General features: G+C 38.5%; 2 protein-coding genes across 2 annotated transcripts; one reads left to right on the top strand and one right to left on the bottom strand.

Annotated features, from left to right (window-relative positions):
• The first annotated feature begins 8,244 nt into the window (after positions 1-8,244).
• Positions 8,245-34,403, top strand: LOC140242028 (amidase-like). Its single transcript, XM_072321777.1, has 12 exons — positions 8,245-8,728; positions 11,257-11,436; positions 17,255-17,495; positions 18,937-19,109; positions 20,560-20,699; positions 21,657-21,857; positions 25,660-25,734; positions 27,944-28,109; positions 29,200-29,262; positions 29,931-30,031; positions 32,358-32,544; positions 33,880-34,403. Exons 1-12 carry the CDS (start codon positions 8,245-8,247, stop codon positions 34,071-34,073), a joined length of 2,205 nt encoding a protein of 734 aa, XP_072177878.1. The 3' UTR covers positions 34,074-34,403.
• Positions 34,404-38,043: 3,640 nt separating this feature from the next.
• LOC140246274 (protein MCM10 homolog) lies at positions 38,044-59,734 on the bottom strand. The gene is made up of 18 exons (XM_072325739.1): positions 59,646-59,734; positions 57,461-57,763; positions 56,770-57,000; positions 55,475-55,627; positions 54,496-54,904; positions 53,791-53,950; positions 52,651-52,815; positions 51,757-51,884; positions 51,028-51,108; positions 50,249-50,335; positions 49,430-49,633; positions 48,888-48,958; positions 47,458-47,952; positions 46,626-46,756; positions 44,573-44,686; positions 43,344-43,492; positions 42,181-42,223; positions 38,044-39,513 (listed from the first exon to the last, which is right to left on the bottom strand). Exons 2-18 carry the CDS (start codon positions 57,705-57,707, stop codon positions 39,442-39,444), a joined length of 2,940 nt encoding a protein of 979 aa, XP_072181840.1. The 5' UTR covers positions 57,708-57,763; positions 59,646-59,734; the 3' UTR covers positions 38,044-39,441.
• Between the last annotated feature and the right edge of the window lie 1,089 nt (positions 59,735-60,823).

The following is a 60,823-nucleotide window of genomic DNA, read 5'->3' as shown; positions in this document are numbered from 1 at the left end:
ATTCACTGACTGCTATCGCATCTGTCCCGCGTTTTTTCTTCCACCGATTCCTCTTATAAACAATGAGTGTCATGTCACCGACATGTGTTCGCACATTCTTCTTCAACAAATAGTGCTGGTGTACCCATAAAGATAACAAAAATAAAAGAACAAAGTCCAGCATTATTAAGGATTGACCTCTCCATACATAAAAAAAAAAAACTCCGCATGGTTTAGATATGCACCGCAGGTCGGAATATTTTCAGTGTATACCCAGATTGTCATGTGGATTGTGTGCCGAGTAGGATTTGTCAAGAACTATATATCAATCTGAATGGATCGAATGTTTGGAAATGTCCACTAGATGACATGCGTGTGATGACTTTGTCAACACATGGACAGGGCACGAGGTGAAATGGGGCCGTAACACGCTTTACACTATATGACAGTGAATATATTATTACAAGAGTATGGGGGCGTTTTAACAATATATATATATACGCAAGCAGAGTACAATCATGCTGACCATGTCACAGTGCACTCTATACATGATAAGGCTTCATGAAAGGAGTTTCCTCATTTCGTGAAATGAAATTAGAAATGAAATTAGAAAAAGATTATCAGCAACGTGTTAATGTAAACGTTTGACATAAATGTGTAGACATCTAAATGCACTCATGCGTGACTAATCGTTCAAAGTCGCAACTTTCGTGTATACTAGATCATTTAACTGAAATCAATGGATATACAAAGTGCCCCCATTTACTAAAAAAACCCAACAACAACAACAACCAATTTTGTATAAAGAAAGGGAAAATCAGGTTGCGCAGGAATTGGCTATCCACTTTGGGTAAAGTGAAAAGTTATCCAATTTACACAAATTAATGATTGTGCGATGAGTTCATGATGGAATCATGACTGATTTGAGTTGGCGCAGTGAATTAAAAAAAAGATGCGCAAGTGATCAATATATTGTCTTTTTAATCAGATTTTGACTTTGAAAGTCGTTAGTACCGGATCATCGAGGGGTGTTAATATCTATTATGATTGTGCTCCTGGTACAGTTTGGGTCGAGGGTAGAAGATGGTTGCGTATGGGGTTGTTAGCGTGAGTGTGCGTGTGTGTGTGGGTGATTGGTTGATTAGTTGATTAATTGATTGATTGATTGATTGATTGATTGATTGATTGATTGATTGATTGACTGACTGACTGCTTGACTGATTGACAGAATCAGTGTTTGAATGATTGGATCAGTGCTCGATTCGGTTTCATCAAGTTTCTGTTCTTGAATAATGGTGACAAAAGCCATGTCAATCCAGCAGAAATCCCAACAATGACGTTTCATTATTTACCACTGACTTACGACTAGAAGCAATTTTAAAACTTCCATAGTCAAATTGTGATCACTGATTTTATAGTTATTTTTTATTACATAACACCATGTCATAGACCCACAAGCCCATATAATATCAACCTGGTAGGTTTAATACAAAGGGATACTTTATACGCATGAGTGAACACATGCGTTTTTGTCATCCAAGGCACAAAAGTAAAAATTGCAGAAATTGACATATTGCCACTCATTTGCAAATGAACTTTAAGATATCATTGATAACAAAAGACCAATGTTATCACAATTCACTGTATCTCTTTATATTCTCAAACAAAAACAAAGTGGGGAATCTAAACGGGAAAAATAAGAATTTTCTGTCAACTCGAGCTTTAAATGACATAGGGAGTAAGCCGCAAAGGTGATAAAATGAAAATGATTTCTCTATTTCATTCTTTTAATCTAAGAATTTAAGAATTCACGAAACAAATTCAAGAACCAACGTTAGTTTCAATTTCTTAATTCGAATTAACATTCGAAATTTCTGTCATTTTTGTTCTTCTCTAATGCCATTTGAATTGGATTTAAAAGAAAGTTCTTCATTTTCCTCCATTATTTTTTTTAATCTTTCTTTATCTTTGGGAAAAACAAAGACGTTATAGAGATCATGGTGGATTTTTGCTAATTGATTTGCGTTTCTTCTTGTGTAAAATGTGTATTTTGTTCTCATTGTTATATGGAAGAGCACATACACATCAGGAATGACAACAGTGTCCATTTTTGCAAATTTTGTTCTTGTGCCTTGGCAGAAAAACCCGATTGTGTTCACTCATGCCCAAAGTTTCCCTTTTTATTGACCTACCAGTTGATAGCCGATTAAATTACCTTTAACATGGTAAGCCCTGTATAAAACATTAATATCAACCAAATAATCTATGAGAAATATGAACTTGAGTGAAATATAGATGAGACCTTCATCATAATTAAAAGATAGGAGATGCCCTAAACTTATTATCATTATCCGTTTATCTATCTATTTTCTTGGGGGAGGGGTTAAAGTGTTTGGTTTTTTTCACACCCTAGGGCTTTTCCAAAAAAAAAAAATCCAGAAACATGTTGTCTATTAATCTAGCTGGTACAACTGGAGGGCACGGACAAGATCAGCATTAGACATTATTATGGGTGACGTCTGTCCATGAAATTTACGATGTAACTACTATAATAATTTAAGGGAAAACAATATTTGAAGGCCACATTTTGTTTGTGACTCACGTATTTAAGAACAAAAAAGAAATCACAAGTCACTTTGGAAAAAAAAAGTCTTTAGCCACATGAACGCACTTTTTGTCCTCTCATTTGATTCATGAAGAATAATGCTCACTATTGAATCCTCATTTTTCTTTCAAAAGGTTCTTTGCAAATCTGTGCAAACGCTATAGCATAGTCTCAACCGCGAGTTGTTATTATTCGTACATGACATAAGTGAGAATAATCCTATGCTATATGGTTAAAATTTCATTTTTCTTAAATTCAATAAAATGGTAGTTCTGCTACTTCTGAAGCAAAATTAAGAATAAACCATATAATGACATTACGACAGACATAATTTATAATACAAGTTTTTCTACCAGTGGTTATTGGCATGGGGCACTGATACATCGCTTTGCTTTGAAGGTATGGAGACAGAACTCTATACTCTACCTCCGTCTTAGCAAGTTGAAAGGCGCCCCCTACAGATTTTCCCAAAGAATTTGTAAGTACTGTGTAGGATCTATATCATAATGTATATTCAAAGTTTATAATTAAGTGAACGTTGTCAAATATGGTCTATTGGCTATCTACATATTGATTCGAAAATGAAATATGGTTCGTTCTTCCAAGGGTTCGTTAATCCGAAGGTTCGTTACTACGTACTCTCTTTTTTTCTTTCTTTTGTTTTCTTTGTTTTTTCTTTCTTTTACATTTACATCAACGGACATAATAAAGATAGGAAAATTCGTGTGTTTCGGAATAACGAACCTTTGGAATAATACGAACATCGTTCAACACACCAATGAGTGTAAAGGCAAAGAGAAAATTGAGGTCATTATTATGTATCCTAATCACTGATTACTTCCTTTCTGTCATTCGTTTTTTGTTTTGTTTGTTTGTTTTTTTTTGGGGGGGGGGTCACTTTGTTGTATCAAGGGCACGAGTGATTCTGACTTTATACAATTTGGCAATCGTCAGCTTTTTGTGGAACATAATTCTTAGGTGAAAACAAAACAAAGATACGCTGATTGATGTCTTTGATTAGGCATTATAGCTTTGACAGTTACAGGCCCTAATTATTCAAAGCAGTAATTTCCCTAATGAAATTTACTTTTTAACACACTATGCATCGCACATGTCCTATGATACTTACATATTTCACTCTCTCTCTCTCTCTCCCCCTTCCTTTGAACATATAAATTCATATGTATATATTTGTATAGGTATATCTATAATATATTATACTCTGCCTTGAGAGTTTCTGGTTAAAATACTGCGCAGAGGTGACTCCAAAATTATACTACACACTAAGGGAGGCACCGATGGCCAAAGCTTGAACCAGACTCGAAATTAGGCTGACTATATTTTGTTTTATATTTGGAATCCAAAATTTAAACAAAAGAAGGGGAAATGTGAGGCAAGAAATCGTTGGTGGGTGCAATATCTGCCACAGTTCAGGAATTGCTTTGTTGAAATTGTTATACATGTATTTCAAGGTGTGACCGTACGAAGTAGCGCGCGATATCAGAATTGCTTTGTAATGTCATAATTACTTTGTTACATTTTACAGAAGTGACCGTATCATACGGACAGTGGCAAAGCAGCAGTGTCAGAATTGCTTTATCTTGTCACAATCGATTTGGCACATCATTTTACAAATAGTGCACGATTTGGAAAATATCGTGATAAACAGTGACGTCATGTTCCTAATAGTATACCATGGAGTGTCAAACGGGCCCACATTCTCAAATAGTTGCAGTTATATTTTTGATAGCCCCGAAGTGAATAGTTCTTTTGGAGACACCGAGGCCTATAGTTCTAACCAGAAGCTCAAAATTATGCAGAGTATATTTGTTTTATATTTTGAATAAAACATTTAAACAAAAGAAGGGGAAAATGGGGAAATTGCGAAGCGAGAAGTCGTGTCGTAGTGGTAGATGCGATGCTGTGAAGGGATTCTAATATTTAGCGGCGCACGATATCAGGCTGCATTGTGATGTAGTTATTGTTTTGTTCAAAAAATTCTTTAACTTGTGATATAAAAAATTCTTTATCTTTGAATTCGTTTAAGCGTAAGTTAAAAATTTTTTTGTTGAACTCATATTAAGATATATAAGATTCATTACTTAGCTGGTCTTTACAGCCTAAGGGTTCATCGTCAATCATTGATTTCATCATTGTGTATTTTTACATTATCTTATTTGTATAAACATTGCTCGGCTGATCGAGCTGAAACACCTCAATTCCCTCTTCTGATCCCGATGTTCAGCGTGTTGGCTTTTCCTTTCATTTCCTTTTTCTTTCTCTCCTTTCTTTCCATTATTCTTTTGTGTTTTATTACTGTCATGGTATACCCTACTGTAAAGTCATGTAATGTCCTTGTGTTTCTACTGTCTTGTTCTCTCCTGTCTTTGTTAAAAAAAAGTTTAATGTATTCACAAGAATCCTTTGAGTGGTTCACAATTTACAAGCATGCTTTTCAGTGAACCTCTCAGTTCTTTCTCTTTTTTTTCCTCTAAACATAACTTTGTATTTTGCCGGTATGTATGTATAATTTCGTATTTGTTAACCATTATCTACCATGTAAAGTCGAATACATGCCTATGTTATATCTTCTGATACATTTCGTGTTATGTTTGACGAAAAAGAAAGAAGGAATGAAATAAATGAAATGAAATGAAATGAAATGAAATGAAATGAAATGTTACATTTCACAGAGTGACGGTACGAAGCAATGCGCAATGTCAGAATTGCTTTATTACGTCACAATTGCCTTACAAGAAACTGATACATTTCACAGACTGACGGTACGAGGAGCGCTCAGTGTCAAAATTGCTTTGTGACGTCACTATTTTTTTTTAAAGAAATTGTTACATTTTAGAGTGATGGTACAACGCAAGCATAGCAGTGCGCAATGTCAGAATTGCCGTGTGACGTAACAATTGTTTGTTAAAAAATTGTAACATTTCAGAGTGACGGTGCAAAGCTGCGCACAATTTTAGAAATGCTTTGTGACATCATTGTAATGTAACAATTTCTAGCAAAACAATTGTGACGCCACAAAGCAATTTTGACATTGCACACTGCTAGTACCGTCACTCTGTGAAATGTGCCAATTTCTAACAAAACAATTGTGATGTCATAAAAACAATTCTGACATTGCGCATTGCTTCACACCTTGTAAATGTAAACCTAGTTTAACCTTGTAAATGTAACATTTTTGACAAACATCACAAAGGTCCGACATCGTGCGCAGCGACATGCTTCTTAATGAAGGATCAATGTAGGATCCATTCACAACATTGCATCCATCATACGACTACTCGCTTTGCATTCCATCCTCTCATTTCCCCTTCTTTTGTTTTAATTTTTGATCCAAAATATAAAACAAATATACTTTGCCTAATTTCGAGTTTCTTGTTAAAACTATAGGCCTCGGTGCCTCAAAAAGAACTATCCACTTCGGGACTGCGCCCCTCAGTGAATAGTTCTTTTGGAGTCACCTCTGCCCATAGTTTTAACAAGAAACTCTCAAGGCAAAGTACACTTGTATACTATTTGCAAGATGACGTCACTCCTATGACGACATTTTGCAAATAGTAAACTATTTGCAAAATGATGTCACGAAGCATTTCTGAAATTTTGCGCAGCTTTGTACCGCTACTCTGTGAAATATATGAAAAATTTCGAAATGCTCTTTCGTTTCATGTTCATCATTCTATTCGTATTTGTGTAAGACATGAAGCTTTTAAAATGTTGCAGTCGAGCAGGACGATTTTGTGATTTTTCTTACATTATGAGTAGAGGAACGTGCAGTTGGATAGTGGGCCTGTAGGGCCCTACAAGACTTTGCCCTGTGCCACTCAGAATATATATATTTTTTTTTAGTCACCTTTGCTCATATTTTTATAGTAAATTCATTGTTTCACATTTTGGATGACAATTTTAAACAATTCAAAAGAAAGGAAAATTGAAGAAAAAGTGGATGCGTTGCGATATGATAAATGCATTCAATTTCCGTAAAATATTTTTAGATCTATATGTTACTGCTGGGAATGGAAAAATAGATGAATGAAATCAATGAATATATAGGGATGCCTCTATGTGCATATATAGGCCCTATGTGTGTCTGTCTCTGTGTATGTGTATTTATATTTTGGCTGAAAAAAAAAGATCCTCGAGTGATTTGTGTGAAATAGCTTCTCGTGATTAGATACATTATACAAACATACTTTCGTTTGGGTTTTTGTTTGTAAGTTTTGCTTTTCACTCCTTTCTTATTTTGCCCTATTTTGTGCCTAAGACTATGCCCTTTTTGACATTGTAAAACAGAAGGAATCATTCATGACCAAAAGCCAGAGCCCGGAGATGGGTCAAAACTGGACAATGCAGGCCTGAATGACGAGCATGCATTTCAGTTTGCTTTGGGGTATATCTGAATCAAGCAATACATCCGTCGTATTTATTAGCTTGATTCGGCATTATGACATCCTTTTTTATATTCTCATCATTTTGTTTTATCACATGTGCAACAAACTATCAACATATTATGTATTGTCTCCCCACTCACGTCATGGGCCTACGTATACACACCATCATGAACAACTCACTCTCAAAAGCATATTATTCTCCCGATTTATATAGAACGTATTCCTACGATGACAGTCGCTTAGCGTGGTAGCCTAGCTAGGTCGTGGAGGCATCACTGCATTGTGAAGTCCGTGTGTTATGTGTTACACAAACACCGTGAAAACCCCACAGCTAGACCTCTTGTTGTGTCGACGTTGAGCGTACTAGGGTTATATCAGCGTGAGCTTTTACGTCTTAGGGAGATGTATTTTTTGACACTATTCCGGCCGGTGGTGCACCTGCTCACTTCGAGTACACTGCGCTGTGTGGCATGGCGTGTTCCCATTCCGCCACCACAAATGATGTTTAGAATATGTTGTGTAGGAAAACGAACTTACGCATTTCAAGTCATAATTTCACTTGATGCAACACGTTACATCACAATTTAATCATTGAAACTTGATGCAGACTTGTCATAATCACTAATCAGTGTGTGTATTTATGTAGTACAAAAGAAATTTTCCCTTTAAATCAATACACATTTTCCTATTCGTTCACCCCAAAATCAAACAAAAGAAAACGGATTGGGATCGAAGCCCCAACAGTTCAATAATCAGTCTCCTCGGTTGACCGATCAGGTATATTCTTTGTAAAACCAGGGCTGGTAGGAGCAGCTGTGGCAATAGGCCGTCTGGAACTAGACATGAAACAAAGACTCGTACGATGGCAAGAGGGGAAGGAAAAAGCAGGTCTTGACCCGAGTGCGCGGTTCTGGCCCCGCGGCCTTCTGCATATTAAATAAGCCCATAATATGACTGGGCCATACACACGAATACGATTGGGCGTTGGAACGGTCTACATTATGCACGTAGACCTGCACTTAGTGTGCGCATAATGCATCTCTCGCTCCTGCATGCTGCGTATATTGTGTGCATCGCTCGAGAGTAGACCTTGATAAGCGCTGTACCAAATTTAGAGCGGTCCGTGCTACTGAACATTTTTCGCAATTTAATGTTGTTTTCGCGTTTATCAAGCCTGAAATTACTACAAGGGCAAAATTTGAAGTACATTATTCGGACACTAAGGACTATTCGCGTACCAGCTGGGGAATCTTAATGGCAAATTCAGGTTCAAATTTGATCCCCACTCCGAGTCGAGGAACTAATTGGAGCCCTGAAGAGGTTCGTTCACTCATCGCAATATGGAAAACAAGCGAGATAAGAAACGGATTGAACGGACCTCGAAACCAAGAGACGTACGAGCTCATGTCGAGCAGATTGATCGAGCGAGGATGTGCGAGGGATTCCCAGCAAATTCGCAGCAAAATTAAAAAGCTTAAAATTGCCTACAAGAATGTTTTGCGAGGAAGAGAAAGCCGAAAATCTTGCCCATATTTTCAGGATCTCAGTGCAGTTCTCGGGGATGGATCGACCTTACGCGATCGCCCAAATCGCAAGAAGGATTCTTCGTCATCGTATTCGAGTACGCGGCAGTCGAGCCGGAGCATGGTACCGCACAGAGCGTTCCGCTCTTCTAGCCCGGCTTCATTCAACTCGTTCGACGGAGAAACAGACCCTGTGGCGAAAGTTTTTCGTGACGGTAAGGTTCTATTGTGGGTCAATCACCCAGCATTCTCTCCGTCAATATTGTCAATTGTTGTTCGTAGACTCAAGGGGATTCCCTCCTTGTCTGTTCAACATCGGCACATGACATCTTGCGAGCAAACAAACAGGGCTTTCACCCACCCCGGAAGTGCGATTGCGCGCGACAGTCAAAACAATAGAAGGGAGAGCCCCCAGTCCCATCGCGTGGACAATGTGTTTGTGATGCTGATATTCAAGTATAGAGTAGTCGATACACTCTCTTAGATATAGCCAACAGTTTTTCACTTAACATAATATTTCAGGCTTTTCTTGTGATGTCCTTTGTTAGAAGCATTAAACATTAAATATCCAGCCACATGCCACATGTTCACATGAGTCCACATACATGTAGAATACATTCATTTCTGTAGTAAGTTGAGTAGCAACTAGCATGGAATGTTTATTTACACAGTTCACCATCATTTTTTTTTTTTTTTTAAAATGTAGGCTTCTTCTAGACATTTTTTTTTCAAAGTCTTTGCCCAATATTGAGAATGATTATAAGATTGCTTCATTAAATAACCACTGTTGTTTATCTCCTTTAAATCAATTGTGTTTATTGATTTTACTGGTACATTTACAGGCCAACTTCTGCCAAATGTGCAAATAAAGTCATACAGATTTTTCTCCTTCAATTGTAAATTTGTAATATGTAATGCATAATGATCATTGTTTATTATTTATTTTCTCATTTTCTTATTGTACGTAGGCATGAACTGACTGAGTACGGTATATATTTCATTTCTTCCTGCAACACACAAAAGCAATCTGTGGAAATTGGTGTGTACAAAATTGTTTCAGGTTTCTTACAGCACAAGCACTGAACATTATTTCACCAGGAAAATTTTACAGGATTTAATGACTTCGTTATTGAAGAATGATTTATGATTTGATACTTTGAGCAGCTTCTTCGTGGCAACCTTTGTGGGACTTTACATTTACACATGTATCAGTAAATGCTGCTGTTGCTACACTAAATTTTTAAAAAAAAAATCCAGCCTATTCTTCGAAGGCAGGTCTGTTAGCTACAAGCATTTTCGACAATGAATGTAATTTATTTGCACATATGCATTTGCTGATGGGTTGTGCTATTGCTTGATACTCGTTGTAAAGGATAATCATACATCTAAAGGGTATAAAAGCTGAAGCTGTTATTAGTGATGTGGGCTTGCTCTCAACAGATCATGTGACTGGCCGGGGATCATTACACATTTGCTACATTTTAATAATATGTCATATGATATCAATTATGGAATAATTATTTCAATGATGTGGATCAGATATATGGCCACTCTGAGCAAAAGAGCACATAATTTGTAAAGACATACAAAAAGTATAGGCCTATGTATGACAACCAGTCTAGCTGTGTTTGCAGCTGCCATAGGGATTACTCCATCAGACTCAAGACCAGTGTGTCAGAAACTTCACCTTGTGCAAAACATATTTAGTCCAGTGTTCTCTGTGTAAATAAATGTTTCACTGAGGAATCCAAAGCAATTTATGCCATATATTTGTAGGTCTTTATCATATCAGGACATTCTGACAGTCCAGCAAAATGTCAGTCTACAATTAATCATCTAATTGAAGAGAAAGAAATATGAGTTCAGTGTAATAATGAATGCTACAATTGGCTGAAAAACTAGGGCTCTGCCAGTGAATGGTGTTTTTGATATTTCTTCATATTGTGTATGTAGCAACTTTATGACTTTTCTATATGTGTCAGAAAAACAAAATATAGAATGCATCAGATGCGTGCCATGGTATTTTATCCATTTACTCTTTGATATGATATTCTTTTAGATTGTTACATTTCATTTTATTTTGCATTCAACATTTCAAGTCTTTGTTCCATTTTCTTTTGTGTTTGTGTGTATGTGTGTGTGTGTGCGTGTGTGTAGAAAATGCATGTCAAAGTTTTATCTGAGAGGTATGGTATTTGACTTTAAATTATAGGTCTTTTTTTTTGTCAAGGTCTCAGTGGAATGCCGATGATCAATATTTTTCTTCTCTTTTGTTTCTTCTATTCACGATTTGACATCTCTTGGAAGCTCAGATCAAAAAGTGCATGGTTATATTTGTACGGAAATTTGATGGTAATCTGGAAGTCTGTCCAAGGAATTATGATTGTCTAGTATAGCAACTCTTGCTTGATGTAAACTCATTTCCAAATTCACTGGCAAGCTTGATCTGAAGATACAACAATACTAATGAGTGCAAGGATATCACTGTAGGCCTATTGTGTTGTGCATAGCTACAGTTTGTACATGTACAGCACTGAATGTAGGCTTGTAGTATATCATGCGATGGTACATCATAATAATATACAGCATCTTTTGGATACAAATATTGAATAGGGGGCCTAACATTTCTTCTCTGAAATTCATCTCATTGGATCAGTCATGGAATTGTATTTTGTGTCGAGCTGGAATAAACCGAAGACCTTTCACTCATAAAATAATACTCTGCTCTGGACTCTCCCTCCAGCTGCCAATTTCGGCCACAAGTCGCCTCCTCACACGTCCAACTCATCCTCCTCCGCCTCCGGCGTGGCTTCTCCCGCCCACCACACCCCGTCAGCTACCGTCACCCTGAATCACACGGAGACTACTACCAATGGGGAGGCTAATCACGTTGATGCCGCTAACGAGGAGTCTGTTAATGAAGGTATAGTTCTCCCATAAATGCTAGGACTTCTGAAATGCTATGAAACACCTGCAGGATGACTTTGTCTTTTAATTCCTCTGCCCTAGTAACAGCTTTCTGCTTAGCATTATGTCTCCTAGAATTGTGTGATCTGTCTATGATCGGGAAGTGGGTCTACTCTTTAACAGGCTCTGTGGTATGCTTTCAAGAAAATAGTTTGGCTGATTTTCATGTGAATTTGTAGGCAAGAAGTCATTTCAGTTGTATGCACTCTGGGTAGTTGATTCATGAGATAGTGCTCAAAAATTTTTCGAAATTTTAAAGCCAGCTATACCAAAATGTATAGTCATCACTGAAACTGATTTTTGTCTCCCTTTCTCGGCTCAAGTATTAAATGACCATCAATTTGAGATGATGGTTTTCTGAATGAGTGTTCATATCGTGTGTCAGTTATTCTATGGGTAGAGTTTGAAAAAAACAAAAAACTGTGGCTTGGTTGAATTGTAAGCAAACTTTAAAAAAAAAATCTACCGGGGTACTTCAGTTGTCAATTTTGTGTAAAGGCCAAATGTCAGAATGTCGTGCAAGCTTCTTCTTTTTCTGTGTATGACATAATGTGCCAGGTTGATATAATATGCTGGCTATTTTGCTAGCCACCTGGGGTAACCACGTGAGGTCAGCATCATTTACCTGATTTCTAGTGTGGGTACATGTATGTGGTTGGACCAATTCATCAGGATAGCACCATACTCTTTGTGATAATAAATGAAGTGTGATCTTTTACACTGTGCATGCTTGAGTTGTGACTCTGTCATACATGGGACCTCCATTTAATATCCTATCCAAGGGACAGAGAATGTTGTGCTATACCAATGCTTGACCAGTGGCAGATCCAGGGCGTTGGCGCACCAGGCGCATGCCCCCTTTATTTCTTTTTTTTTTTTAAACAAAAGAAATAGAAGAAAAATGGAGGGGCGGGTAAATCCCCCTTTAATTTTGTAATGGCGCCCCCCCCCCCCCCCTCCCTTTTCAGAATTCCTGGATCCGCCCTTGTTGAAGTCCATATGATAAAGTTCTGAATGCTGTAAAGAAATATTACAGGTGTGGCTTACTTTCGTGCATAATTTATCATGATTTTCAGATGTCATCATGTGAGGTATGTTGATGAAAGAGATTGTCGTGGGAGTTGTTTGAAGATTGTAGAAAATCTCAATATATACTGTTTTGGTTTGTCAGTTAAAAAAAAAAAAAAAAGATCATCCATTCAGTAAGTGGTTGCTGAAAAATCAACTATTGAGCAATGTGGACATTTTGTAAAATTTTATGATTTTTATGCCACCGCCACGAAGTGGTGCCGGAGACATTATTAAGATTGTAAAATTATGTATAGTGTGATGTATTCTTTACTCTATTTGTCCTCATTTAATAGAACCCCAAATCAAGAACATGCAATATTATGTACATTTATCATCCCAGGGACCGAGCTTACTGTAGGAATTAAGCGCCTGAAGAGTTCTACTTATTTACTTACCGTATTTCACAACCAGGATCTGTCCATGTTTAATGTCGTACTCTCTCTCTGCTTTGACATCTGCTTTGGTTATATGCCGTGTTGCACACACACACACACACACTCACACACATAAGTTTGACAGACACTAAATTGCATGTCAGTGTACAAGAGAAGGAATTCCCAGAATCTAATCATGAATGGATGAAAGAAAAGAGGTCAGTGAGCATTGAGTCAAAAACTAAGAAAATAAAATATATTCTTTTTATGGCTGTGATGATACTACATTCAATAAGTATAAATTTGTTTCCAGTGACAGTAAAGATGAAGATGCATGCTCTAAAATTTGGCAGGTAGATGCATGCTTTTCAATATTAAAGCATCAAAATCTGGTCTGTTTTGATTGCCAGAAACTCAAATCAAATAATCAAGATTTTACTTCGTTCTTTATTTCGCAATGGATCCAAGGTGGCTACGTCGTGAGGAACGTACTGTGACTTAAGCCCCACTTTGAAAGCTGTCTCAATTTACAGTTTAGATTTTTACACTCCAGTGATAATTTTTATGATTGTTGCTCACACATACTTTGTGTATTTTCATAATTGATCCAGCTACCATAGCGCTCCAAATACTCTTGAAAAGTTGAATTAAAGAAGCATTTGTATCTCAAATGTCATATTACAGTCAATCACTTGTTACTGTACTTGGCCAGTGCTGGGCTGTGCTCTGAGTAAATGTCTCAGTAAGGCTGTTGCAGAGCTGATGTTGTGGTACAGTCATGTACATGTACCTCAGTTACTGTAAAACATGATATATTCACGTCACTAAATTTTCGTGAATTGGAGCCGATGACCTTTTTCGTGGCATGAAATTTTCGCAAGTTGTCACTGGCGTTCAATGATTATAGTGTAGACAAGAAATTTCGCATGCATTTTAATTTCGCGAATCTTGGCGCTCGCGAAATTCGTGGATATTAAAATGCACATGAACATTCCTCATTTTACAGTATCCAGCCATCACTTTTCTGGATCTCCCTATTATCCAGACATGGACTGGCAAACCATTGTCTTTGCGTATCAAAGCAAAATTTTTCCAGAAGTTATAAAACAATGATTCTCTTGCAAATCCAAGAAATAAATGTAAGGTAGATGTTTATCACTAGATGATACGAGTTATACAAACTAAAATACTGTTGCTAGAAGGAACAAAGGCCAAGAGGACGTTGTGATTTCCTCTTAGTTTCATGACATTTCCACGTTATTTGAATTATGGAACATGAAAATATCATGTAGTCTATCATCAAGGTGAATTGTAAAGTAACAGTGCCTTACACAAGTTGCTTAAAACTGTAGCATATCTCACTTTCCAGCAATAGCACTAAATCCTGCTGGGCGCTGGTTCCAACATGTACAAGTCGTATTTAACTCAGATTGTACTGTACTCCTTTGGACCTGAGTGTGGTTGCCCAGGTGTGCCCCTGAAACATGACCGTAGTCTGTTCTTGAACCTTCATGCACAGATCTGAACGACTGCTCGATCAAACATTGTGCAGTTGGGCTCAAATGCAGCGGTCGGGTGATTCATAGCTGAGTGTACTGAAATCCCAGAGCCTTTTCACAGAGAATAATTGGAGTTGAAGAATCAACATCCATTCTTTCCGTGGGAGATGTTTGCATCAAAATCCACACAGTCGTACTGTACATAGACTCTCTCACCTTTACAATGTGCTTTGGAATTGCGAGCAATTAACTATTACAACGTGCTTTGGAATTGCGAGCAATTAACAATGTGAGTGTAGGTTTTCGTAGTATACTGTGTGCCTTATGCATTATAGCGTGCACTGTCTTTCACTATTGTATGCACCTTGTTGAACCATGAAGGAGTCTTTTTCCCTTTTTTTTTTCCCCATGGGTTGGGGGGGGGGGGAAGGATGTGGCAGTCATCTTTTCTTACAATTACATGTACATGTATCACTTGGTTAGAAAACATTTAATTTGCGAGTGTGACTTCCAAGTGTGTTTCATACTGTTCAACTATAACAACAGATTGCAGCTTACAGGAATATTAGTCAGTACTGTAAAACATGATATTTCTGCGCCATGAAATTTTCGCGAATTGAAGCTGACGGCCTTATTCGTGGCATGAAATTTTGTGCAAGTTGCCTCCAACATTCAATGCGTATAGTGTAGACAAGAACTTTCACTTGCATTCTAATTTTGCAAATCTTGGCTCTCGCGAAATTTGCGAAATTAAAATGCACACGAACATTCCTCGTTTTACAGTACTTGCTACTATTTTTGTCATGTTTAAGTGAAAGGCAACTACACTGTACATTTGTACATACCGGTACTCAAGTTGATGTTGTATAGTAAATCCTATAGACCATTGGAGGTTTGTAAAAAGCAAATGAGACTAGAAACTGACAGAATTTGAATAGTTTCTTGTACTTTCCTAAAACAGTAGTATTGATTCTATCCAGATAAATCTGACAATGCGCCCAAATTTTCTTTTTCATAATATTAGTAAAAAAAAGAGTGAATTGTGTCTGTTCTGTAATTCTTTATTCAGAGTTGAAATCACATATAATGCAGCTGAAAAATGACTTAAAATGAGGAAAAAGTTGTATATATTGATCAGGACTTGATATTATTGTTTTTGAATGAACCAGTAGGACGATTGCATAATCATGACCTCAGCTGCTGTATATTGCATACTTGCAATTGATATGACCGTAGAACGCTGAATTTTGATGTCCAATCTAGAAGAAACTGCTACCATTCTGCTGCATGTGATTTTTTTTTTTTTTTGATACTCTTTTAGATGAAGTCAGCTTGGACAAAAAGTGATCTAAAAGGGATTATGTACAATATGAAATATATATATATTCTTATTTGTTAACATGTAAATTTCATATTTGATGACTCATTATGCACCCATGCTATAAAGTCTAAAATGTAATTACATCCAAATTATGTGTGTGACTAATTGGATGCCCGATTTTAAAGAGTGAGGAAATTTTGTGATGAAAAGTATTTGTAAGATCTATTCTTGCAGCTGAATACTGATGGACATTAATGACAAATTACGTAATTATGTTATTTTGAATATTGATAATTGTGTACCCTAGAACTTACAAGTTTAGGCCTGCACTTGTAACATAATATTTAAGTGTTTTAATAATTGAGATGGTGGTGTTACACTATTTGTTTTAGATTAGCACATCTACTCTGTTTTAGAGTAGATCTACAATTGTAGCAATACATTACTATTGTCTGATTTCTATTATCCAAATTTCATTGATAATAATTTTAGCTGATTACAGATGTTTTATTGTCAGTTTGAAAGTTTTATGGTTCAGGTCCTTCCTAAATGTTTGATTGCATGAGAGATGAAATACAAGTAAGGAAATCTTAGCTCTGTTACAGCATTGAGGTACAATTACCTTGAGTTGTACACTAAATGGTAAACGCAACTCATGCATAATTTATATAGTGTAAAGGGTTACAGCTACTATCATGTGTTAGCCTGTATGCAGTTTTTTCTTGACGATGTATAGCCGTGTCAGAGGTATCTCTTTTTTGGCTGATCCACCTTTCAGCTATCTTGCGTGACAGTTCTTTTCAGTTTTTGTCTTGTGCAGCTTTAACACCATGCAACATTTAAAAAGGCAACAATCAAACACCCCGTCCTACATTTTCAGTATAGTCAATTCATGAACAGTACCGCAGTAAAGCAAGACAGGGAAGTGAACTCATAAAATCATGAGAAAAATTAGTAAATGTCAGAGTAAGCATACATGTTGTGCTTCTATTTGAAACATGGTAATTTTGATGAAATGTTCAATGATGATATTGGCTTAAATTTGGTTACATTTTCTCATATTACATATTACACAAACAGTAATGTACACGACACCTACAACTGTACCCTTGCTATTTAAATTGTTCAAATACTGTGTATTGTTGTAGCAGGAGATGAACAGACTTGCCCAACTAATTGTTCAAAATGTTGACATAATGAGAAAGTGCTGCCGTCGGTTTCTCTTAGAAGGTCAAAGAGTAGGGGAAGAGTCATGGCTATGTTTTCTTGATAGCCAAGAGGGTTTACACAGTAGTAGGTCAAGTACAGCATTCAGTCACAGTCCTTGTTTCACAATTTTTCTGCATGTCAAACTGGTTAAAATTGATCAGGCCTTTGAAAGCATGGAAAACCCATGCGATATTTGGGTTGTGCGAGATGTAGAACAAGATCATTTTTACCAGCCAAATTTTCGGAAAAAAAGAAAAGTTGTTTCTATTCACTAATATTTGTATAATATCCTGGCAGAAGATGAGCTCTATACCCCACCCCTGGTGCGCAAGCCAGCCATCAGTGAGCTGGAGAAGATTGCCGCCCAGTTTGGGCTGCACAGTGTGGACGAGAAGATTCTCGTGCAGTACCAGGAGGCCATGGGTGACATTCTGAAGAAGATCAACAAGCTGGATCGGCTGGCCGAGCCGACGCTGCCCGTCAAGTACCCCCGCACGCCCGGCTTCCGCCCCCTCCTGGAGGATAATCCATTCAATGCCTGGTAAGGGGAGGCAAGATGGCAGGGCTTTTTATTTTATGAGCTCGATGAATAACCAAAGGAATTGTGATGGGGGAGAAAACAGAACACAAATTTGAGCATGGAAAGTTATATTTGATTTGATTTGATTAGTACCTTGTCACATTTTATGATATTTTTGTGCAAGCTGCTAGTGCTTGGTAAGGAAAAATGGAGAGCAGTACGTCCTTTTGCCTACAATGTAAGTTTACATTTATGCTGATCGTTGTTAATATGGTTCTTGTGAACCACAAACACATCTTGTAGATTAATAATGAAGCACGTCAGTATACATGCGTATTATGGTTAACCTTTATTGGTTACATTATTTGTAGTAGCCAGTCAAGTACTCTACACTGTACTTGGCTTTTGAATAGAAGAATAAAATACAATGTGTTATATTTTGAATCAAATCTTAAAAAATAAGCTTGTGTTAAAAAAAAAAATGCTATTAATGTAGCCTGAGCACTTTACCAATGATATATGATAGTGTATTTCATCATACAATATGAACAAGATGTACATACAGTTGAACCTCTCGTATCCGGACAAGTCGGGACCGGGGCTCATCCGGATAAGGGATTTGACCGGATACGGGAGACTCAATGCTTTATACATGTACATATACATACACATGTACTGATGTAGCCCATTGTAGTACCACATGTAGTAATGTGTATGCTGCAAACTTTTCATTGTTACACTCAGTAACAGACCCCAAAATAGAGGTTCGTGTTTGCAAGCATGAAATCATTTTTCTTTTATAAATTCTTGAGATGATTTACCTAAATAATTATTAAGAAATGTATCAAGTATATGTAATTCATGTGTGTTTGTGTAGGAGTTCTCAAGGAGTTTCTTAAAAAAAGATAAAAAAATCACGGCGAGATTGCGTCCGGATAATAGAGAGATCCGGATAAAGGGAGGCCGGATAATAGAGGTTCAACTGTACTGTAATTAGACTAATTAACTGCAAATGAAAAGTCTCATATAGTTATATTACAAAGCAATAGTCACAGTATGCATACCATCAATTCTGTACACAAGTCATGTGATACACACCAAGTCTGCAGCTACTGTAAAAGTGGATATTTATGCGTAAGTAATTTTTTGCGCCCGGCTAGATAAGATGAGTTTCACATGTTTTTTATTCTGCAGAATCAAGACTTTAACTAATGGAACATATAGCAAGCAAATTTTTATTTGTGTGCTTTTATTTTTGCGCTAGTTTCTGGTTGCGCAAATGCACAGAAATTTCAAGACTGTGAAAATTTCCACTTTTACAGTACCGGAACTTGGCCGTCTGTCATTTGCAAACCCAGAACAGAGGTTAGCAAAGTGTTGCTGTTGTTATTTGTTTGTTGTGAAGTGAGTTTGACTGATGTGTATAATGTGCAACTCTGTTGCCTCTTTTGATCATATCCAGGTTCTGGCGCTGTAACATCAAGGGCGCCCCCAGTGGCAGGCTGTCTCGGAAGCGAGTGGCCATCAACGATAACATCGCAGTGGCTGGGGTACCCATGATGGCCGGCTCACATGCCCTGGAGGGATATGTACCTGACTTTGACGCCATCGTTGTGACTAGAATCCTCGATGAAGGTGGGATAATGCTGTCCAGCCTAACCCAGTTCATGTAGAAATGGGATTTTACTACAACCAATGTACTTTAAGAGAATTTCTGTTGACACTCTTCATCCGTTTCAGATGGGCACACAAGTATTCCAACTTTTGTCATTTTTATTATTATTATATTTTTTTAGCTTTGAAGTATTGTACAAACATTGTAGTGGTAGAGTTTTTAGTTTCCTGTGCTACAGCTACTTCAAGAGATTCAAGCACGTATCCCTGAGACAGAGCTGTAACATCTTTTTGATACAGAAGGAGGCTCTATAAATACTTACAAATTTTCTCTCCCATATCCTGGCAAAAGATTTAAAAAAAAATGACCTTGTTTTTGGAATATTTTTGTATATTTAGAGGCATGTAATACACCAGTATCATTCTGATTGCCCTTTGAACATCTCTAATTGGGATTTTGCTACATAGAGAGTGTGAGAATTACTTAGTTTTGTTTACTTTGCATTTGTTGATAAGGTTGGAGGAGGGGGAGTTGGAGAGGGAAGGCGGAGAAAAGTGAATACACTTCACCTCTGGGTTCATTAGCACACTGACACAACAGGCCAAACTGCGATGTGAAATGCATGGCATGTCTAACAGCTGGATATGGCACTGGGCCAGAGCTTGGAATTCCCTTTAAAGCCATGTCTAATTGGCAGGAGACCAAATAACTTGGCGCGGGATCTTGCCAGTCTGGCAGTTTTCTGAAGAGATCTTGGCCTACCATGGCATGCAGTTCCCAAAGTAGTCTTTAGCATCTCAGCATGAATAAAGGGCTCTATTGGGAACAGATAGGACGTTCAAAATGATTGTGTGATTCTAGATCTTATATCCATTGCCTTGCATTGTGTGGTGATAAATAGTGTTCAACAGTAGCAGCATTTTCTACCCTTTTTTTTTTCAAAGTACTGCTCTAATTTGAATGACCCCAAATTATTAGGCAGCATTAATCATTTATGGTACAATGACAGTAAACGTTTGGTGAGAGCTGCTCTGAAAATCTTACTGTGGCCATTTTATGACACCGTGACTTTAGTTGTCTCACAGCATGAGACGAATTGAACCTTACTTTATTTTCTGTCTTTATGGGGGGGGGGGGTGCAGGGAGGGGGAACTGGGTTGTTGGAAAAATGCAACATACTCTCAGACAACAAACTTACAAATGTAAACATTTCTTCCAAAGACTACAGTAGCTTGAATTTAATGCTTCACAGCTCGCGTTCATGCAGGCTTGTATTTGACAAGCAGTGCTTGACTTATTGTATATTGTAGTTTCATGTTTCGATATTGTCTTTGGTCTGAAAATAAGATGTGTGACAGGAAAACAAATGTACACATTGTACAAATGTATGTGTATGGAAACTGTGTATAGTAGCATAAATACATATGTGCTAGTTCAGCTGCCAACACTGTCTGGTTGTGCCTTTTCCAGGTGGAACCATCCTTGGCAAGTCAATGTGTGAGAGCCTGTGCTTCTCTGGGGGCAGTTTCACGGGTGCAAAGGGACCAGTGTGCAATGCTTACAATGTGGCAAAGAGTGCGGGAGGATCCAGCTCAGGTGGAGCTGTCTTGGTAAGAAAAACTCAGGAATCTGAGAGGGTGTTGCCGGGCAAGGACTTTGTTGTTTGTTTGTTTGCTTGCTTGTTTGTTTGTTTGTGCTCTATGACAGATACACCACTCAAAAACTTATATCACGATTATTTTCGCTTCAAAATTCTTGCCTGATCCACAAGAAGACAACATCTGTGCTCGACATTTGACGATCTTTGAAGAGTACATTTGTGAAAATGTAGCTAGGTAGATACATATTGTATGTGTCTGCATGCTGCCGATGCTTTGCTATTATCGATACAGTGGACTCGATAATTTAGAAATGATTTAAGCATTATCATTACCATTCACAAACAGACAAATGTCTCAAACAGAGTTGATATACTTGGTAAATTCTATAAATGCCATTTCCTGATTTCTGGGTTTTCTTTTCTCAGAAATCAAAGCCATCTCGTAGATATTTCATTGGCATGCATTTTTAAAGCAAAAACGGATAAAGAAGGAACTTCCTTAGCCTAGTCTTTGTCTATTTGTGCTAATAATTAGCATTCAGGGGAGTTAGAAAAGGGCATTTATGATATGATTATAGATAGAATTTTCAGGGGGAATGATGATCAAAGGTGGGAGGCATAATTTTGAAAGGAGCATATAAGATTTGCAGTATTAAGGTGCAACTTCTAATAATTGGCAACCTCTTATATTATCACTATTACTATTATCATTTTTAAGATGATGATGATGATGATTATTGTTATTGTTATTATCGTTATTATTATTGTTAAAGAACAGTATCGTCATGTACTAGTTCATCCACACTATCAACTTTAATTTTGGTTAAATTTATTGGTTAATCCTCATGGGTTTTTTTTTTTTTTTTTTTTTTTTTTTTCTGTTGATAAAAATACTGTATGCATTGCTCTACACTGGTGTAAATGTCTGAGAGCTGACTTGTGTGTCCGTCGTGTGCTGTGTATGTAGGTTGCGTGCAATGAGGTGGACATGGCCATAGGCGGTGACCAGCGAGGCTCCATCAGAGTTCCCGCCAGCTGGAACGGCATCGTTGGACTCAAGCCCAGCTACGGCCTGGTCCCCTACACGGGCGCCATGTCCATAGACCCGTCCCTGGACCACGTTGGACCCATGGCGCGCACAGTGCATGACTGTGCCCTTATTTTGGAGGTATGCACTTTGCGTGGACTTTGTGAGAAGACATAGCAGTAGCATAGCTCTGGTACCTTCTCCTCAGCATGCTAAATACATCAATTAATTTTGCCATGAACCTTTAATACATAAATTAATTTTGCCATGAACCTTTAATACATAAATTAATTTTGTCATGAACCTTTATTATTGATTAGTGTTAGACAAAATCTGTATAAAAATCTCACATAATTTATGTTCTAATCACTCTAATCTCTGCATTCTGAAATCTGATCAGAATCATGCAAGACATACAGCATCTTATTCCTCACCCACCACAGAATTTGAAGTACATCATAGTTTTCATTTCCTCTAATTGTAATACCGAGAGTAGTTCCACTTTGGAAGGATCAAGGCCTAGCTGCATTGCACACAATAGAAAAATTGAAAAAGTAACTGTGGAATAATTTCACATTAAGGCCTTGCAAAGAGAAGACAGTTTCAAACATAATTCCGATGGATTGATGGCCAATATGTGTGTTTGTTTGTTTTTTGTCACTGGTCTCTCACAACTATACTACTGCATATACAGCAATGCCCGAGGTTGCTATATTTGTATGTGTGTTTGGTACTTTGGGCCTTTCTCTTGATTTTGTTTTGCAGAGTGGGAGTGGCATATGGCAAAAATGAAAATTGGAGGGGATTTTACAGTTTTGTTTTAAGAATAAACTTTTTTTACGCAACATGGCCCCTTGATTTTCACGCTTTCAGTGCTTCAGCGACTTGATAGGTGGGTGGTATGTCTGTTAGGGTTATTTTTGGATTTGCCCAAAGAGAATATATATTAAAGTTTGTGTATTCACCTGTAGACCTGCAACTACACCTTGGTGAGTCCATGTACTGTGCTGGTTTCAACCGTAAACATGCCCGTAGTGTCAGTGTTTTTATAGATTGTCGTGTCTAAATTGTCTAATATGCCTGTATCAACTGTGAAACTGGAATTCAAAACCTCTCGGAAGCTTGCCTTGAAAGCAGTCAGTGTTGGGTTATAATGAAATATCAAAATAAGAAGTTGAGATGATAGCTTACAGAACTAGACATATTGATGTTTTCATGTTGCGGACTTGTTTTCATACTTGTGAAATATAAAAAAATTCAAACTGATGTGCTGATGATATATAGTAAGTTAATGATACATGTAGTACTAGGATATGATTTTGATTTTTTTGATGGTAAATCAATCTGTTTTAAATACGTGAATGCGATGAAAATGAAGTTGAACATGACAGAATGTGTTTTCCATATACTTAATAAAAAGATTTTTTTTTTTTTTTTAATACTGAAAATACATATTAGGAGTATGTAAGTTGCCAACACAACCCCAGTATTTGCAAAGAATAGCACTCCATCTCCAAAGCTTGAAAAAAAGAGTAGATATTAAATGTGTGACCAGTAATTTGACTCCAAACATATACCTTTTGAAACTTTGTATGAGGATTTTGATTGTGTACAAATTCATACAAATCAAAAATTCACTGAGATGCCTCCCTGTAACATTCACTACTCAAAAGTGTTGAGCTAGTCCCAAAGCAGTCCTACAACTAAAGAGTTTGAGTGCAAAATGGATTGAGTGCCATTTTTACGTCTTTCATCAGATAGAGCAAAATAAAACATTTCCAATGATACCTCACCTGTTACATGACATGGAATATTCTTAGTTTTGATTGAAAATACCCCGCATTTTCTTCTTATTATTTTTTTAGCAGTTTTAATGGCAAGTTTCACAAATTAACAAGAATGGAACTCGTTTTGCAATCAAATTCTCCAATTACTCCATGAAATCGTAGAGGAAAGCCGCGGCCGAGCCTCGCACTGTAAACGGTGTCTTACTGGAAACTTCACACAATCTCACATCTTAATGGCATGTGTAAAAATTTGCCATTTTGAAAAAGAAACAGTAGCTCTAATCTCCTTTCATGCATAATTTCCAATTTAAGGATCATTTTCAAAGAAGCTCTCAACAATTTGTTACTATGACAGTATAATGTTATATGCCCAGAATAGGGCTCAAATTTATGAATAATTCATATTCTACCTTATGAAATACTAGCAGTGAAGGATGATATGTTATGATCTAAAAGTAAAAACATACAGGAGTAATCCACAAAAATGCGGTTTCTGGGACTCTGCCAGGCTTCCTTAGGCAGGTGTAGATCCAAGAGTTGATAAAGCAGTTGGTGCATTTAGCACTGGGCCATTTTGTATAGCTTTCCCAAATATACTGGTGTCTTAAAGGTACCAGTCTCACCAGCTCACCAACTCGACAATGCGGAATTTTGAAAATGAAATACACGTATTAGATTCAAGTATAATGTATTTTATCAGCATATTCTGTTTAGATGTTTTTTATCACAGTTTTATTCCAAAATGAGCTAACTTCATTCTTGTTCAGTTGAGATATTTGCAATGAAAGCTACTAAAACATGTAGAAAATAATAAGGAAATGCAGGATTTTTAAACTCATAACTTCAAGAATATTCCTTGTACAAGTGAGGTACCACTGGAAAAGGTTGTATTTCACTCTATCTGAGGATGGGCTTACTTTAAAGTGTTTAAAATTGGCATTTAGCAAATTTTGTGATAAAACTCTTCATATAAAGATCCAATTTATGTATGTATCACCAGCACTTGTGCAATATTTTTGTCGGTTTGTCAATTGTTGTGGCAGGGGATGGCAAATTTCTGGGGTTTTTTTTATTAGACAATAAGGAAAAGAATCTTGATACTTGAATCATGTACCTGTATGGTTAACTCAGTAGATTACTGTAAAACATGATATATTCGCAGCATGAATTTTTCGCGAATTGGAGCCGACGGTCGTTTTTGCGGCATGAAATTTTCGCGAACTGCCACTGGCATGCAATGCATATAGTGTAGACAAGAACTTTCGCGTGCATTTTAATTTCGCGAATCTTTGCGCTCGCAAAATTTGCGAAATTAAAATGCACGCGAACATTCCTCATTTTACAGTAGTTTGTGGAAGCAACCAGGAACAAATATGACTGACTTTCTCATTTCCTTCGCAACCAGGGAAAAGGAGATATCATGTGACTTGAATGCTATCACAGTCTGGATTACAAAATATTTCAAACTTTTTGCCACCAGATTAGTGACAGGACAGCCATTTCACGGCAGAAACTATCAAAGAGGTCTTGCGTGACAATATATGCCATGTTTGCTGTCATTAATATACATTGCTTTGAACTGGTGTAATTTCTGATCAAGAATTTTTGTGGAGTTTTGTATCTAATCATTTGAAAAATGGAAAATTACTTTAGTTTTGTTCACTGACAATAGTGGAACCATAAGTCAGGATAATAAATTAGATGAGCATCAGTCCAGGATTTACTATACATCATTGTGTTTATTTAGTAAAGTATAACTAACATAGTGTCTAGAATGCCAAATATTTCTGAAAGATGTGAATCTTCTAGTATAGCCACCCCCCCCCCCCCCAAAAGGACGTAGTTTTTAAAGAGGCAAATTTATATTTCTGTTTTTTACTGTGCAAAAATACTCACTAGTCATTCGTATTGCTGGAAATTTTGTCAGCATCTACCCCTCTCAGCCTCTACCCCTCAACTTCACAGATGTTTTTCTTTCATTTGATATGGAACTGGAAGCAAAATTTGGCACAATGATATAAAAAAAGACATTACTTCCTATGATACAAACAAGGCTTTAAAGAAAAAAAAAATCCTTAATTCTCTCTCTGACAGTGTATTCCAAAATCATCTACAAGGCTTGCAACAGTTTCTCTTCTCTTCCCCTACTGTTTTAGGCTGTGGCGGGTCACAATGACGGACTGGATCCTCGCCAGCCGAGAAGCATCATTGTCCCTGAATACACCAAGGAGGTAAGTGTGGAGAGACGACACAGACCTGTTAATTCTTTATGTGCCACATTTGCACGCCCACCTCAGTCGATGGCGTGCCAAGTTCGCATATTCTGCTCAACTGCACAAACCCGCCCAAACCTTACAATGAAAGCTTTTCTCGCAATTCCATTTCTCTCACATGTAGCTTGCATTTTATGTAGTGATTGACTATCAGGCGGTGTTCCCTACTGGATTTGCGAGTAAACTCTAAGTTTCTGTCACTGTTTTGTTTGCAAAAGTCATGCCTTTTCAATTATGTGTCTACTGGTTATTTCAAAGAAAAACAATCATAGATTTGCCATACAAGCTTTATATTTTCTGTACAACTTTGCCTTAGTACATGTCCAGGGTAACAGACATTTATAAAAGTTACATAGATTTGAAAAACAAAATGTTTCCATAAAGCATGACTACGTTGGTGTCTAAGAATAATGTGGCACACAGGAGTTTCCACCATGGCACATAAATAGTTAACTTGGATGTTACTTAAAGCCTTGTCAGTCCTGTGGGACCATCATTTTTCAGACCTTTTGTGCCAAATGTTGGTCCCAAAGGCCAGAAAGCTTGCTCGAGAGGTTCGCCCATCATATCAACAACGCATGTATGCAAACAGAATTCCATGTTATTTTGAATAGGATTAAATGAAATGAACAAACAGATCCTTCATGGAAAAAAATATCTGTCCATGAAGAATGTTTCAGTAAATAGGAGAGAATGCCTAATCATATATTATGAATTCTGTGTAGTTCAAGTTAGAGCTTGTAGCCCTCAAACAGGAAGCTTGGCTGGGATATCAATCAAATTCAGTGATATTTCTAGTTTACGTTGTGTGTGGCATACCAGCATCTGTGTGGTTTTTTTTTTTTTTTTTTGTTCTTTCTTTCTGTGAATTCTGTGTACCTGCACACCATTTATGATCCCAGAAAGTGGCAGTTTCAAATTATTGTGAAGCCTTTCACTCCCCTGATAAGAAAAGGATTCATCCATTTTATTGGCAGCTGGTAGCACAATATGGTTTGACTGTGGTAAAATTTATCCTGCAGGTGTTGAGGGTTCTTTTCTTTTCTTTTTTGTGCGTGGTTGTGGTGTTTCAGAGCAGTTTATGTGATTATTTGTTGTGTTTTCTGTTCTTGATCTCAATATACAAATATATTCATGAGTGATCAGAAATTTCTTTTTGCACCATTACATTCCCAACAGTAGACCTCATAAATCCAACTATTATCATTTTGTTTTCTGATGTTATAGTATGTGATAACTCTGTTGTGTGCCACAGTGTAATCCCTCTGTGTGCAGCAATATTCTGAGACTGCAGTGCATGAACACTTTTGGAAAATATTGTTTGTTTTTTTTTCAAAGCCATGTAACTTTTTATAGAAGAGTTTGTCAAATGATGCATCACGCGTTATCCTAGGGTACCGTAGTACCCCGGGTAACCGCGTTGTGTAGCGCCACCTCACGTCCACTCGAGGACAGCCAGAGAAAAATGCATGCACTGGGTGTGCGTGTACATAGCATTCCCATGCCACTGCATGTTATACTATGCGTGCATGGAAGCTGCGATACCACTAGTGTGTGCTTTAGTGCAGTGCAGTGCAGTGGCTAGCGCGCTAGCTCCAGCACCAAAATAATTTCCTCTTTTTGGCACCCAGGGTACAACCTTTTTAAAAAGATAAATAATTCAACAAAATGGCTGATTTTTATTTGGTACCCCGGGATACCATTTATGTCATCAAATGCTAAAATGCAGTACAGCAGAGTTGTAGAAAAAAAAAAATTGCAAGCTTTGCTGTGATATAACTTTTATAACAAAGCGATGGCTGTGACACTGTCAATATAGTGTGGCATATTGGGATTTATCAGTCGGTTTGTGCGCGACTGTGTGTTTGAAGAAAATATGTGAAGTTGACCAGCCATGGACCGAGCCAGGCGTGTGAACGTAGCACACAAAGAACTGAACAAAGATTATAGTTTGCAGATTACAGTAGAGGCATTTCAGTTGATATAATGGCAGTTTAACTCTGTCCAAATATCTTGATAGGTGGGCATTTGTTATGTTTTTCTCAGCGAATTGCAAACTGCATGGGGGTGGGGGAGAGAGGTAAGGGTACAAAAGGATTCTGAGGATCTCTTGTGCATCGTGAACATGAGATTGCAAATTCACAATTTATCATCCTTTCATCTATAGCTGAGCCAGTGCAGCCTGGAAGGGATCAAGATTGCCATCCTCAAGGAGGGTTTTGGACAGTCCAGCTCGGACCCAAAGGTGGACACTCTTGTCCGCAAGGCCATCGACCAGCTGGCCTATGCTGGTGCCCAGATCACCGAGGTCTCTATTCCACTCCACAGTGAATGTGAGTTTCTTTCCTGTCTTCTACACAGTCCGTTTGTGTCTCGTGAAGTGACGCCCTCTGTTGGATTTTGTCAAATTTCTGATATCTTAATAATGCCGATGTCATTTGTTTACAGAGATAATAGTTGTCCTCTTTATAAAAAAAACTATGTTGAGAACCAAAGCCTGAATTCTGGCTGTGGCAATTGATTTTCAGGCCCTTCTAACTGTTCAGCAGAACGATGCTTTGTAGATACGATGTTTATGCCCTCAGATGCACTTTACTATGTACACCATATATTTTGTGGGTTTTTTTTTTTGTGAATTTCACGAGTTTGAGTGCTATTTGTGAATTAAAGATACGTGAAAACACTAATTCTGATCCACCCATTCTGAACTCCACAATCACCAATTTAACCACTCACAAAATTGTTGGGAAGTCCAGAAGTGCAAAAAGATTAAACTCGCTAAACATATTGCATTGGGTATATACAGTATAACTTGCATCCGTGAACACAAATCTTATGATATAATGCTATCCTCATTTATGGTTCATGACCCTGACAACATAGTACATTGTGAAAGTATTTCTATAAATACTTGCAAGCCGATGATGGTCCAAGGGCTGTGTGTCCTCTCCCTTTGTCATTATACCATGTAGCTACTTTTTATTTTCGTTTTGACTGGTAATTACTCATGGCAGTTTTACCCGTTCAGAGTTGTAGTTATTACAAAGACTTGAGTGCTACTGATGCGACTCATTGAACTAGATGCGTGGTATTTTCAGCAACAGGGATTCAGTAATTTATTATGTATTTTTTAAATCTAAATGACTAGATGTTGATGAGGTGATGTTCAAATCATGGAGATACAAAGTGAGAGAGAAAGAGAGAGAGAAAGAAGCATAGTAGTGGGGATATTCCTAGTTTGCCTTGCTATGGTAGCGTGATTATCCATGTGTGCTATGAAGGACATTCCCATTAGTTGATGTGTTTGTTTGTTTTTTTTTTTCTTGAGTGAAGCCCTATAACTATAAATGCATGCACAAAAGAGTAGGGATTCCCTGGAGTGAATTTAGCACTGACACAAGTCTTGTGATTTTGACCACCCAGGCACCAATATATGGGAAGCGATAGCCTATGAGGGTATGCTGGACAACACCATCATCACTGGAGGTGAGCTTGAGACTTTACAGACTGTGTGTTGACAAAGTTGTATTGTGATGCATAACAAAATACAAATTGGATTTTATTACTGGACATAGCAATTATGTGTTTGGGCTTATGCAAGGCACCTACCCTGAAGCATATGGTTACCCAAGTCAGCTGAATCAAAATCGTGATCATTGAATTTAAATTAAATGTTCATTAGCCCAGTGCGTACAGGAACCTGGATGGATCATGTGTAAAGTCCTCAAAGATTTCAGACTCGTGCAACGAACAGGTTAAACAGTGGAAAGGTATCTACACTTTGCACAGTCCATCCACCCTGCTGGCACTTAACAGTTGCAGCTGCCATGACATTTGGCAAGCAGAGTGCTGTAAAACATTTTCCCAGCAGGTAGTGTGCTGTGATAAGCCACTGGAACATGATCTGAGCTGATGCTACATCCAGCCAGCCTGCATTAATATATAGTGTGGAGAAACGAAGATCGATGTTTATCATTTGTTTTTCTATGAGTCTTCTGAGTGCTCATTGATTCCTTCTTGTGGGAACACTTGTCAAGCTTTTGAAGGTATAATTTGCTGACATTTCAGTGCAAGTGCAGGCTGCCTGATGTGGCTTGTATGTCATGTGCATGGTTTCCAATTTAGTTCAGTTTTGAATTTTTCCCATTTATCAGGTGTGGGGACAGGTTACCGTGGCTTCTACCCAACTAGCATGATGAGCTCTGCAGGCAAATCGCTCAAGGCTAGGGTCAACGACCTCAACCATCCTCAGAAGGTGAATAACCTTACATCATTTTCATCAAGTTATAGACTTAATTACTGTAAAGTTCCGTGTATAAGACACACCAGTGTATAAGACGCACCCCTATTTTCGGACCTAAAACAAAAAAAAACACAAAAAAACCCCGAAAATTTTCACGCAAATATTGTGTGTCATCAGCTCAAAATTTCCCTAGAATGCAGCATGTATTTGCTCAATTTTTCGTTTCCTTTTAAACTTTCTTTTCACGGTATTCATTGGACATCGGCAAAATATGGAAGACGCAAAATGTGAGACTTGTCTCAGTACTCACTTGCTGTTGTTTTGCCTTTCTATCGTGGGGTACGGTATCATCAAAGATCGTACTCAGAGTGTACGGTACGATCTTTGCTATCATACTCGCATATTGGCGCGTGTCAGACTGGAAGCACAATGTTAGAGGGATCGTACGCCGAGACGTACGGTGCATACGGTACACTCACTGTTGTTTCGCCTCGGATTACCAGTAACACATGTGTGTCTTGTGCCATGCTTGTATGTAGTGCTAGCCTTTTGCAATAAGGCCGCTCGCTATCAGCACACGGACACAGACAGCAATGTAATGGACTTGCACACGCAGCGCGCAACGGGCAAGCGCGCTCCGATCCGATCGCTGTGTGCACACGAGTCCATTGCGAGAGCCTCTGCTACCTTTGCAAAAGGCTATGTGAAGAGCAAACGAACGCCATGGATAGGCATACTATAGTACATGCTTGGCACATCGTTCACATTTTACAGTGACATAGGGTCGATCCTACTCCGTATTTTACAGCTTTTGTCTATGGCCAGATTGATACTAGTACATCGATAAGTTTTAGGTATCGGTAATTTAGTAATGATACCTGTACATCACGTATTTACAGCTACTAGGTTGGCTGTTGGAAGCTTGGTAGACCGATATACATCAGTAAGTTTTAATGATACATCGTGTATTTACAGCTGTTGTCTATGGCCAGATTGATACATCGTTACTACACAAGGCCAATGTAAGTTTATCCCGTATTTACAGCGGTTGTGTGTGTCCAGATTGATACATTGCTCGTTTATCCATACGTTTTAATGATTGCTTACCCTCCGGATATCAATGGGCGTAAATGGCCCCAAGTTGACATTATAAAATTGGGTGTACGTGACAGATTTTTTTCCATGATTTGACTGTACCCGTGTATAAGACGCACCTCCGATTTTTCATATTTTCCGACGGAAAAAAAGTGGGTCTCATACACGGAACTTTACGGTATGTGTTTTTGTTTTGTACTGTTTTGATTGATTTTTGTGTAGTTGGTTTTTTTTAACAGAATTATGTCATATGTTGAATACTAAAAAACAGTGTACATACTGTGTAAGCACAAGACAGTAGACTCCTGCTAGAACAGAATAATTCATTGAGTTTAAAGTGCAGGATTTCTGTGTATACCATTGTCTTTGCACCCTTAACCTGCAGACATTTCCTGCAAGACAGTATGTACTACTGTACCCAGAAAGAGAATGGCATGAGGCTGTATTGTGTTATGCAAGGAATAAATTTGAATTGCACCACATGCTAGAGTTACCTAGACACGAGTAAGAGTACAATAGAGTTAAGAAAGTGATGATGTCACAATCTTTCATTACTTGCTTCGGTTGGAACCATGCCAGGTGTGTGCATAAACACTTGGGCCAGGTGAGGTTGTTTAGAACTAGTTTCCATGGCGATGAATGGCTATGACAACCCACTTTGGTACTCTATAGGACCCAGAGCATATAAGCGCCTAGTTCAGAAGCACTCCAACAAGTACCCAAAGTCATTTCCTTGTTCATATATACTATCAATGTGTGTAACACAAATTAGAAAGTGGATTATATGTGTAGACTTCATATTGCTACAGTGTATGCTACTAACCTCCGCAGTGGAGACTTCTCATATATTGTGGCTTGTGAAGGAAACCTAGTAGATATTTGGACAATTTGGGGGAGTAGAGTGACATTCTATAGGGAGGTTAACCTTCAAAGCAAGCCAGAGCAGTCTCCACAATTTCCCTCCGTACCCGTCTCTTACCATCTGAACGGAGCGAAAATGTGCCAAATTCTTAAATTTTTGGCTTCCTGGTGTGGTAATTAAGATTGCCTTGCTTTCTCAGACCTTCGAGGGCACACCGAGGAAGTGTAGAAATGAATCTAAACACTCTGTCCATGAGTCGAGACGTGTCTTAGTAACCACACTTGTCCTTTTTAAGTGATGATAGTCCGTACCCCTTTTTTTTTGTGAGGGGCTTTACAAGAGAGGACTACTAATATGGAGCTTGTTTTGTGTAATGCATAGATTGCCATGCTGATGGGGCAGTACATGAAAACCAACTACCAGAGTCAGGTCTACGGCAAGGGGCAGAACATCCGCCTCCTCCTCACCCAGGCCTACGACGACGTCTTCAAGGACTACGACGTCATCGCCATGCCAACGGTCCCTTTCACAGCGACGGACCTTCCCAAGAAGAACTGTACCTTGCCAAGTGAGTAGTAATTTCCAAACAGTTAGTTTTACTGTGCCAACCAGGCACAGCTTGAGGATTTTTGCTGTCTTGTGAAAGCCGTCAGGGTGTGTAGAGATAAGATTTCATGTGTCACTATATTCGTTCAATAAAAAACGCAGTGCCAGGAATCATTTATTTGGAAAGTCTTTTTAGAATGATTCTTGCTGCTCACAGAATTCAATGTATTTTGATCACAATAAAACGACAATTTTGTAGTGTCTCTGGTTACATTTAGACCGAGTCAATATGCAATTCACAGGGTATCTGCAGTCTTGTTAGTACATTGCCATCTTCAAATTGACTTATATTTTTGTGATTCTAGAGCTCCTTGAGATATTTTCATTTCTTTGAGATTGCAAAAAAAAAGGACAAAAAAATCTGCTGTTGCTCACATGTGTAGTATCATCTTTTTGCAAATCAGTGGTAGGCAGTGTAGCCAAACATATTGCAAAGAAGGCAACCTCCTGTACATGAAGTACCTCAGTAGTTTTGTGTCTGAATCTTCAAAGCCATTGAAAATGTCATCCAAACTTCGTCATGGTAAGAGCATTGTGGACTTCTGGGAATATGAATGGTATATATATCACAAGGAAGAGGAAATAATAATTTCTATGATCGTTTGGGGTGACTGTCAGAGATCCAGGAACTGAAACTTGCAAAATGACCAGAGAATGACTTCCTACTGGCACATCACGTTCCGCACCAGTGAAATGGGAGAGCTGGTAATGATAGGGACTTGGTTATTGTGTCTTTTGATCGCATGGTGAGCCTAATACAAGTTTGCAATTTGTGGCTGCTACATACAGTACAGATATGAACTGACATAATATTGGCACATCTCTAGAAAAAACGAGCAATAACAAAACAGAAGAAAGCAATGCAAAAAAGGCATAGTTAAAATGCTGTGTAATGCCCTGTGTTTTTGTGTATTTTTTTTAAATCTTTTGATGTGCTCTTCTTGGCAGTAGTCTTTTTTTAGGCCATGAAAGCATCTGTGTAATAAGCATATACAAGAGGTAGATTTTTATGATTCGATATGAGTAAAGTTGGTGGTGGCAAAAAAGAAGAAAGTTATTGATATTAGGTTGTTGAAGGTCCATGGATGGCAAGACTATACATTTGTGTGTACATGTCAAGTGCAAATTGTTGCTGCTCTTTAATTTGGTATTGCAATGTACTTGGTAAATATAGTGAAGATTAGACTGCAAGCTAACAATTATTTTTGTTTGTTTTTCAAGCTCAATGATAAACTTTCACTAAGCAAGAATGCTGCAGTTTTCTGATTTAAGGTACATTTTTTTTTTTCCTTCCCAGAATTTCTCCAGCTGACATCAGACATGATGTCGAATACCATGGCTGCCAACCTAACCGGTCACCCCTCTATGACAATCAATGCCGGCTACCTGGACACCCAACCCGTGGGCCTACTCTTGACCGGGCGTGTCTTTGAGGAGGTCCTCCTACTCCAGGTGGCCGCGACCTTTGAGAAGGTCAGGGACGAGGCCTAAGGGGAACCACCCGTTGGCATGGCAACCAACGGCTCAGAGCTGGCAGCTCTTCAGTTTTTACATTCCTTGAAACATCTCACCACCACATCTCTGTGTCTTCTCCCACAACGGCTAGATTGGGATGAGGTGGACTCTGAACATGGAAGACAGGAGATATGGTATTGGTGGAGTTATGACCAATGTTGAGTGTTTGAAATGTGCAGTAGAAGGGGAGATGATTGAAATTTCTGAATCACCTTGAGTTCAGTGAAATTTGCTAGGTTTAAGAGGAGGAAGATGTAGATATGTTTACATTCTTGATTGTTAACTTGTTTGTTTGGTTGTATGTTTGTTGGGGGTTTTTTTTTGTGGATAGGTACTTGATTCCAGAATGTTCTCCGTGTTTTGTAGCACAGTCATTAGGAGGGGTACATCATGAAGGTTTGAATGGAAGATTCACTCAGGAATCGTGACCGACTCACTGATCGTGACCAGACTGGAGGAGGGGCCAAGTTTTTTTTTTTCTCAACAGCTTCACAGGTCATGCAGACTCGGTCAAGGGGAAAAGGGGGCCTTGATCAAGTTTGATAAACTTCAGACACGGTTAGTGATGGTTAAACTGAGAGTGGACAAGCAACAGGCATTGTGTCAAAGTTGTATGTGAAAGGTCATCTTGTGCTCAGGCCAGCATACATGTATTTGCCCAAGTGTTTTCTCAACTCAAAAGCATTGCAATCATCATAGTGTATAGCCAAGGGATTGAAAATGGAATGAGGGTGCATGGGTAAAGAGCTGTTTAAATTGAGTTGCCAAAATTCAGAATGACCAAATTCATGTTTGTATCGCCAGTACCTCTGATTATGGTCGTGAAGTGAAAGTGCTATATGTTCTCTTTGTTTCTCATTTCACCGTAAAATGGTGAAAAAGGTGGAAATCGAAAGAACATGTATAGAAAGCAAGTGTGTGGTGTGAGAACAGTGATACTGTTTCAGACACTTTGGTCTTGTAAGTTGACTTGTAAGTAGTAGCTTAAAGCCTATGGTGTGCTTGGTTTTGGGTTGAAGATTGTGGTAGACCTGTGCATCACTTCTCACAGCACTTGGTGTGTAGGGCTTGTTTGTGATTATACTGTCATATTTCTGTGATCTTGACACATTTTCCCCCATAATAATACCCCAGGGCAAGAAAAACAGTAAAAGATTAACCAATTTGTAGAAAACTCAATTCTTTTCAATGTTGAAACATTTTGTCAGACAAATCATTGATGGAAAAGTTATTGGAACCATTTTCTTAGTCCTCAAGAAGCCCAGATACACATATAATTATGCATCATTACAGGATGTTGCACATTGATGTGCAGGCATGGCTTTTGCGTGCACATCAATGTGGAATTACTGAAAGCTGGATAGATAGGTCAAAAAGTGATATTGGAGTAAATGTTACTAAGTGGCCAAACAAAGGCATCTAATCATGCGGGTATTAATGCTAGATGGTAATATTAGCAGTTTTTGATGAGGAAATTTGGTCTAAACTTCAGGCAGTACATCCACCGATGAGCGTACAGTCTGAAGCGTGTCAGTGTACAGTCCTCTTTTTGTTTCCATTCTTCACTTTCCTCAGTTGATCAGAAGATCAACTCGGCTCCTCACCATCACAATTTGACGTGTACAGAATATTATTTCTGACTGGTGCACAGTACAAAGTGTTTGTTGCGCAGGTTGTGGTAATCGTTGGTATTCATGAAGTGCATACACCTTTTATGGGGTAACTCTAATTTTCCACGGTTGTGCTCGTGGAAACTTGCTTTGTCGCTACTCTGCATGTTTGGAGCCCTCTGTGTGCAATAGCTAATGAGCTTGGGGCTTCATTGTGAGAACTGCTCGGTACCATTCAAGGAAATCAAGATTATTTGCTTCTTGACATAATTCAAACATTCATCTTATTTGTATAATAATAAGTGGAACCTTGCTTTAAAGAGGTCGGCTATAACAAAATGCTTTTTTAACAGGGTGATTTTGCAGCTCCTTATTCCTCCTCATATTTCTTTGTGATTGTACCCTGGTGTAGTGAGAAAAGTGATAAAACAATGTAATTTTCATCATTTCTGGGTCCTTGTGATTAGGTTCCCCATACATCTTTCCTTGGGTCGTACTTGTATCAAACTGATGTCTCCTCCCACTGAAAAGCTTCCATAAGATATATGATAGAAAGTACACAGTTGCTCTATTCAAGCAGTGAACATGTCAACTCAAACCATTGTTTGATCCTGGTAGGAATGAATCATGCAAATTGCACTAGCTTTCACATGTGGTTTAAAAAAAAAAGTGTCTTTTTCTGTCTGCATAGATTTCTGCCCAACATTTGCCAACAATCTTGTGAAACTCAAAGACTTGCTTACCAGGTAATGCACATGATGCTGCTGAAGTCTATGGATAAAAGTGCAACTCATAAGGTTTTGTAATGTGAGAATTATGTCACGCCCTTCCTTTTTTAAACTATCATGTATCCCTTGATGTGAACAGGAAAACCACCCAAACAAATTTCAAAATCAACTTGCCAAATATCTACAGGCTCTTGAAAAGCACAGGGTATTTTAAAACATCTTAAACCTGCATCATGTGTCTATGTGTGAAACAAATCATGAATTTTCATCTTGCCATTTGATTTCCATCAATCTGCGTAATTATAGAGTTGTTGTACTAACTGCAGATTGTCACCAGGGAGAACTATATACAGTGGACTCCCATTGTAACAAAGTCCTCGGGACCGGTAGTTTTATTTCGTTATATCAAAATTTAGTCATAACGGAACAAATAAACAATAAAAAAGCACAGATTGGATAACGTTGCGGCCCAAATTTTTACTTCATTGTAACCGGAATTTCATAACTGTTTGTTATAAAGGGAGTACACTGTACCCAGTAAATTTCCTGGTGTTTAGATTTTGCAAATTTGCGAGTGGGCTAATAATGACATGAACAACTCATAAAAATATATTGCCTCCCACCACACGTAAGTGCTGTATATTGTCTCCTATGTGGGAAATCACTAACTTTTCTCCTCAAAAGGAATACTACTTTCTCATTCATCTCTATGGTTCTCAATTGCGACTTCAACCACTCGTGAATTTGTCCCAATTTGTGAAAGAGTATAGATGTGCAAAATGCGGTCCACATAGTAATCTAGCCGTAACTTGGGGACCAGATTATAGGGATTCTCTTTGTGATAAGCTCCACATAGCCTACTGATCCACTTGTGGATCACAATGTAGTATACACCTGGTAGCTTTATAGTTCCCTTTCTAGATAGGTAACAGGAAGATGTAAGGGAAGAACAGGAAGGAGAATACGACAGGTCTATTGTGCGACTTGTACAGTGGACTCCCGTTAGAATAAAGTCCTCGGTACCTGCAATTTTCTTTTGTTATATCAAAATTTCGTTGTAACCAAACATATACACTCACACAAAAAAACAAAAACATAAAATTGGATAATGTTGTGGCCTGAATTTATAGTGCATTGTAACCAGAATTTTGTTATAATCGTGTTTGTGCACTGTAACTGAGATTTGACATGTAATTCTTTGTACTGTTCTTGGACAACAAGGATATCTTGCACTACATGGTTACAACCAATGTGGATTGAGAAGCATTAGAGTACTCATATTGACTATCCCACCAGTGTTGCCCGAGTATAATATCACTTTGTTCATTCTGTCAAAGTTTGGTGAAGCTGCTGGCGGCCTGTTTACTTGCAATGATTTTTTTTTTTTTTTTTTTCTGTCCACGGACACAGCTGTGCAAATCTTGGCAACTTCGACGCTTGTTTTCTCTGTAATATTCAGGCATACCTTGCCATCTTGATGTTCTGTAGGACTTGTCATTGAAGGTTGTAAAGTATTCTGTGTAAATATTATCATGGCACTTACCTCATTGTACAGTATTTATGCACACGTGTGATCGTATTTGGTTATTCAAAAATGTCTTGCGACAGAGCATTAAAAATGGGAACTGGACTGATCCGCCAATAATGGTACTCTGGAGAACTGTAAGCATTACATATAATAGCATTTATTTCTGTTACATGTAACCTCATTACTACAATAGCAATTGATGGTAGTCCTGCACATTCCTGCAAAAACACAACATGATAATCCACATATTCCGATATCTTTTTTTTTCCCCCAACTCTGCTTTGCTTAAATACCAGATCTTTAATAGAGCATAATCATTCACCAATTAGGTGTTTACACATGACTCTATACCACTTAAAGTTGGAAAAAAATAATAATCTTGAACATGACTGTTGAATTAGTACTGTTGGTAGTATTTTTTTTTTTCCGGTTCAGAGATGGACCAAAAATAAACTAGACTATAAGTTTTTCATTTCTCCATATGATTTAATATCTCAATCACATAGAAGTCACTCAAGTCACAATTACACTTATCACGGAATGAGTAGTTATGAATGTGAAAACTACAACTTAATCATTCTTTGCACCAGTCTTTAAATAACAGTTTGAAGACAAAATAGTACACTGGAAAGTGGAGCTGACATTGCAAGTGATTTCAAACTACCTTGCGCAGGTGGGAAGAAATTAACTCATGTATTCAAATAAGTATTTAAGAAAATTGTTCTGAAAAAAAAAACAAAAACAAAACAAAACAAAATAGAAAAACAGAATGTTAACATTAAAGCAAAATGATGCCAACAATCAGGTACAATGGAACCTCAGTACAAAAATATTGGATATAGCAAAACCCTCTTAGCGTCGCTGGGGTGACAAGGCCTTGTATCTCAAATTTTGATGAAAATGACTTTTTTTTTTAAATTAATGTTCAGGTAGTCAGTCAAGTGATGTCCTGTCCAAATCCTAGCTGTCTTACCCAAAAAATGAAGCCACCAAAGGAAAGGCTATCCTGTTTGATATAGTACTTTGGCTGCCATGTTTTTTTGGCTCTCCTGAACATTTGACATTTTGTAGATACGATGTCTTGTCGCCCCAGTGACATTATATCAAGATGATTCTGCAGTTCAGAACTCTTTATATTTCTTTGGTCTTGTATCCAACATAGTGGGAAACCATCTATTACTAGATAATAGTCCTGGTTTTGGTCTTGGTTTACCCGTTGAGGACGAGTCCCAAGTATCCTCAGGCAGGTGTCTATGGGAAATGCGTGTCATAGCAAAATCAGTCCGTCCTCAACAGGTTAAACTGTGTTTCCCCTCTATACGTCAGTAGGACACAATTCAGTTTTATCAATTTCTCCCGCAACTCGGCCAAAGTCAGTTGATGGATGACAATTTGTAACTCTTGGCAATAGCAATTTCAACTGCCCCATACTGGTGCAGGTCGTCCAGTGGACATGTGAGCATCATTTGGTTCCTGGACTAGGACACCCATTTCTGCTCCTCTCCTCTAATCAGCAGCGTCTCGCCTCCAATCTTTGGTCCATCCCTCTCCTGGGGGAAATGATATAGAGTATGGAAGCAGATTGTAACCATCAGTCATTTCTAATTTTGATGGCGATGACCATAAAAAAAAAAAAAAAAAATCAAAGCGCAAAATAGAAGGTATTTCAAGTACAGAAGATGCAATGTCCTCGATATCAAAAGTGGATAACAAAGTTGGAGGTTTCAAAATAGAACGATAATATGTGAGAAGTCAATTTACTCTTACTTAAGTCTCGTATTGTGTAAAACAGGATTTGATTTGCTTGTTCAGAAGCTGTGTATACAGATCAATCAACGTGATTTATCCCAAAGCTAAGCAAAGTGTGCATCTGTGGGTTCTCCACTCTTGCTTATTGATGGTGCTGATAATCTTAATGTTTCATGCCTTACTGCTTGCATTAGATTTTTTTTTTCCTTTGGGGCAGGGTGAGAATACGATAAAACTAATGCACTTTGAAGATAACAACACATATATGAGACATCCCTTGCCTTACTACAGAACCATGAATGGTGTAGTTAAATGTAAAAAAAAAAAAAGAAAAAAAAAGTTGCAATATGTACAGTTGATGATCACTTCACTGACTTGCCAAACAAATATTTGGTGTACAATTTACTATTTATTTTCCATGCTCTGTGATGATTTTTGAAATGCGTTCATTGTATATTATGTGGCAATGCACAGTGTTCGGTGTTAGGATTTTTGGAAAGGCCATGTATATACGCAAGTAGAGTTGATTGTGCCAAATTGTGTTCTTAATCTTATTCACAAAGTGACTTGTAGATATGTGACGAATCACATGAGACTTGGAGAAAAAATATGTATAATTCAGCAAAAATTCACTTTGTATGTCACAGGTGTTGTAATCCAAATGATGAACATTCACAGGAAAGAAAGTTTTATGTCGTCGAGAGTAGTGTTTTATATTTCCACTGTAAGGCTAATCATGTTGAGTGCATTTCTCTTTTAATATTAAAAATCATTCTGTGTTTGCCTTCTTTGTGACCAAATATGTCTCTCATTCATCAGAGTAGCATAGAAATTTTGATCTTCAGGCTGCAATGTACATAATTTCAAACCTCTGTGAATCCAGGACAAAGCTGGAATTTCAAAAGGAAACAAAATTTGGAATTCAAATTTGGAAATAACGACTCTCATTCAGTCAGAAATATCAGGAAGAAATTGATGTAGATTCACATTTGAAATTGCTGCACGAAAGGGTAGCAGAGACACAAAATCTCATTAAAATGAGTGAATTAATGACAGCATTTACCACTTTGAATGGTGTAGAAATGTCTTGGTTTTCTGTTTGATAGGAGTGGGCAGAGAGGAGTACTTTCCCAATACGGGAACAAAGCATTTGGTATTCACATACCATTCATACATAGCATTTCTACAGTTGTGTAAAATTCATCTGTTTATTGGTATTAATTCAACAGGTGTTTGCCAAAGCTGTTTATACAGGTTACCACACTCCATTCATTACACATGTCTGTTTTATCTCGAGTGTTCTTCGATGGATTTTTTTTTTTCTTTTGGGTTGAAATTCCTCATGTTCTATTGTATTACTGTATTATCATTCTTGCGCAAGTTCTCACAGTATGTTGCCTATGTGCTGTTCACGTAGTGAAGTTAATAAATGTTTTTATGTGCAAAGTTACTTGTGTATTTATTTCAGAGTTTTCTTAATCATGTTTTGCTTCGCTTCTCAGTCAGAGATATTTAGAATGTATATCGGGCAAGGGAACCCAGTAGAGTTAATAGAACGCCATTACTGGAAATGAAAGAAATATTTAACTAAGTCAAAGATGAAAGGTGGAATCCATCCAGTTACAGAGCAATCCATCGGTTCACACTTTCCATGTGTTTTTTTCTTTTTTTCAAAGATGCTCTCACACTTTGTGTAAATGCCATAATTTTACAGGATTGAAGACTTCGTTAAGTAGGCCTACCTCAAAATGCAAAACAAAGACAAAAGTGCCTTTAAATGATTGACAGGACAGTGTGGTGAAGTGTATGAATCTATATTTAGAAAACCAAAGCTTGGGTTGTACAATATACTTGCATGAGCACTGCTCATGTACAAGCAAGAAATTTTGGCTCGATTTTCATCAGCTCTTTGAGTTTTTTTTTAGTTTGTTTGTTTGTTGTTGTTGTTTTTTTTTAGTTTAGTTTTTTTTTTTTTTTTTTTTCCCCATGGATGCTTGTCTCCCCATGCATTGGAAGGACACATCCCAATTTCTGGTGAAAATACACTAGCATAGTGCAGACTGAATGGATAGATGCAAACATTGTGTTTGTGGGAGGGAGCTCTTGTATTGTAGCATAAGCAGACGTGTGCAAGAACATGGTGTGCATGATCTCATATGACAGATTCTGTGTGTGTGTGTGTGTGTGTGTGCGTGTGTGTGCTGTAAAACAGATTTTAAGCATTTGCACATGACCTTTGACCTCATGGTCCACAACTTTCTCCAAAAAGAGACAAAGAAAGAGCTCAAATATCTAAACTACACCCAGCCACTCACTTTAAACAGGCAATCACTCCCTTCCCCCTCCCATTCCCCCCCCCCCCCCCCCCTGCCATCTGACCAGTCTGTGAAACATCACAGGTTGTTTGGTGCCCAGTTAGCACCATGTCTCAGGGAGACTGGATAAACCAATCACAGAGCATTTCTTACCTTCAGCATCGTTGCTCTCTGGTAGCGATTTCCTCCGCAAGACCTGAATAATGACAATGGAGGAAACAGAAGACATCATTCTGAATCAGAGCTGGAACCGTAAGTTTGTGTTTCAAATTTCTCTGACATTCATTGCTCTTTTTTGCTGTTTTAAAAAGTCCTGAATTTCGGGAGTGGAAGTTGAAGAGAGTGGAAAATTCACTATGAATCAGAGCTGGAACCTTAGGTTTGTGTTTCAGATTTCTTCAACATTCATTTCTCTTCATTTGCTAGTTTAAAAAGTCTTGAATTTTGGAAGAGGAGGAAATAGTAGACATCTTTCTGAACTGGAATCTGAGGTTTGTGTCAAATAAATCTCTGACATTCATTGCTCTTTTTTGCTGTTTTAAAAAGTCCTGAATTTCGGGAGTGGAAGTTGAAGAGAGTGGAAAATTCACTATGAATCAGAGCTGGAACCTTAGGTTTGTGTTTCAGATTTCTTCAACATTCATTTCTCTTCGTTTGCTAGTTTAAAAAGTCTTGAATTTTGGAAGAGGAGGAAATAGTAGACATCTTTCTGAACTGGAATCTGAGGTTTGTGTCAAATAAATCTCTGACATTCATTTCTCTTTGTTTGCTGGTTTAAAATCGGCACATACTACATGAAAGTTGCTTGGTAACAGAAAGCTTGTTGAAACAGAAAGCTTGTTGAAACAGAAAGATGGCATTAGAGTCTATCTAACTTTGCTCATTATATATGACAACATTCTTATTGATCCTTTGTTATGTTGCTTGTTGACAGCACAGATGTTGCTCACTACACCAGAACTTTGTTTTTGTCAATTGTGAAAAAAAAAAACAGTAGAAGAGGAATGGATCTTCCATTTTTGTTTCCCTTCACACACATTACTTCAACAAGAATATAAAAAGATTGAGAAGTTTCTTCAGTGTGTATGGGACTAAGGCATAGGATATCTGAAACAAAAACAAAAAAAGAAAAAAAAGAAAAAGAGAAAGAAACACAAAGAATAAAGAATTTATATGTCATCATCACTCTTTTAATTTGTTTTTGTCCCTTAACCTTTTGATCTAGTTTGTTTCTCTGTTACCCAAGATTTATGGCCCTCCTGTAATTTCGATAAGGGTTACAAAAAGCAAGACAAAATTTTGCGCCATCAGCCAACCTGCAGGGCTTGGTGGGCAGCCGGTAGAAGGTGATTGTCCGCGAGTTGCAGTCCTTGCATCGGAAGAACCGCTGCGTGGCTTCGTGCCAGTGCAGGGCGTGCTGCTCCTTCTTGCACAGATCCGATGGGTAGAACCAGGTGAAGGAGCACTGCAAAAGACAAAAAGACAACAACAAAAAATTCGGTTCTTGAGACAAGTTCACTCTCATCGTCTCCCTGCGACATCAAGTCACAATTTTGTCCGAGAGGAAAGTTTCCCTAAACATGCATGTGGATTCATGGTATGCAGAAAGATTAGTGTAGCACTTTGTGACAGCTGTAGGAAAATCAGACAGTCTGTTTGAATGTTATTATTTTTAGAGCTCTTGTATATTGTGTGCTGCCCACTCTCCATGAGAACTTCACAACAAGTTGTGCTGTCACAATAGTATGAAAAATATTGAGGGATAATACAAATCTTTACTCTTTATGAGTTCACAATCAATTGACTGGGCAAACAGTTAGAATACTTGTTTTTTCATATCCTATTGTTGTGACAGCACAAATTGAATTATATATATATATATATATATATATATATATATATATATATATATATATATATATATATATATATATATATATATTTTTTTTTTTTTTTTAATTCCTAAAATTTGAATTGATAGTCTGATATTGCTTCAAGCTGTCACCAAGGGTTTCACTAATCTCTTCACTGCATTCACTGAACCACATCCATGTTTGAAGAAAATTATATGTTAACATTGGAGCTTGCCTATGTGACAGTTGCTACAATTCAGCTGTGATTTCTGTATTAAAAATGATAATCATTACCTGAAGTGCTTGATACTGAAATTAAAAAGTGGAACATCATTCATGACAAAGGGCATTTGACAAAAAATATGCACATTTACCAAAAATAGCTGGAAAGAGAGACTAGTGGGTTTCTTCAGGCACCAGGCCACGAAACTGTAAAAACTGAAATTTTGGGGCAAGATATTTTTATTTTTTTTTTTGCCCTCTGCTGTATATAATGCATTTTGCATGTTTTTAATTTTGCAGAATGAAATATATGAAGTGATATTACATAACACAAGCAGAAAATTTGTGTGCTTTTGGTTTCATGCTAGTTTCATGGTACGAGAAATGTGCAAAAATGTCCACTTTTACAGTAGTCATTGCCCCCATGGGAATGACACGAGAACATCTAGACATTGAGTGAATTTACTCACTTGTTTGCAGGACACCACTCTGCGTTTAACTTCATTGATGGAATCTAGTCTGTTCTCCAGACCCTCTTTCTTCTCCAGCTCCTTGAAATACCGGTCCATCAGTTCGGCTTCATACTGTCCAGAACAAACAAAAAAATCAACAACTTCCACAGCTTGTTTGAGTTTATTAGTCATGCAGATGAAATATATTAGAAAGAGATTACTTATTTTCTCTTTGGGGAATCGAGCAAGACTTGGACAGATGCGACATTGCCAAAGGAAAGCTTCATCATAGAAGACAGAAATACAATCCGCCATCATTTGCATGGACTTCCTGGAACCTTTAGGGACATTTCTTGCAAGGTATTGCCCTCTGTACTTTACCACTCTCCAGAGACTCCTGTTGTCTTTAGCACTGACATGTACTGCAGAGATTCTGTGAGAGAGGTAGAACTGAACACACAAGGGGTAGGGGACAAGCTCATTATCAAGTGGCACAAAGACAAAATGGCCAAAGGACTGGAAATTGATTCGCACCCATGATGAAAACAAAGAGCAGTTCTTTATTGCAACTGATTGACTAACTGCCAAACATCGACATAAATAAGCACTGAATTGATCAGTGTTTTGGAAGTAGCCATAAGAAAAAGAAATCATGGGCATACATTCTTGAGCAGGATTCATACCTATGACCTGCTCAATTTTCAAAATTTCTTCAATTTGAATACAGTAAGAAGCAGTTCATCCAGTTTTTGTTGTCAACGTGGAAAAAAAAATGATTCATCAGCTGACATTCTCTCAGGTAATGAGATCAGCCTGATGTGTGAAAGAAGAGTATACCAAATGACATCTGAGGGTTCAAAAACATTTTGTCTTGAAATACCATCTCTAGAATCCACTCAAGAAGAAACAGACTTACGCATTGTCCCATATTACATGTATGCCAGGGACAGAGGGTTTAAGACTGTACGAGTTAGGAGCCCTGACACGGATATTTTTTTTTTTTTCATCCTCCTCCAGCGAGATACCATCTCTAGAATCTACTCAAGAAGAAACAGACTTACGCATTGTCCCATATTGCATGTATGCCAGGGAAAGAGGGTTTAAGACTGTACGAGTTAGGAGCCCTGACACGGATATTTTTTTTTTTAATCCTCCTCCACCGAGATACCATCTCTAGAATCCACTCAAGAAGAAACAGACTCACACATTGTCCCATATTGCATGTATGCCAGGGACAGAGGGTTCAAGACTGTACGAGTTAGAAGCCCTGACACAGATATTTTTTTCATTCTCCTCCATCACGCAAGATCCCTACAGGGTATTTGTATCCTCTTCGAAACAGGCAAGGGAAACACACTGCACTGCATAAATGTCAGAACTAGGAATAAGTCGCACAGCCATTGCATGTACAGCTTTGCTAGGACTCAATGCATGTACTGACTGCGACAGCACTAGTGCCTTCAAAGGTAAGGGAAAATTAAAAGCAATAAAAACTGTTGAGGCCGATAAGTCATATCACGCTGCATTTTCAATGCTTGGAGAATCTTGGAAAGTGACTGCTGAGGTGATGGATGAACTGGCACGAGTTACCTGTGCCTTGTATGGTTACAGAAGAATTACAGAGGTGAATGCCATGTGACTCATGACATTGCAGTCTGAGTGCGGGGAAATGACTGATGTCACAAAGGCAAAAACTTTTGATCTGGCTATGATACCTCCCTGCAGAGACGTCTTAGAGTAGCATGCCCTCCGATACAATTATCAAACACCATGGAAGCTACCAACTGACCCAAGATCTTCTGTTCCAGACCCAAATGAAGAACATGGGTGGAGGAAGGATGCTTAGCCCATGTTTCAGTTCCATATTCGATCAGCTTCACAAATGTTATCAACAGCAATTATGTATACTAACTCAAAGATCTGACAAAAAATAAACCAAAACATATTTCAACCGGAAGACCAAGTTTTCCTAACATGGAAGAGAATAAAACATTCTCTTCTTTGAAAAACATATTAATTGGCAGCTCTACAAGAGGGACATTGCTTTAAATACGAATAAAAGAGTTCTCACCTCAGCCAGGAGACCAGAGTGGCTGGACTTAGCGCTCATGATCTTCTCCATCTCGTCTTTACTCATCTCCACTTCCTGGCCAAGAAACATCTTCCTCTTCTTCATCGCCCCGCCCTCCGAGTTTTCAGCATCTGCTTGGAAACGGATAAGAGATGGAATAGGAGGTAAACAGTCGTGAAAGCAATACTGTATGGTGATTAGAGAAACAGGATACATGCGCAGAAAAGAAAAGTGAGGTCATAATATTTTGCAAGGTGAACTGATGTTCAGTCAGAAGTTCCTTTATTCACCTCAACCCGGTGCTTTAAAAAGTTTTGGGCACATTATATATCATTTCATACTGATCTTTTTGTTTTTCTAAAGTATTCCACCTGAAGAAGACTCTAAAAAGGAAACAGTTTGAAGAAGCACAAAAAGGTGTTTGCATAAATATAATTGCAAATCTCCATGGCGGTAAGTTCATCTGTTAGCAGCAGAATGAAATTTCATGACCTGTCTTCAAATATTGTAGATGTGGAAAATGTTGCAGTGTAGAAATTTCCACTTTTGATCCAACACAATGCCAAAGTGAAAATAAACACACTAAGATACTTGGTCTGCTTTATATTGTCCCTGGGAATAGTTTCAGCAAATGTATTGACAGTCAACAAACTTATGAACACAAGATATTGATTTCCCTGGACTGAAGGTGAAGAGTTAATCATGTGAAAATGTTCACTTTTACAGCATTTTGGCACTCATTTCTGCATGCTGTCTGTTTTTTTAATTTGAGGATGTTGCTAGACGTCAGTTTCTTAAAAAAAAAAAAACTGATGGTGCACAGTTTGCGTACCTTCCTGTAGACTGTCATCTTTCCAGCTTTCCTCAGCTCTCCTCTTGGCCGCCACCTGCTTTCTCTCATCCAGCTTCTTCTTCACCGAATTTGGATCCTCCTTCGCGATCCGCCCCTTCTTCTTAATCAGCGACAGCGCCCTCTGCTTGGCAAGTTCGGTGGAGCTGGCCGACCTGTTCGGCCTGTGGACCTTCACCGGACTCAAGTCCAGGTCAATGTCGTCGCCACCGGTCCAGCCACGCCCGAGTTTGGGTGTGGTGTCCCCAAAACCCTGGGAGGGTGTTGCGGAGGATGAAGACAGATTGAGCTTGGTGGTCGGGGTGAGAACAGTCTGTTTAAGGCCCGAAGATGAGGAGGAGGAGGAGTTGTTGGATGTTGAGGATGCGGTGGATGGTTGGGAGAGGGAGTTCTTCCTTGTAGCTCTCCTCAGTGCCATCTCCTGCTGATGCTGCTTTAGGAGGCTGTTGGCTGAGATGGTGCTCACCGTCTTCTTGCCTATTCAGAGTAAAGATTGATAAAAATCATCAAAAGTAATCAGAAACACTTGCAAATAATGCTTTGCTTACACCAAGCATGTCATATTTTCAACCAGAGAGAGAGAGAGAGAGAGAGAGAAAAAAAAAAAAGAGTTCTTCTTATAACATGAAGCTATGCTGACTCTACCTGGGTTAATATCAAGTCATGATCATATTTGTTAGTCACTTTGTCATTTCACAGCCTCAGCACTATTGCTTTGAGAAAGCTATGTTTAATACATGTGCATCCAAAGTTTTCATAAACAATACTGATGTTTCAGAATATGACTTCAACTTTTAGCCATAACCTCCATCACGTATCAACAAGATATTCTAATTTTCCTCACATATCATCTATGCATATGTCATATCTGATTATCTATGACAACTTTATAGGCAGAACGATTCCTTCCTAATCAGTGAATCAGAAAATGGTCTTGACTTTTTACAGCCCCGGACCTTGACTGAATTTGCATCTATATAATTATTAAGATGATTACAGTAGCCCTTCTTTGTTTAGTCTAGTTTACACAACAACTTAATGGTAAACAATTATTGGTATGCATAACGAAAATAATGCAATATGGAAAGGTATCAAAAAAGTCTAAGTCATCACAGAAAGATATGGAGACACAGAACGCTGCAGAACATAGCTTCACGTAACGCGTCGTAGGAGGATTCAATGACAACAACCACAATGTACATGTTCACTGCAAGGGCTCTATTTTTAAACCTTCCAAGTAAAGACAGGTTTTAGATCTTGACATGACTTGGAACAAAGGGAATGTTACTCTACAGCATCAACAACAGCAGTGCCGAAAGATAGAGAGAGAACTCCTTTACTTTATGAGCATTTTGTCATATCATACCATTTTGTAACAAAGGGCCCCTTGTTAAAGAGGTAATTCTACTCACTCTGCTCAACTGAAACCATGTGTCTCATCAGATTCTGGGTTCCTGGTGTGGGAGTCTTCAGCAGAGTGGAGCTGTGCATAGATTGGCAAAGGAATTCAGGACAAATTATTACATATTGATCTCTGATAACAAGCATCAGATGTATTGTCACTCTTCAAAATTCAGTAACTCTCTTCATGTGCCATACATTTCCCAAGAATAATATCGGGTGAAATTGGGACTCGTGTACTTAAAGACAATTTGCCAGTGGCTGAATTCGCGCTTGAAAAGCAAAGAGATGCAACGAGAAACAAGAACCACCTAATTTCAAGAGATAAGTTAGTGATTTCCCACCATGGAGACGATATACAGTGCTGTCATACACATTGCGGGAGGCAATGCAGGTTCTGGCATTCCAGAAACATCAATATCTTTGCAAGATCCACATTTTAGGCATATCAGACAAAGTTACTGCATGAAATGATGTTTTACAAATGCCATGATGGATGGATGGAAATCTGAAAGTTACATTGAAGTGATGAACAGGTTAATGAAATACTCACAATTCTTTTGATGCTCCACTGACTTTAACCAGCATGTCCTCTTCTGTTTGACCTTTGCCATGGAGGGTCAAGACCGAGTTCTTGGCTTCCTCCATGACCGCAGCAGCACCTTTGACCCCCAGGCTCTTCAGACTCAGCTTGTTGGAATTAAACTTATTGGTCAACTTGGATTGAGAAGTGACCCCTCCACCAGGGGTGCTCATGCTAGAAGTAAAGAAAAATGATTCTAATCCTAGAGCAAATCAACTTGGAGAAATCAGGCACCCATTTCATGAAGAAGGTTGGCATTTCCTGTATTTATAGTGCAATGATTTCTGGTTACTTTAGCACCAGCTGGGAAACAAATTAGCTATGAACATTTAAGTCATTTTTTCAATTTTGTCATTATTATCACTATTGCAACTTCAAATAGTTGGACAAAACTTCATGAAATGAGTCTGGGGACTATTTCTATTTTTTTATTATATATATATATATATATATATATATTTTTTTTTTTTTTTTTTTTTTTTTTTTGGGGGGGGGGAGATCTCAGCTAGATTCAAGGAGGATGTACTTTCACAGCAACTTACAAACAGGTGCAACAGTAACATTTATGACAGTGTGAAACAGTAAGTCTCTATATCAGCACCTTTGGAGTTCGACATATCAAAGATACAAATGCTTGTACTAAAGTTGAACAACACACCATTCATGTTAACAATGAGTCCTCAAAGCAAATTGTTGCTGTAAATGGGGGGGGGGGGGTGGTTGTTTGATAAAGCAATTACTGATGCTGACCATGTTGTTTGCATTAAGGTATGACTATAAAATATTTACCTTGGCATACTCAGTGACTGGCCGCCATAGAAATAATTGTCTTTCTTCATTTTCTTCATGAATGACTTCGGAGTGATCCCAGAGTACCTTGGAAAGAAGATTGCAATAGTTGATAGCAAAAAAGAAAACAGTCAGTTTTCAGAAACACATTTGATCACTGTCTACTACAATGAAGCAGACATAACATTTAGTAGCCTGTTCTCTTGTTTTTCAAAGCAGAGAAATAAACTGAATTTCACCATAACCAGTATCATACGAGGATATGTGTATCTAAAAATTACAGTATATTCTCCATACTCTCCCTCTGTCACAGAAGCAAGACCCACATGTTAACCCACAAACTTTCGTGGGATCTTATGTCCCTGATTAGCAATCGCCCATACTCATGGAGCAATTTGTATTGTGATATGCATTCTGAAAGTGCTACAAAAAAGAAAGAGCAATGATAGTTGGTTGTTCTTGTGCATGTGTATGCAGGCCACAAACCTGAATGGAAACAAATATGGTGTGAATATTAATAGTAACAAAATTACACTATAGGGCCACTTTTTCAGATTAAAACACATAAATGAGACAGAAGCCCCGAATGTGAACAAAAACAACATGCAAGTAAAAAATGTATCAATACTCTTTATTCCATCACAATGTCAATTGCACATTCTTTTTTTTTTTTTGGGGGGGGGGGGGAGGAGGGGACTTGTTTTTGTATGATATTGGGTGCACATGCACTCAAGGTCTCTTGCCAACAAGATAAACTCAGAATTCAACAGAAGACTTACGATGAACTGAGGTCAGTCCTCTTGGATCCAGCCTTCTTGTACTCCTTCTGGACATGGTACACGCAGTACTGGCAGTCACCCCTGAGATGTAGCAGAGCAAACAAAAGTCATCCTCCAGTGCCATTATTTCAGAGACACTACATGTCTTTTTACAGCTTTTGTCACAAATTTCTGGTATCATTCAAATCAGAGCGTAAGGTCACAAAATGACCTCAAGATCTGACCCTGGTCACAAAATGAACTGTAGATCTGACCCTGACCTCCCACACATCTAGCCAAAGATCTTACCAATACAGTGGACACCCGTTACAATGAAGTCCTTGGGACCAGTAGTTTTCTTTCGTTATATCAAAATTTCGTTCTAATCGAACAAATAAACAATAAAAACACATAAAGAGGATAATGTTAAGGCCTGAATTTTTACTTCGTTGTAACATGAATTTCACTACAACCGTGTTCGTTATAACAAGAGTGCACTGTATATTGTTCTGCCAGTATTCATGGTTACATGCTACATACTAGACAGCATCCATACAACAAACTCATATTCTTGCAATGCCTTCTTTATGAGCACCACACTTTACATGCATAAACCTTTCACTGTGAAAAACAAACAAAAGAAAAACAACAACAAGAACAGAAAATCAACCTGATACTGAATTCTGTAGACAAAATACCTGATACAAATTAAGGTGGGAACACTGTGGTGCCCTTAGTGAACTCACTTACACATTGACAAATTGTGAGCAGGGCTGCCCATCCTTCTTGGTTCCCCGACACTTTCCGTAATCCTTGGACTTTCCCATCATCAGGATCTTCTGGGGGTGGTCCACCCTCAGCTGGACGTTGTCTGAGAACTGAAATGAAAATAGGACAGGACATCACCTTGCAGTATCACATCAGAGAGTACCACTCTGAAGGAAATATGTGGATAGACATAATACTGTATATGCCATATAAGCGAGTCTAATTTTTTGCCAATCAGGACTTCCTTACAATTTCGCGAATCGTCAACTACAGTGATGAATGGAGAAATGTATGCATGCATGTTGCATTGATGCTGAAATCAGAGGTGACAATTTCGCATATTTTCAAATTCGTGAATAGGACCCATCTCGCGAAATTCGCGAAAGTAAAAACCTCACGAAATATATGCTGCATACAGTATTTGGCACTGTCAGCTATGGGTTTGTCAGTTTTGATTTTGGTTGTGACAACTATCACATTTATCTTGATCATCCTTCAACAGCTGTTGAAAAAATATTTTCTCTTTCTCCTCCTCCTTCTCATCATTACGTCATTATTACCATCAGCAGCAGCAGCAGCTTTAGCGTTACCATCAAATTGTGATGCACACCCTCACCCGTCCAAAAGAGAAGGACCATCATCATCTGTAGTACAACTTTTGCACAGGGTGCACAACTTCTATATCGACAAGTGCCAACTATATTTCCATCATAACAGATTCGATTGACATGCTCCCAACTGCAAAGTGGCTCGAGGCTTACTTTAAAATTGACCATGTGTGTAACTAATACCACACATCCATTGCTATTGAAGGAGTGGGGTATTAAGGGGGTTGTAGGGTAGAGGGTTTGGGGCTGGGGAGGGTTTCACACTTACCTGTCTATCATCTCTTTTCTCCATGACGCTGGCGTTGAGGATCCCGATGACGGACCCTTCGGCCGTCTTCCAGTGCTCCTCGTGAATCTTGCCAAAGAGGAAGAGAGACACGCACTCCTCCAGGTTCGACAGGTCATTGAGGACCCAGATGCTGTAGGGCTTCCCCTGCAAAAAGTAAAGCATGTACAACTCTCTTAGGGATCCTGGTCCTGATACAACCATAGACGATCATACTGTAAACATCAATATTTTTGCACCTTTTTTTCGCACTGAGGGGCTCAAAGGAAAAATTGCAGATTCTTGAAATCGAGCAATGCAAGTGCTTACATGCATGTTTTCATCTAATTCACAGAAACAACAGAATTTGATTTTACATTTTCTTGCAAGGAAATTGATGTGCTGCCCGACCCATCCTACTGTACAGACTGCATACACACATATGCGCTCATATCAATACTACGAACTGTTCTAGTAAGGCACCACTGACAAAGCACCCAATTCCACCCATTCAAAATGTGAAGAGAAAATCACAATACTTCAGCAGTTTATAGAATTTGCGCTAGCCAAAAGAAGTGCGCAATTCGCTAAAATTAATGTACCGCAAATATTTCTGCCTTTACAGAATGTGAGCCATATTTGGACAGTCCATGACTACGGAGCATTGTTCTAATGGTGAACGGTGCTCATGAATTTTAAATATTTCATTTTCAAATAAAAATATTTCAGTCACTTTTAGTCTCATCAAATCTTTTTAACTGAAATTTCCCATCTAAATCTGGAAATTTCCAGTTATTTGCTTTATATTTAGCAGGGATATATCATACTAATATTACTAGACAAAATCTGCAATCCATATTAATGCGAAATCTCTTTCAAATGCAGTGGTAGAGTAAATAAAGAGTAAATAAATGGCCATACGATCCATATCTGGGAGGACAAAATCTTATGAACAGATTGGAAACAGAATGGAAAAAGGCAATCAAATTCAACTGAAATTATATCTATAGCAAGTCCTAATCTGAGATGCATATTTTTCTCATTTGTTCTACTCAAAATCTTGAGGATCACCTAATTTTTTTTTTTTTTTGAAAGAAAATTTAAGATGTCAGATCAGCCGGGGAGACAATTCTAGCTGCCCACCTTAGAGTCCATCTTCGAAATCTTCCTGACAATGACGCCCATGGTGACCCAGTCGCCCTCGATGTCCCCCGTCCGAGAGTAGTGATTCAGGATGGACACACGGATCATCTTCCTCCCTTTCATCCTCTCCTTCATCACCGCCGATGACACGAGAGGGTTTCTGGAGGATAGAGACACAGTGGTAGTTGCGAGTGAAAGAACGTGGATCAGAGTGAAATACAAAATGCAAACACAAAATACAGCCACTGTCCTAAATTATCATGACTAATTTTGACCTACAGTAGGCTGTCTTGCACCTTTTTGACTATTTTGCCAGATTTGTTTATACATCTGAATAAAAATAAGTTGACATGCAAGTTCTGGGGTTTGGGGGTATATTTTATGGTGGTATACCAATTTACTTTTTATCATTTGCCAGAAGCACAACACACAGGGCAAAGGTTTGCTCTATTGTGACATCAGAGCCGTGCAATGGAACAAAAACTACGAGTGGTTCATGAGTTTAACACAGGAGTCAATGGAAATTTGTGACGTCAGCCGTGCGATGTCCATTTTTGCTCAAACAAAACTGCACAGATGACAGTGAGAGCATGCAATGGTACTTTTAACTGCACGTCATGTGATGAGCAATCGACCAATAAGATGGCTACATTCTTTTTCAGCATTGTACTAAAAGAAATACCTGTTATAACCAAAGGTACTCACATTATTCTAATCCTGGAAAAATACTCCGTCTCACATTCCTCTTCCGCTCTGGAAGTTCTTGGATTTGATCCTGACCCGATCTGACGGACGGAGTGCTTGGATCCTTGGATTCTGTTGTTATTATCTCTTGTACCCTTCCCCGCTGGGTCGATTGAAGCTTGGCCCCCCTTGCTCGCTCCTGCTTGTCTCTGCTCCAAAGAGGTACTGAGTTTATCAGAATCACGCGAGCGAGTGGGTGCAGAGTTCTGGTGGGTTCTGAGGTGAGTCTGGAGTTGGAGTTTGTCGGTGAACGTCTTGCCGCACTCCTCGCACCCCAAAGACTTTATCACCTTGTGCTTGAATTCGTGAATTTTCATGGCCTCAAGTTTGTCAAACACCTTGTCGCACTTCTTGCATTGGTACGGTGATACTTGTAAGGGGAAGAGATAAGAAATATGTGACAGATGTTTCAAGCAAGTGAAACATTTTTTTTTTTCAGACTGCTTGAACATGCAAAATTGTAAACAATGGCCAAATTGGGCATCCTTTAACCCGTTGAGGACGAGTACCGAGTATACTTGGGCAGGGGTCTATGGGAAATGCGTGTTGTAGCAAAATCAGCCCATCCTCAACAGGTTAATGGGGCTTCCTGAGTAGCCCAAACAATCAGGTTAAGTGGTAACAAGAAGAACTCCGTATGAATGGCTGGAAACTTATAGATTAAGAAATTATCATGCACAAGATCAGCTGTCCCAGAATGGAACACTAAGATTAATCTCCAGTCTGTACAGGGAAGGTGAAGAAGAAAAAAAAAAGACAAGAGGAGGGAACCTTTTTAACAGAAATCCACAGAGAGGGGAGTCAAGGAAAATGCAGATGTGTCTGGGGAGTGAGATTATGGAGTTTGCCTAGTAATATATCATTCAACTTTTTCTAGTGGGATTTTTTTTTTTCATTCACTTTTATCTGTTGCATAGCAGAAATAATTGGTATTTGTTACCTTTCTTTGGTGGAGCTGAGGAAGTCTGGGGCGTGTGGGCAAGCCTCTTCTTGTTCTTCCCAAAGACTGTCTCAACTTTTTTGGGAGTTTCAGCGGGAGAATCATCAACGTCGCTGGATTCACCAAATAAATCGCCCAGTCCGTCATTGTCATCTGTTTCAACAAAGAGCAAAATGAACTGATTGGCTGATGGCTTGCTGACGCCCTATTAGAATTGAAAAGATGAGACCATAATACCCATACACTGGTTGATGCAATTCTTTATCCTTTGGGACATCAGGATTGAGAATGCCAGTACTTCTGGAAATTTAATAATGTGTTCTACATAGTGGATACTCAGAACATTAAAATAAATCGTCATGATACAATTTCAGACTTTCATTTTGAACAGTCCTTTTACAAACTTGCCAAATGGCAAAAGCAAGATCGACAAACGACTGGAGAAATCAAGTGTCAATAGCAAATTACACAAAAGTGAACACAAAACTGCTCAAGGCATGCCAGATTGTGGTTGCTATGTAATTCTATATGACACATCATCAACCATTGAGAGACCGGGCCACAGCTACAGACAGTATCCATCGATCTTCCGCACCAGAGTGAATTGTATGCAGCTTGTTGGAATATACGATTGCTGGGGCACGATGGATCATCATGTAACATTCTACGTACGCACAACTGAATGGGGAGGGCATTTCAGGAATAAAAGTTGAATACATACAATTGAAATTATTGCACACTTTTGGTCTTAAAATACTCCAAAATAACTAGTCATCCTGGCTGATGCGATTTGCCAGGATGATTAGTTATTTTGGAGTATTTTGGCATTTCAGGAATAAAAGTTGAATACATACAATTGAAATTATTGCACACTTTTGGTCTTAAAATACTCCAAAATAACTAATCATCCTGGCAAATCGTATCAGCCAGACTAGGTTCCTGGTAGATCCTTTCAATGTATTGCAAACACATTCCAAATGGTGGAAGATGAATTTTGAGCCCCTCTGAGTTTTGGCTTTAAGAATACATGTCAAGCACAATCAAGCCAGGAAATTTTCAATCTTCCTTGTGCGATGCTGCAATCATTGACTGCATCATCTCAGAAACACAACAAAACAAATTACACTGAGGCATCTTGACGAAAACAAAAGATGGGAAGACTTTTTACAGCGTGGTCAAAACTGAATGTGCAACCATGCCAAGTTGGAGAGGAATATTCAAGTCTCCCAGCTTGCTGCAGATGATAATGTGACAGAATGTGAGTCCAAATAACTGATCTTTTCATTCATTCTCACCCAGTTCTATGCTGTCTTGTTTTGCCGCAGCACTTGGTTTCTTCTCGCTCTTCTGCTGCCGCTGTTGCTGCTTCCCTTTCTTCTGAGAAGTCAGTTGCTGTGGATCAGGGAAGAGGGCATCAGAAAAAGTTTCCTTGGGAGGGTCCTTCCTGGGCTGGCTGGGGCTAGGTGATGCCGTGGGAGCACTCCCCTTAAACTGGCTCAGCTCTTCTCTCATGCGCTGTAACTCTTCTGTTCATACAAGAAAGTACAGACATCACATTGAATTGAATAGAAAAAACAAAAACAAAAAAAGAGGAAAAAAAATAAGTCGGGCAGTGAAGCTCACTTCTATTGATGAATATTATGGTCCTTTGAGCTAAAACAATCATTTATATTTTGGGTGAGGAATTTTGCATCCAGACAAGGGAGGTAGTGTTCAATGAATGGGTAGACTACCACTGCAAAAGTCACCAAATTCACATTGTTTGATTCCATATTTCTTGGAACAAAAAAACATCTAAAAATGACAGGTATGATAAGGATAAAACTAGGAATGTCCTTCTAATCTGTACATGCTTATGAATACACTACAGTACCCAGTACATCAAAATGTTATTGTAACTAAAACAGGAAAACAATAATCAAAAGCTCAAAACTATAACAAAATCTAATGGTTTTGGAACTTCCTCAAAAATTAATCATTTCTTACCAAGCAACTCCTCCTTAGATTTTCCTTCGTCCACACTCTCTTGGCTAGATCCGGAGCCAGCCCGTGGAGTCTGGACTCGATTACCAGTACTGTGTCTCTCCTTGATCTTCTGAGAGACACGGACTGCATCTTCAGGCTTCACTGTAAAGGGGACATCATCATCATCACTGCAAGGAGGGTCTGCATCATCGTCGTCGAGCAGAGCTGTGAGGGCATCCAGATCATCATCGTATCCATCTTCTGCCATGTTAACGGGATTCTCTTTCTCTTTTTGTTTTATGCCTTACCTAGAGCCACATCTCCCTACAGAAAGAAAGGAAATTACTTTTTTCAGACTTTTTTTTTTTTTTTTTTTTTTTTACATATATGAGGGGTGACTGAAAAGTTTTGAGCCTAACATGGAAAGGATTAAGATATGAAGACCAAAGTTGGTCCATGAAATATTTCACATAAAGATGAACATGTTGTGCATGTATTCATATCACTGAATATGGTTTATGTCAGCAGCAGTATGTTTTCTATGCTAACAAGTCTCTATGATTATGGGCACTGATGAAAAGACAAGACAAATTTACATGTTGTAGATCGTCTACATGTACATCATAGAATAAAAAACTCGCACCAAGGTTTGACCTCCCATGCAAAAATTAAACCACATGCAGCAAAAGCATAGGTCTTCTTACATCTAGTAGCCTGCAGTCAAATTCTGGATGGCATTATGGTTGAATTGTGGGCGGTTTCCTTTATGCTTCTTAAATGCAAGCACATGCTTCATCACTTGGGATCAGCATGCAAAAGGCATTAAATTATGCAACTTCCTACAATAAAATATATATTCCCAAATGAAATCATAATGGCATTATGATTTCATTTGGGAATATTTTATTGTAGGAAGTACTCGTAGTCTTAGTCTTGGAAAGGCCTAAGTTTACGTTAAATTATTAAACTCATCCCATTGCATAAACATACAGGACAGCACACAGGCTACATTATAGTTAACCCCGTCGTGGGGCGCTGTAACATAACCTTTACGGTACGTATTTGTCCGTATGGGGTCGCTGCTGCGGTTACATTATAGATCTAGCCAGACCATAACTATACACAGCCCAGTCGCTGTACATGGTACGTCGCGACAGGGCTGTATGCGCGCGACCACCAACCACTAGGAGAGCGACGTAATCGTATCACGATAGCTTTGAATTTTGATACTTAACATCATTTTTGTCACCTCAAACTCATCGAGTATAGGCCTACTCTTCAATATTTACTCTACATCTGATGTTATCAGTATTCAAATGTACGCAATGAAACTTATCGAAATTGATCATCATATCCAGCATGTCCACACAGTACACAATCTTTCGCGCCAGGCCTAACTATACACTTGAACACAGCCCAGTCGCTGTACATGGTACGTCGCGACGTACCATGTACAGCGACTGGGCTGTGTATAGTTAGGCCTGGCGTGAAAGATTGTGTACCGTGTGGACATGCTGGATATGATGATCAATTTCGGTAAGTTTCATTGCGTACATTTGAATACTGATAGCATCAGATGTAGAGTAAATATTGAAGAGTATACTCGATGAGTTTGAGGTGACAAAAATGATGTTAAGTATCAAAATTCAAAGCTATCGTGATACGATTACGTCGCTCTCCTAGTGGTTGGTAGTCGCGCGCGCGCGTACAGCCCTGTCGCGACGTACCATGTACAGCGACTGGGCTGTGTATAGTTAGCCAGACCAGAATGTTATCAAGTGCCTTACGCACTGTTGTGCACTAGATCTAGTCTAGACACTCATTAATTTTTGACTGCTTACAGGTGTAATGACGGCAGTGCACTGAGAACTTGAAATCTGTAATAATTTACTGATTTAGTCATTTGAATGATCGAAGTCAGATTAATTTTACCAACCGCCGGTAGGAGCCTATCGTTTGGGGGTCATAATTGCCTTCTAATAAGGATATTCTGCCCCGGCGCCCCTAAACTGGGTAGAATATCCCCTCTAGAATCTCTAATTACCCCAAAACCAGGTCAGTAGTAAATAGTGTCTAAGTGCTAGACCTCTATCTATTTAGGGTCAGTACGGTATATAGTAGCCCCGGAGACCGCGCCGCTATCACGTTGGGGCTGGTCGCAGTTAGGTACCGGTATATAGAGTCTACTCCAGAAAACCAGACATACCAAAATTGAAATGATATCGAAATCCCAAGCACATCCACTCTGTTCTTCTCTTGCTTTGTGGTCGGGTCTAGGCTACGTACCAGTGCAGAGTGCTGGTGGCGGTGGCTTCTGGCGGTACACTGCACTATTATACGGTAGCTGGTCGGTCGGGTATGCAATGCAGCATTCACTCTGTGTTCAATCTTCGCGCGTTTTAACCGGATGTGACGGATGATTGACTGAGTGGAAAGTGGACGGGAAAAAAAAAAAAAAATCCACCTCGACAACAATGGTGTCCTCAAATGCTCCCACAAGTCAACAGCAGTGGAGAGTCAAATACGCAGCAAGCTGAACCACATGTTGAATGCTAAAAACCAGTGTGTCACTGTATGTATCGACTGTCTTGCAATGCTGGCTACTTTCATTAATTATGATCCTGCCATTTGCTAGGGAATCAGTAAATAGATTTCATTGCTAACAAAAGATACACTAGACTTATATGAAATGAGGAATAGGAATTTGAATAAGTTACAGGTATATTACATTAGTTGTGCTTGAAGTGTCAAATTTTCTGCACCTATTGGTTTCCTCTTTAGTTGTTTTGAGGATTAGACAAATTACCATCGCTTAGGCCTATAATATTCTTGTACACTCCAATTACTCTTTTCCACACAAAAAAAGGAAAAGAAAAAAAGAAGGGGACATGTTTGTGGTGTGCAGATATTAGGGCCAACCATTCTGATGGCATCGTAATGCAGATTAGTACAAGTAGATAAGTGAAACATATAGGCAACATGGCATGACATGCCTGATTCTTGTTGTCTACAACATGTAGAAGTTGTAACAAAATACATTAAAGTTACAATTTAGTCTGATGAATGTTTGAAAGTCATTGTTGGCAAATGTTTGCTCTTGGAGGAATGTATATTGCATATATTGTCCGTTGAACCTCCAGACCTTTTTGTTTTTTTGTTATATTTTGTTTTTGGATGTACAAATAAGAAATAAGTGGTGTAAGCATGTTCTGCCACCAAAAAAAAAAAGGTAACCCAGCCCTCATACAGTCTGTATAACTTTCCGTTTAGCATTCTGATACATAGCATGGAAATCACTGCCTCTTTGATAGAATCAAGATGTATGACTACCATCGCATCAGGAAATGTTGACATGTAGGGGTAGGAGGTATGTCCACATGCCCC

The sequence above is a fragment of the Diadema setosum genome, chromosome 2, assembly GCF_964275005.1.
Source record: "Diadema setosum chromosome 2, eeDiaSeto1, whole genome shotgun sequence".
In the NCBI taxonomy this organism is placed as follows: domain Eukaryota; kingdom Metazoa; phylum Echinodermata; class Echinoidea; order Diadematoida; family Diadematidae; genus Diadema; species Diadema setosum.
The sequence above is the reverse complement of the archived record's forward strand: the minus strand, read 5'-3'. Positions and strand labels throughout refer to the sequence as shown.

Excerpts from the sequence above, each read along its gene's own strand:
- LOC140242028 (XM_072321777.1), top strand. The coding sequence starts at position 8,245 with ATGGCAAATTCAGGTTCAAATTTGATCCCCACTCCGAGTCGAGGAACT. Across the intron at positions 21,858-25,659 it reads ACTGTGCCCTTATTTTGGAG|GCTGTGGCGGGTCACAATGA; the intron begins GTATGCACTTTG and ends CTACTGTTTTAG. Across the intron at positions 29,263-29,930 it reads CAACACCATCATCACTGGAG|GTGTGGGGACAGGTTACCGT; the intron begins GTGAGCTTGAGA and ends CCCATTTATCAG.
- LOC140246274 (XM_072325739.1), bottom strand. The coding sequence starts at position 57,707 with ATGGCAGAAGATGGATACGATGATGATCTGGATGCCCTCACAGCTCTG. Across the intron at positions 51,109-51,756 it reads TGCTCACAATTTGTCAATGT|GGGTGACTGCCAGTACTGCG; the intron begins GTAAGTGAGTTC and ends GCTACATCTCAG. Across the intron at positions 49,634-50,248 it reads CAGTCACTGAGTATGCCAAG|CATGAGCACCCCTGGTGGAG; the intron begins GTAAATATTTTA and ends CTTTACTTCTAG.